Source organism: Marmota flaviventris, chromosome 2, assembly GCF_047511675.1.
Source record: "Marmota flaviventris isolate mMarFla1 chromosome 2, mMarFla1.hap1, whole genome shotgun sequence".
Classification (NCBI taxonomy): domain Eukaryota; kingdom Metazoa; phylum Chordata; class Mammalia; order Rodentia; family Sciuridae; genus Marmota; species Marmota flaviventris.
Genome location: NC_092499.1, coordinates 33,496,286 through 33,568,374, shown reverse-complemented (window position 1 = coordinate 33,568,374; position 72,089 = coordinate 33,496,286). Strand labels below are relative to the sequence as shown.

The 72,089-nt window shown below is 32.7% G+C and overlaps 1 protein-coding gene and 1 pseudogene across 1 annotated transcript; one reads left to right on the top strand and one right to left on the bottom strand.

The window, feature by feature from the left end:
- The first annotated feature begins 40,296 nt into the window (after positions 1-40,296).
- LOC139704680 (protein Dr1) lies at positions 40,297-43,512 on the top strand. The gene has a single exon (XM_071607746.1). It carries the CDS (start codon positions 40,777-40,779, stop codon positions 41,305-41,307), a length of 531 nt encoding a protein of 176 aa, XP_071463847.1. The 5' UTR covers positions 40,297-40,776; the 3' UTR covers positions 41,308-43,512.
- Positions 43,513-55,317: 11,805 nt separating this feature from the next.
- On the bottom strand, positions 55,318-55,460 carry LOC139704861 (U1 spliceosomal RNA; annotated as a pseudogene).
- Between the last annotated feature and the right edge of the window lie 16,629 nt (positions 55,461-72,089).

The window sequence follows — 72,089 nt, the reverse complement described above, 5'->3', positions numbered from 1 at the left end:
GACACGCCATCTGATAGAAGAAAAAGTTGGCTACGATCTACGTACTGTGGGGTCGGGCTCCAAATTCCTCAATAGGACACCCATAGCACAAAAGTTAATAACTAGAATCAACAAATGGGACTTACTCAAACTAAAAAGTTTTTTCTCAGCAAAAGAAACAATAAGAGAGGTAAATAGGGAGCCTACATCCTGGGAACAAATCTTTACTCCTCACACTTCAGATAGAGCCCTAATATCCAAAGTGTACAAAGAACTCAAAAAATTAGACAATAAGATAACAAATAACCCAATCAACAAATGGGCCAAGGACCTGAACAGACACTTCTCAGAGGAGGACATACAATCAATCAAAAAGTACATGAAAAAATTCTCACCATCTCTAGCAGTCAGAGAAATGCAAATCAAAACCACCCTAAGATACCATCTCACTCCAGTAAGATTGGCAGCTATTATGAAGTCAAACAACAACAAGTGCTGGTGAGGATGTGGGGAAAAGGGTACACTTGTACATTGCTGGTGGGACTGCAAATTGGTGCAGCCAATTTGGAAAGCAGTATGAAGAAAGCTGGGAATGGAACCACCATTTGACCCAGCTATTCCCCTTCTCGTTCTATTCCCTAAAGACCTAAAAAGAGCAGGCTACAGGGACACTGCTACATTGATGTTCATAGCAGCACAATTCACAATAGCAAGACTGTGGAACCAACCTAGATGCCCTTCAATAGATGAATGGATAAAAAAAAAATGTCGCATTTATACACAATGGAGTATTACTCTGCATTAAAAAATGACAAAATCATAGAATTTGCATGGAAATGGATGGCATTAGAGAAGATTATGCTAAGTGAAGCTAGTGAATCCCTAAAAAACAAATGCCAAATGTCTTCTTTTATATAAGGAGAGTAACTAAGAACAGAGTAGGGATGAAGAGCATGAGAAGAAGATTAACATTAAACAGGGATGAGAGGTGGGAGGGAAAGGGAGAGAGAAGGGAAAATGCATGGAAATGGAAGGAGACCCTCAGGGTTATACAAAAGTACATACAAGAGGAAGTGAGGGGAAAGGGAAAAATAATACAAGGGGGAGAAATGAATGACAGTAGAGGGGGTAGAGAGAGAAGAGGGGAGGGGAGGGGAGGGTAGGGGGATAGTAGAGGATAGGAAAGGCAGCAGAATACAACAGACACTAGTATGGCAATATGTAAATCAATGGATGTGTAACTGATGTGATTCTGCAATCTGTATACGTGGTAAAAATGGGAGTTCATAACCCACTTGAATCAAAGTGTGAAATATGATATATCAAGAACTATGTAATGTTTTGAACAACCAACAATAAAAAAGTAATTTAATTAGAATTCTCATAATTATCACAGGACAAAAATTTAATAATTAGAATTGTCCATGGGGCATACACTCTAGGATACTTACATATCTACTAACTAGTACCTATTCTAGAACTAACATTTGTAATGTTATATTTGGTTAGAAAAAATAAAATATATTGATTACCAAAATTATACTCAATATGTGGCTCAAATTTTTTGAGAATTCCAAATTATGTTAGAGATAGATATGTATAGATATACAGCTATGTATATATAGGGAGACAAAGTTTACACATATATGAACCAATTTATATATGAGAGCCAGATTTTATAAATATGAAAAATTTTATATTCACACACACACACATACACCCCTATATATTGAGAGAGAGACAGAAACATTTCAAAATAGGATACAAGCAACTTATTTGCAGTAATACCTGAGTTCCTTCTTTAAAAATGAATTGGCAGAAAATCCAGTCCTACAAATAAGCACAAGACTGGATTTGTGATAAATAAATCTTATTTTAGTATTTTAAGACTTATTTTCATATTTTAGATTTTAATACATTAGAACTCCCAAATTCATGTTTTGTGGTGATGAAAACTGAATTGCCATATTTTGTTAGAAAACAACAAACTGGTGAAAAAAAATTGGATGAAAGACTCCTTTTACCTTCCTGAATTACTAAGACTTTTTGAAAGCCTTAGATGCAGAGAGAGGAAGAGAGAGAGAGAGAGAGAGAGAGAGAGAGAGAGAGAGAGAGAGAGAGAGAGAGAGAGATATCAATAGTTTTTCAGATTAGAAATTAGATAAACCCCTAAACAGAACACCTGTAGTCTAGTCTAGACAAAGATGTCTGTTAAGATTTAAGGCAAAACATGGTGGAAGAAAATCTGCCTTATCTAAGCTGGAAAGAGACTCTAGTAACATCTCCAAGGAAATAACAACTCTTGGGCCTATAATTTCTAGCAACAAAATAAGGGAGAGAAACTTCATGCAAATATAAAACTGCAATATTCTATTTCTTGTTTATTCCTAGAGCTATGTAAACCATACCACCTTTCCAACATTTCTTTTCAGAGTAACAAGATTTCATTAGTAGGAATTTCAACTGTCACACACACTCTTCTATTTCACTCACTTCCCACCTCTCTGGAATTGATTGATATACATTTTCTGCTTAGTGATTCCACTCTAATGGATCTGTGAGGGCAAGACCTATTTAAAAACGAGATGCCATTATCAAATATTAATTGGACAGTCTCTTTCTAGAAATCCCAGAAGCAGATAAATCCCTGAATAATAATTTTATGTCAGCATAGATTGATTACTCACTCTGATGATTCCACTACTGAAATCTCAGCCTTTGCATCTGTTCCCAATTGCCTCCTCCTGGCAAAAGGTAGTTTGTATCTAGAACTTATAGAATAAACTGGACCTAAAAGTTCTCAATCAGTCAATCTAGGTCTTTTCTGAAACTAGCCTAATACCTATTAACAAAGGAAGTTATTAAGATCCAATATATGACCTACCTCCAAAAAGGACTCAAAATTCTTTATATTAGCCTTTGTTTTTAACATTTTATTTATTAAAAAAGCAAATGGATATGGACACCAAATGTACATTATTTATAGGCCATTAAGGAGTGCAAACTTCCTTCCTCCCTGTAGTTACCAGAGTACTATTGTATCCTACTTCAACCCCCAACACAGCTGACTTTACAGTTGCTATATATGTTCAGCATTTTTTAATACACCTTTCCACACAGACTCAGCATGTCTTCCTCCTCCTCCTCCTCCTTCTTCTTCTTTTTTTTTTTTGCATATATTTATGGAAATAAACAAAAAATATTAAATTCTACTGAGTTGAAGAAGCAATCTCTTATGTTTTGCAAATACTAAGTCAGGATTACAAACTTACATATGGATTTTCTTCTGTTCTTTTCTTCAAATGAAAAGTATTATATTATTGATTCATTTCACTTTCTGACTAAACTTTTAAGGACCAATTCCAATTTTGTCCCATATAAGTGCATTTTCTAATCTATGACATCATACAAAATTATAACTCTTATTTCCTCCAAAATCAAAAAATTTATTTATAAATTTCCTTGGTCAACTACTACAGGAAAACTTGGAGACATTCATGGTTTCATACTGTTCATGCAATTTATAATAATCTAGAACTGAATATACTCTTTATACAATCTTATGAAAACTGAAAAATCTGGCTTAGATAGATTTACAATAGACTATATTCAAAAGCATTAAGGATTTCTTCAAAATCCCTTGCCTTGATCTAATAACCCCAAAACTTTATTTTGCTTTGAATATGAAAAATTAGGGTAAACATTAGGGATTCTAACTCCACAAAACAATAGTTATCAGAAATCCATTATTTATTATATCTTTTATATTACTTCATAACCTAAACTTCCCCTACTTATTTATGCACAGTGGAAACAGTGTCATAGTTCACTGTTACATAGAGACCTCTTCTTAAGTGTTGGGTCAACTCCAGTATCATGCACTGAGTTATAAAGACTAACAAACAAAATCCTGTGGGGTGAGGGATAAAATTGCTTATTGTACTTAGGTAGTCTCTGCTCCCAGGAATATAGCTTTATGGGCTGCCCTGAAACACTGAAATTAAGTCACTTAATAAATATAGCCCACTGCTCTCATTGAGTTATGAGGGTCCCTTAAAGGTCCAAGTATTAGATGCTTTTTCTCCAGCTTGATGCTCTTGGGAGATGGTGAAGAGGTGAGCCTAGTGAGAGGTCTTGGGTTATTGAGAATATGCCCTTGTAGGGAATTGTGGGACCCTGGTCTCTTCCCCTTCTCACTCTCCCTTTCTGGCCATGGAATGATCAGATTTGCTCTACCATGTGCTCCCACCATGATGTGCTACCACAGACTCTGATCATGTACTGAAACCTCCAAAACCATGAGACAAAGTAAAACATTTCTTTTTACAAGTTAATCATCTTATGTATTTGTTATGGTAACAGAAATTTAAGACATGTACCATGCAAAGAAACTTAAAAACCACCCTAAATAAGTCTTAATTAGAAAACTTCAACAAGATAATGTCTCTGATGCATGATCCATTTGTGAAACCCACAATTCTGGGAAAATTCTAAAGGTGAGTCTTAAATATTAAAGACATCTTTAGCTTCCTTTAAACATCTGTAAATGAACTTAATTTAATTAGTCATTATATGGCTATAAACATAGAAACATATTCTTACTATTACCTTATGTGCTGTGGTTGATAGAGTTTTACCTTACCATAAATCACCTGCTGTTATAGTAGAAAACAGCTTTTAGGCTTTGCTTTCCTCATTGTAAAAACTTACCCTATTTATTTAATAATGGGAGTGACAATTTCATTAGTAAGTTTCTTGCTAAGTCTTTGTTGATTGCTTACAAGCTGCATTTTCACTCTCCTCATAAGAATTAAGACTGAATGAATACCTCACTGAAATTAAAACTTGCAAAACTATTTGAAGAACTTCAGTAACTATGGCTAAAGTTTCTACCTTTAGCTCTCATGACCAACTCTTCCACTCCAATAAAAGCTCATAAAATATTTTCACATGAACTTTTTATTGGCTACTCAAGCATTTGGTAATATAATCATACCTTGACTCTGGTATTTTATAGCAGCTTAATAGTTGCAAATCTTAAAAAGTTTAATAACATTTTATTATCAATAGGTTCAAGTATATTTCCCAAAAACAAACCATAGGAACCCCTACATGATTTGGAAGGAAGCTGATCAGGTACTCTTAACTATAAATACATTAGTAAAACATCAGAAAATTACCCTTAAATTCTCATTTCCCAATTAAAGACATTTTCATGCATCCCAAAAATATTCTGAAAAAACTTGGATTTAAAGTAGACTAGTAGACAGCCTCCAACCATAGCCCTCAGACCCAGACAAGTGCACACACGGGAGACTGAAGATGCTGCAACCATCTTTGCCTTCTCCTTTGAATCTTACTGACTTTCTTTTATCTTTCTCTGTTGACTTAGGAGTTTTAAATGCTAAAATGAAATTCCACACACTCCTTTCCCAGTGCTGTTAGTCTTAGTACATAAGATTAAATGTTGGTGTTTAGATGACATTTGGCATCAATAAGCTAAAGAGTTCTAGCTGAAGAGTTCAATTGATCAGAAAGCTGAATTTATACCAATTTCCCTAGGAAATTCTATCTTTGTACAAGACAATAACATCACTTTCCATTCATTATTTACTACTAAAGAGACTTTACAGTGATCAATATCAAGAACAATAAAAAAAGAAACAATCTAGACTATTATTCCCCCATCAAGATGTTACATATTTAATTCTAAGATGCCTGCAAACAGACTTTGCAGAGCCCACAAATGAATGTCTTCCTCCTAAAACTCCAGTATCAAACTGACATATTCATGACCTTCTAGAAAATATAAACTGCATTCCTATTTGCCCTATTTTTAGACACACTCCCATCTCCACCAAATGTTATGACTCTTTCAAGTTCAGCAGACACTCTTTATACGTGTTTACTTCAGTCCCCTCTAAGTTTCTGTTTTGTATAATTAATTTTTTTGACAAACTGTTGTAATTTTCACAGTTTAGCTTTTTGAAACTGTAACAATTATTTGAAAAATCTTTGATCCTGAAAATTATTTAGTAATATAAACAAAGATATCTAATGAATACTTTTTTATATCCAACTATGGACTCTGTGTCACATTGATTGAATGTTTTGGGGATCTCTGGGACTCAAAGTTATCAGACAATCCCTACTAATTGGCCAGGCATTGAAAACCATTTCAATTTCTCCCAATTTTTTGGTTTTCCAACTATCTCTCAATTCTTTTTAATCATGCAAAAACCTCATTTTTTAATTTTTTGCAAATACAGGCAACTGTAATATTTAGAATCTCAAAACAAGAAATGATATTAAATTCCTAAGAGGATAGTCATTAGAGTTTTAAGAAGAAGCTTAAGTCTGAAAAAAAAAGATAACATATTATGATTTTCATTGAATTCTGGATTGCTGTTTTCTTTTCTCATGTGTAGTTCTGAAAGTTAAGTAAAAGCTAAGAAACATAATTCATCATGCCATGATGGAAACAACCACCAAAAACCAAGGACACCTAAGTAAAATTTAAAGAACTAGTAGAAATTGAACAAGCTGTGGTACAAGAGAAAGCTTGAGAGGTACTCAGCTCACAGGGCAATACAATACTGGCAGAGTCTGTCTACCATAAACAAGGAGAAGGATGCTAAGAAAAGTAATTTAAAAAAAATAGAGGAAATTAATTTTTAAAAATAGAGGAAATGATAAATGTCATACAAATTTATTAATATCAAACAAAGTTCTCTTCAGAGATTCAAGTAGGAATGTTGCCTATTCTCTTGGCTTAATCAAAGATTTAACTAAAAGACATTGTTCAAGTCATTCTAATATTTATAATGTTAATATTGGTTTTCTGCAGGAATGTTTACTCACTTTACAGAGTCTTAAATGCTTCTTCATAACAAAATTTCAATTCAACTATAAAGGCAAAAGTCACAAGAAGCCATCATGGCAAACTATCACCAATGAAGAGACCAAAATCATGGTAATTGGTATCAAGACTTCTGAACAAATCTAAATGCAGTGGCTGTGAGAGAAAAGAATGTGAAAGAGCTTGAATCAATCTCTCTCTCTCTCTCTCTCTCTCTCTCTCTCTCTCTCTCTCTCTCTCTCTCTCTCTCCCCCTCCCTCTCCCTCTCTCTTTCATTTTTAAGCCTTGTATGACATGAGGCAACTTTTATTTGGCCCATTGTTCTTGTTGGTCTTGTGAATATAATGCCCAAATGATTAAATACATATTGCTCAAATTGTGGGTGCTAATTCACAATTATAAATGTCCTCTCTTCCAAGAACTGATTTGACCAGCCATTTTCCAAACCCTTGAATATCAGATTTCATTCTTGCTTAAGCTTTATAAAATTTCATCAATCATCTATAATTCAGAGCTCAGAAAAGATTTATACTATAGGCTTTTATTTTTTTGCTGGCTTGATTGATTGATTGTGGTATTAGGGATTGAATCCTGGGGCACTCTACCACTGAGCTCTGTCCCTAGCCCTTTTTATTTTTGTTTTGAGACAGGGTCTTGTTAAGTTGCCCAGACTTCCCTGAATTTGCAATTTTCCTACCATAGCCTCCTGAGTAGCTGGGATTACAGCATGATTTAGGGTACGCTGCTTAATTTTCTTCCATAGTTATAATGACGTTTTAATAATATTAATCTTACTAATCCACTATCATGGTATGTCCTCTTAAATTTAGGTCTGTAATTTGTCTCAAAAATGTCTTGTAGTTTTCAGTTTTTGCTCTTTTAAATGTTTTCACTTAAAAATGCTTATAAATTTCCTAATATGCACAACTAAACTGCATTCCTTAAGTTCCAATCTGTGGCGTTTTTATTACCATTAATCAAAATTCTGTTGTAAATTAAATTGAAAATCTATTTTAAATAATGGGTTATTTATAAGTATCATGTTTAATTTCAAACATTTGGTTTGTGTTTGTATATTCTTTATTCTTGTTAATGTTTGTTTTAGCCTAATTTAACTTAACTGTACATTTGTTAACTATAAAATAATAATCCTAATTAGGGTCAAATTTGGTCATTTTGTTATTCATATTTACTTCTCTTCTACTTTTATCATTGAATATGAAAGCTATTAAAATAGCTGCAATTTACATTTTGAGTTTGTCTTTTTTCTTCTTTCATTCTGCTAAGTTTCGCTTTATATATTTAGAAGCTGTAACTAAGTTCGTACATAATTAGAAATCTTCCTAATCAATTGATAATATTACAATAGTGAGGTCTACTTTTCTGAATTTGCTATAACTATAGCAGCTTTATTTTAGTCGATATTTCCCTGATGTACTCTGCCTCTTCATTTTCACTTCTCTGGGTCCTTATATGCATTTTATTTATAATTTTTAGTTGGTATTTTCTAGTCCACAATAAACAATATTCTTCTTAATTGTCATTGAATTTAATTCAGTTACTTATAGTCATGATAAAAATCTACAATTTTATTTCTTGTTTTATATTTTTAAACCTGTTCAAATTCTTTTTTCTCCTATATTTTTTTCTTGTGGAATAATAAAATCCTTATTTTCTTATATTTTTCTCTATTAGCTTTTTTTGTCATATATTCTTTATTCATTTAAAAAATATCAGATGTTACATTATTAAATTATTATTATTAAATATATATATACATTAGTATATATACATATAAATATGTATAAGCATATATGTATATATATACACACACATATATACATGTGATGTTTATTTTATCACTTTCTAGACAATATTATAACCTTAAGACTTTCAATTCAATTTGTCCTCTCTTGATTTTTACTACTTACATATGTCTTAATTATACACATTTTTGAAAACTCATTACTAAAAGTTTCTTGAACAGTAAATATTCACTTTTTTATCTTTTTTTTTTAATTTTCTGAAATTTACTGCATTTTCTACATTTCTCTGTGGGGTCATTTTATTTTTACCAGGTGATTTCCCTCTAGGGTTTGTTCTTGCATAGGACTGTTACTGAAAAATTCAACTTTGAGTTTAGTCCAACTTTCCTTTGCCAGTTTTTTTTTCTATATATATAATTATTTTGGCAGCTATTTCCTTTCAACACTATACTAGAATGTAGATGTAAGCATTAACATTTAAGATATACATATTGATATTAAGCATAAGGGCATAATGGTATAATTGAAGCTCTCATTTAGCCTTGTATGACATAAGGGACAACTTTTGTTTGCCCCATTGTTCTTGTTGGTCTTGTAATCATAATGCCCACATGACTGAATATGTATTGTTCAAACTATGGGTGCTAATTTGCAATTATAAATTTAAGTATAATGGTATAATTAATAATATATAATTAAATATAATTACAAAAGAAAATATACTTGCAATTTACATGTAAAATTGTCTGCCAAATCAATAATAAAACTTAAATACCAAATTAAAAAGTAAGCTGAATGCTAATGACAAAATAAATTTAATAAAAAGCATATTATTTTTTATTTCAATTGGTATTGAAATTACTAGAATTTTCCTAAAATCCACAGAAAGTTTATAATATTAGTAAACATTTTAAGAAATAAAAAAATTATTTAAACTTTTTAAAAATTAATTTACCTCACATAATAAATAATATTTTATAAATCTTCTTCATTAAGTTTTTTAAAAAATCTATTAAATACTTAATACATCCAATTGTTTCTGCTTGTAGCCAAAGCTCAGCCATTTAATCAGTGAAACTATCATAAGAACTCAATGAATCAACTTGAAATGATAAACCAAATAATATAATAATAATAAACAGTGAGGAAATTCTTTTTATATTTTCAACAGTAGTATCACTACAAAAAAAAAGATAAAATCACAAGAATTAGAAGAGAAAAAAGAGGAGAAGGCGAAGAAGAGGGAGAAGGAGGGTAAGGAAGAGAAGAGAAAGAAAGCATAAAAAAGGAATAGAGAATTACACAAATACATAATTACATCATAGTCAAATTTGTAAAAACCAATATTGAAGGCATCCCGTGTTTAAAACACTGGGTTAATTATAGATTAACAAACATAAACATTCAACAGATTTCTCATCATAAACAAGTCAAAAAAAGATAAAAAGGACATCACATAGCACTAAACATTTTTAAAATCTATCAAAATAAAACCTATATAAAGAAAAACATTTATTTCTAAATTGAAGAAAAAAAATAAATATTTTTTTATGAAAAACCTGAGAAAATATTTTGCTAGCAGACCTGTGATTCAGGAAATGTTAAAGGATGTTCCTTAGGCTCGAAAGCTATAATACAGCCAGAGTCTTGCATCTATACAAGAAAGAAAGAAGGAAAGGAAGAAAGGAAGGAAAAAAGGAAGGGAGAGAGAAAAAGAGAAAGAGAAGGAGAAAGGGGGAAGGAGGAAAGGAGAAATAGGAAAGAGACGGGAAGGGAAGGGAAGAGAAGGAAGAAAAAATGTAACAATTGTTTTATTATCTTAATCACTTTCACTGATAATTAAAGCATATAATAATAATATTTTTCAAATTTATAATAAATATAAAATTAAATATATGGAAAAACCCAAAGAATTGAACAGAGCTTTTGGAAGCATGTAATTGTTTCTTCTATCATGTACAACATTATGTTATTTTATATATGATGTATATTGTAAATAGTAAAATACATATATATATATATATATAATTAATAAATCAACAAGAGCTATAAAATGGAATAAAAGTATATAGTTAATGCAATGGAGGAAAAACAAATAATAAAAATGAAAATAGATTAAAAACAAATACCAAGGGCTAGGACTGTAGCTCAGTGGCAGAGCCCTTGCCTAGCATGTGCAAGGCATTTGGTTCGATCCTTAGCACCACAGAAAAATAAAATAAAGTTATTCTGTCCATCTACAACTATTTAAAAAAGTAATTTAAAATACAAGGTAAAATTTTAACTTAAACATAGTCATACTTTCTTGGTCATGAAATAATTGTAGATATTCTAATCATCCTAATTAAAAGACAAAGTTTATTCCATTCTGTAAACAAGATCCAATTTCACATTCTGTATAAGAAAACCCACCTGAAGTATAGTAATATAGATAGATCAGAAGGATGGAAAAATCAAATAAAATAAAAATACTTGTTTAAAGAGAGGAATGGTGACTTAGTAATATCAGCCTGAGTAGATTGCAGGACAAGGTATATTGGCAATTATAGTAAAGTTATTTCATCTTTAAAAACGAGGCCAATTCACCAAGAAAACAACACAAGATGGAGAAATTACAAATAGATTTGAAATCAATTAAATAACCTGAAAATTTATAAAGAATATAGAATTCCCAAAATAAATTTCATCAAACAACTTTATTCAATTGTATTTACATAACATTTTAGCCAACAACAATGGAATACACATTTGTCCAGTGCATGTGCCATATTAGAATAAGCCAAATTCATAATATGTGATAAAACATCATAAATGATTTTACTGAAAATTAGTGAATAACAATACAATTTTAATTTCATCATATAATTTCTTACCACATTGAGAGAGATCTTTATTTTTATATGTGCCTTATAATTATAAATAATAATGGTATTCAGTATATCATATTGCTACATGCACAATACCTAATTTGATGAATCTTATTTGATTTGATGAATCTTATTTCTCGGTATCTTTCCTTTCCCCATTTACATGGAATATCTTTTTTCCACCCTATTGTTGTCAGTCTGTAGATTACTTTGCCTATAAGATGAGTGTATTACAAACAAGGTCTTGCTTTTTAATCTACTCTGCCCTTCTATTGGAGTGCTGAGACCTTTTACATTCAGAGTTATCATGAAGAGATTTTTATTATTACCTCGCATTTTGGATTGTTTTATTTATTTGAACTATTCTTAACTTTAATTTGCATAACTGCTCCTCCAGTAAGCTTCATCCATTCAGGAGTCTTTTTGAGTTTTTTTTTTTTTTCTGTGTGTTCTGTTTCCTATAGTATTTTCTGTAATGCTGTCTTGGTAGTCATGAATTATTTTAGTTTATCCTTGTCTTGGAAAAATTTCATTTCTCATTTGATACTGAATGATACCTCTGTTGTGTACAGCAATTTTGATTGGGAATCTTTTTTTTTTTTTCTTTCAGAGCTTGAACTTTCTTATTCCAAGCTCTCTTGGATTTTAGAGTCTGAGTTGAGAAGTCAGAACTATTATTGGTTAACTTATGTTTAATATGCCTTTGTCTAGTGTGAGATAACTATATTTATGTGGGTTTGCCTCTTTGTCTTCTATTTTGCACCTTTGATCTTCAGGTCTGTTTTGGTGCCAATACCATGCTGTTTTTGTTTGTATATCTCTGTAATATATTTTTAAGTTCTGGAATTTTTATGCCTCCTGCATTACTTTTCTTGCTAAATATTGCTTTGGCTATTCTTGCCAACAAAATGATTCTGTATTTAGAAGACCCAAAAAACTCTACCAGAAAACTTCTAGAACTCATAAATGAATTCAGCAAAGTAGCAGGGTTTAAAATCAACCCCCCAAACCAATTGTGTTCCTCTACACCAATGACATATCAACTGAGAGGAAAATCAAGAATACCATCCCCTTCACAATACCCTCAAAAAAAAAAAAAATACTTGGGGATCAGTCTAACAAAAGAGGTGAAAGACTTCTATAATGAAAACTACAGAAGACTAAAGAAAGATATTGAAGAAACCTTAGAAAGTAGAAAGATCTCCCTGTTCTTGGATAGTCAGAATTAATATTGTCAAAATGGCCAAATTAAGCTGGGTGCTATGGCTCATGCCTATAATCCCAGCTGCTCAGGCAGGAGGCGGAGGCAAGAGGAGCGCTAGTTCAAAGCCAGCTTCAGCAACTTAGTGAGGCCCTAAGCAACTCAGTGAGACCTTATCTCTAAAAAAAATACAAAATAGGTTTGGGGATATGGCTCAGTGGTTAAGCGCCCCTGAGTTCAATCCCCAGTATGTAAAAAAAAAAAATGGCCAAACTACCAAAAGAGCTATACAGATTTAATGAAATTTCTATTAAAATTCCAATGACATTCTTTATAGAAATAGAAAAAGCAGTCATAAAGTTTATTTGGAAAAATAAGAGGCTGATGTTTTTCCTCTTGCAACTTTTTTTTTCTATCTTTATGTTCTATGTTAGGCATTTTGCTTTTAATGCGATTTGAAGAGGTTCTCTTTTTATCTTGCCTATTTAGGAATCTAGGTGTTTTTTTTATTTGTGGACATCCATCTCATTTCTAAAATTTGGAAATTTTCCACTATTATTTTGCTAAAAATTTTCTTAATTCTTTTAATCTGTACCTCCATGATCTCTTCAACTCAATGGAGTCTTAAGTTTGGCTTCTTAATGTTGTTACTTTTTAATATATATATATATATATATATATATATATATATATATATATATATATATATATATATATATATATATATTAATCATGGTCTTTTATTTTTTCTTCAGTGTTTATGGACTATTTAAGCTTATATATTCTGTTCTTGAGGCCTGAAGTTCTGTTTTCTAAGTAGTCTAATCAGTTGGTTATTAATTAAACTAAATTTTATTTTATTTGACTTATTATGTCTTTCATTTCCAGGAATTCTGATTTTTTTAATTTTCATAATCTCTATTCTTTATTGAGATGCTTTTTCAACTACTGCATTTGATCTCAATTCATTCCTTGAGTTTTCTTTTTAACTCATTTTAAACATAAATTTTTAAATTTTTCTCTAGAATTTTATCCTTTTCAATAAGTGAAATTTACTCTATTAGGGGATTATAAAGTGAGATGGGGGATTTGTTTGTCTGTTTTGTCATATTTTCAAAGAAAACTTACAAGTCTGTTCACATGTATTTCTCTTCCTCTTTTATGAGGGTTTTTTATTATTGTTATTTTTGTTTGGCTTTATATCCGCAATTGAATACAGGGGAGCCACATCCCCAGCCCTCTGCTCCTGACTTTTTTTTTGAGACAGCATCTCCCTAAAAATGCCTCTCAGTTTGCCACTGAAGAAATGCTGATTTAATTCACTCTTGGAGAGCTGCCAAAACACTGAGGGTTACTCTGAGACATTATCTTAGAAGTTTTCTCTGTTTTACCATAGGAGCAGATGTCCACATTGAGACCTGAAGGTCACTGCCCTAGCCATTCCTACTTGGGGCCTAGTAATTGGTTTGGAGGTTTTTGTTTGTTTGTTTGTTTGTTTTCTTTTCTCACTATTCTATGTGTTAAATTATTGTCAAAGCTTGAGCGGGGTTAGTTTATGTGTGGACCAAGGAGCAATGTCTCTTGTATGGGTTGTGGATTTAGCTCAGAATCTCTACTTTGTGAATTCATAGTGTCACTGATCGGCACATCTCACAGAAAAGGGGAAAGCAAATAATAGCAACAGCAGCAGTGAAATATAGTATTAAAAGAAAATTTTGGGTGCCTATTATGACATCTACAATACTAATTACTATAAAAAGAGTAATGAGCAATTACCAACAGCAACAGTAATGATGAGCCCATGAGTAAGATATAATATTAAAGTCAACTGGTGTCAACTGCACCACCCCAATACTAATGACCTCAGTTACCTGAATTGTAAGGGCAAGAATTATATAAACTAAGTGATTCTAAAATGTGTTAAAATTATGATTCATTAAGGGAAAAGAAAATATGGTAGGAAGGGAAAGAAAACTTAAACTATCCCAAACATGAACAGAAGGAAATCAGAAGAGATGTAGCAAGTGAGGGCTGTAAAGAAGGAGGACAAAACTTAACTAAAAGAAACCAAATAATGAGAGAGAGAATGAGAGAACAAGAGGGAGAAGAAGGAGAGATATAGTAATAAGAGAAATAAAAACAAACAAAAATTCAATCCAAACCAAGAAAAAAGATCTTTACCCTCAGAAGACAAAACAAGATGAAATAACAAATGGATGAAAGAAAAATAATTTCAAAGGATATATACGTGTATCTAGAAACCAATCAACACAGCAAGAAAACACACACACCACACACACACACACACACACACACACACACACACACACACACAAAAGGAAATATAAAAAATGAAAAGAAATTCTTAATGAAATATAAAAGGGTTGTCTCCACTGAAGTTGCCGAAACTGTCCACAGTTTGAATGTTCAATGACTATGCCAGTCTGCCCTTTTTTCCACTTCTTCCTGAGACATGTGCCCTTTAGAGTAAGGACAGGGTGTTCTTAAATCTTTTCTTTTGGTGTGTTGATCATCAAGCTGCCAGTTGGAGTGGCCTGGAACAACAACAACAACAACAAATAATAATAATTTGTGTTAAATAACTAAGTTTCCCTTCTCATCAGTATATTGTAGGAAGGAACAGGAAACAAAGTTAATGGAGTTTTATCCAAACAGAGTAGATCAATGAACTCCCAGGATAAGACTAATGCAGAGCTCTAATTAAAAAGTTCTTGAGGTTTGGATTTAGCTCTGATTGAACCTTTGGAACTTTGCTTGTATCTGCTTTAAAGAAGTAAGTTCAACACACTCTAGGGCCACGTTTATGTTGATCTCTGCTAAGCGTCTGGATAGCAGGATCCTCCTGAGATCCTCACCTGTAGGTTGGGGTAACCTACCCTTCTCAGCTCTTATATATTCCACAGTCCATGAATGTTGTCCTCTCAAGATCAGAACACAAGGACAATTGTGCCACCCAACCAGCTTGAGGACTCTACTGAGGTAATCCTGTGATTTACCCATCCCAAAGAAAAAGGAAATCAAACTCTCCTCCAAATCACCATCTTGAATCCCACTGGGCACAATTCTCTCTCTGCCAGTTTCAATCACAGTCCACCAGGTACACTCTAGGCCACAAGGCAGGTGCTTGCTAGGACAAGTATGGCAATGCTTGTTATGATCTCCTGAACTCCCACAGCAGCAAACCACAGCATGGCACTTTTCAAAATCGCTCCCCATATTACCTCTTTTTCACCAATTAAAAAATATGGAACACTTTTCAAACATCAGCTCATTTTGTAGTCTCTGGTTAGTTCAGATTGCTGCTTTGTTTCACAGGTTCTCCTATGCTGAATTTGTTCACTGTATTACTCACTCTTTTTGCCTATGCCATCCTCCCCTCTGTGGTGAGCTGGCAACACTGGTACTATTGGTCTGCCTCCAAAGCACCCAAATGTCCGTATCTCTATGTTTTTCTGACTGTTTGATATTGAGTTTCAGTGAATTCCTTCTTTCACCAACCTCTTTGAGAAGCAGTACTCCAGCTGGTTGAATACCATGGAGCAGCTGGAAAGTGCACGCTTTGTCTGATCAGCCGTCTTTGATCTCTAGAAAGATCTTTAGACTAGCTCTAATTAGCTCTTACCATGGTCAAGGGTCTGATATGATTGCAGCATGGGTGGAAATTAATTTTATCATGGGTTGGAAACTAGGAAATATTAGAAGAAAATATGATTGGAACATTCTTTCTCTTTATGAAAACTATAGCTCTGAAATTTCTTGTGGATATCTAAAACACATACTGAAAGAATACTCTATCATTTTTCTGTAATAGTTGCAGACAATACCAGGTCTGGATAAAAATTGTCTTGATTTCTTTGAGTTGTTTGAGCTTTTAATTCCTAGTGACTTAAAAAGATAACTTTGAGTTTAATTCATAGAACCTTAGGATAGCTTTGAATTATTTGAGAATTTTAATGCATAAGGACTTAAAAAGAATGCAAAACTCTGACAATTTTCTTTCTTCAATTCCTGAAATCTCTATCTCAGTGCAATTTAGAAAAAAAAATAGCCCAAAAAGTTAAAAAGCTGTCATGTCCATGTGGGAATTTGAAAACCATTAAATTAGTATAATTTTGACAACTCCAAGCTAGTGAAGATTGCCTATCTGGTCATGATTTATCAAATTATGATTGTAAATATATTTATATTATGAAAACAGAATGATTTGTTTTGGAAGTGACTAAAAAATAATACTAAGATCAAGTGATTGAAAGATTTTGATGAATTTAGAAAGATAAGATTATAGGACCCTTATGCTTAGGTCCTTGGTCCTCTGCTTTTAAGTATATTTACTTACCATCTGTAATTTTATGAGTGGGATATTTTAGAGCATATTTAAAATATGATCATATTTAAATAAAGGAGTATAACATTTCCAGTGCCTCACAACAAGCCTACAGTATGAAACATTTCTATGATAATAAACCATGTCACAAACTAAGAATTAGGTCACTCCCTATAAGAACACTAAAAGATAATGTTTCTAAAATATTATTATGACAAACATACCTGTCTATTGAAAAAATAACTAGCTGCAGTGGCACACACCTGTACTCCCAGCATCTCTGGAGGCTGAGGCAGGAGAATTGTGAGTTCAAAGCCAGCCTCAGCAAAAGCAAGGCTCTAAGCAACTCAGTGAGACCCTATCTCTAAATAAAATACAAAATAGGGCTAGGGATGTGGCTCAGTGGTCAAGTGCCCCTGAGTTCAATCCCTGGTACCCTCCCCACCCAACTCCCTCAAAAAAAAGAAAAGAAAAGAACTAAGCAACTATACCATGTGTGCTCATCTTGAAAATGCTTAAATATATATATACATATATATATTTATATATATATATGTATATATATATATATATATATATATATTTCTGTTTTGTCTTTCCTCCCAATTTTTTTTAAGTGAGTGTAAGAAAAATTAATGGAGATAGAAGTACAATGCAGAGGCAAAAGCAGAAAGCTGCTTGCCAGTTTTATTTATATCCATAGGTTACTTTAGGTCATTGGCATCATTAGTACATGTTGTTCATTGTATTACTAGGCAGGTTACAGACTTAGGACATTATGCAGTTTACTCCTCAGTTACATACTAAGTTGCAATGTTCAATGTTAGGAGATTTGTGTAGCTCTCAAGAAAGTCCATTGAATAAAGTTATTGTTATGTGGACAGGTTTAGGCTCAGTGAAACATTGTGGTTTTCTGACAAGAAAGTTCCTTTATTCCCAGGAGATGAGTGTCTGAGATCAAGTTGGAAGCTGATAGACTCTTAACACAGAGCCTCCTCATGCAGACCATTACCACAGCAACTAGGCATTGCACATGTATTAGCTGTCTTACTAATTCCTAGGAGAAACTGCAGGGCATTCTAATGGTGGGAAACAGAATGCCTGTAACCCCCTGCTCCCAGAGGAATGCTTACCTCTATATTTCCATGGTCAGAATCACTACAAATGAAACCAAAGAAAAAAGCTGACTCCTTCAGAAAGGCATAATAAACTATTTTAAAATATTTTCAGTAATGGCCACTGAATGTCTGTGTGTATAAACACAAAGACATTTAATAAGAGATGGAAAGAAACATAAAATATTATAACATGAGTTTTCAAATTTTGTTTTCACTCAATTCAAAACAACTCCAAATGATCATGCCATTAACCAGAACACCTAATGCTTCCTATCAGATTGCTGCTCAATTATGTTAAAAGTACACTGAGTTTCATTTTAAAATAAGTGCCTGTTATAAGAGATAAAGGAACAACATGAGGAAATGGACACAGAGAAAACAACAAGAGATTTGTATTTTTCCTACTATGCAGAAGGAAAATGTTCAGATTTTAGCAACTCTCTAAAAGCATATTTCCTTCCCAGAATTATTTATCTGCAAAATCACCCCAGTTCCACTCAACATTACATTGCATGTTCTTTGATTTATCCTTCTACAAAAGACAGCATCATAAACTTTAATATATATTTTACTTTTCTATGTGGAGATTAGTTTATTAGGTACTGATGAGAAAAGGAAAACCACAGATTATATAGTTTTAAAAGTAAGTGAAAATTTAGGTAAGCTTCATTGTCTTATTAATAATTACTTCATTTATCAGCATTAATCAATTATTATTACACATTTTCTAAGTAACAGATCTTGTAGATTTTTTTTTTTTTTTTTTTTTGGTATTGAAGATTGAACCCAGGGATGCTTAACCACTCAAGTCACCTCCTAGATTTTGTTGTTGTTGTTCTTTGTAGTTATAGATGGCAGTAGAGAATATTTTGATCCCTGGCCTTTTTAATTTTTATTTATTTATTTTTTTCTATTTTGAGTTAGGGTCTCACTGCATACATTGTTTAATGTTTCACTAAATCAAGCCAGTGGGATTGTAGGTGTGGGCTGGCTTTATATTATAGATTTCAAAGGGAAGCAGAATTGCTTCAAGCTGAGTTTTTCCTTATGATTTGTTTGCTTTATAATTATTTTGGTACATGATTATGCTTTTTTTGTCTGGAAGTATTACTAAGTTAGGCCTTTAGTTATGCTGCCATTAAATTTTACAAATATTACTGTACAATGGTCAGTGCTCACTATAGTTATTTTTCCATCATAGTTAATAATTTCTGATGAGTGAACTTACTAAGATGTTTTTAACAAGATTTTCATGTGCAAACACACCACTAGACGTTCTTTGGTGCTGGCAAATAAGGATTTCAATTCTGACAATTTTTTAACCTCTTTAAGATGGGTTCATCCTAAAGGAACATATTTATAGTTTTGGTGACTACTTATTTATGCAAATTTATTTTACAAATACATTGTTCTTAATTTTTGTTCCGTTTCTATTCAACAGATAATATGAGTATTATTATTATGTATTATTATGTATGAGTATTATTCTAGATTGTTGTGAGACTCCGGAATTCTTATACTCCTTTAATTTAAATATGATCATATTTTAAATAAGCTCTAAAAAATCCCACTTATATAATTACATATATACACATGCCCTTGTTAAATATCATTATAAAAATTAATGAATATTAATTTTATATGGGGAATATTACATTTGAAGGCAGGGATTATATTGTCTTTATTTCTTCCATAGCATCTCATATATACTAGATACTCATGAAAAGTATGCAAAAATAAACTATATTTTACTTTTTAATTTTGTTTTACAATTAGCTTTCCTCATGCCCTGATAATGTATTAGTTTACTATTTAATAATTAATAATCTATATTTAAATATATTCAATGTATACTATATTTTATATAACATTTAATAACTAATTAAATAACAATTTATATAGAAAGTATAAAAATTATGATAAACAACTAATTGACAACTGTTATTGATTTTGTCTTAATCATTATACAACTCACATCATATATAAATCTGTACAGCTATGTAACCATTTACACTAGTTTACATTTTTTATACAAGTTTAGCATCCTCAGAAAGTCTCCTGATCAGTTTAATAATTTTATTTTTTTTTTTTACACTACCTTTTTACTAGTCCATTATCCTTTGGCTCCATGCCTATACATTTATGAATTTTTTTCCTCCAGCTTAAGTTTCAAAATTTCCAGCACCATAATAGTCCCTTGTATCCAGTTGTAATCCATTGATGCTGTTTTTAACTTTCCCTTTGCCCTTTAGGCGTTTTCTTATTGCTTCACAATCTAAATAGTAGTTTGGCTTCCATCACATTTATTTTGTCTCTAAATACTCTACCCCAGACAAAAGCCTCACAGTTTGTTGCTATTTTGTTTTTCATCTTGGAGGTTGAGTTTGACATTAAACTAAAAGACAAAATGTTAATACTTACAAAAAATCATGCAGACAGAATTAGAGGGTAGGAAAAATATTGTCCTTTAAGTATTCATCACTTGCTTTGTTTGTATTTATAAAATATCTTGAGCCAATTAATAAGCATATGTGTCTCAAGTCTTGCTATATATTATTAGGAAAATCTAAATGAAAACAATTTCCTTATAGCTCAGGAAATTCCTCCACTAAATTAGAAGAAAAAGAAAATATTTTTATTATTGAATTAACACTAAGGCATTATCTCACATTACACAACTAAGCAGGTATAACCCTTTGGACACAAATTCTTAAGATCAATAGGTAGTCTTCAAATAAGAGAACTTGAACACTCCATCATCAAACACAGTTCATTATCAATCATCTGGTAATTGAGATGATTATTTGTGTTGACTAACTGGTTTTAGACAAAGCAAAAACTAATCTCATACTTTTATGATAGGCAATTTTGTTAATGTTAAGTTCCATTAATGTTAAATTCCTAAACTCCCACATCAACTGAGAAATAGGGGTACTACCTTTCTTCATGATCCATTTCAGAGATGATTCCCAGGCCCTTAAAATAGATATTCCTGATTTGTAAAGGAAGTAATAGGTTGATATAGGTTTTAAAAGATTATGTGTATCTCAAAGAGGCAAAGAAAGAATTTTAAAGTTTTAATGAAATGCCCTGAAAAACAAAAAAAGAGGAGAGAAGTCTTTTTTCCCTTTAATATGAGACTTTTTTTTTGTCTGATTTTTACACCCTGTGCTACATAGGATGCTCATCAACTAAAATGTAAAATGAAGTGAGTGACAAATACATGAGAGACACTCCAGTCTGAAACAGGAAGCAGAACAGTCTTTTGTCACCTTTTACACTTCCCTCAATTTGGTTTAGAACCCAACTGAAGAACAAGAAGTTCCTACTGCATCTGTTGTACACTCTTTACAGATTTTCAGGGAAATAAATGTCAGTGAACTTATGGCAATGACTTTAACAAGACTTTTACACACATACACAAAACTAGTCTCTGGTACCGTCATGCTGGGATTTCAATTCTGACAGTTTTCTAACCTCTTTTAGATGGGTTCATTCTAAGGAAAGATTTATTTGGGTGTCAATTTACATAAATGAATTTTACAAATACATTGTTCTTAATTTTTGTTTAGTTTCTATAACAAACATTAACTGGTGCTCTTTCTTGTGCAAAGTACTATTCTAGATTGTGTGGACATGAGCCACTTCCTGCTGTTGTGCAGCATTATACATTATTCCAAAGTTTGAAACAGATGCCATTTTAAAAAGTCACACACGCATAAGAAGTCTAGTTCTATGTTAGGAAACAAATCAAATGATCTTTTTAAAAGTTCTTGAATAATTGTAACATCATTAAATTAAGGCATTCATTGTACAAGAGTTAATTTCTCCTTTCTGAGAACAGTTTGACATTTGTCTTACTTGTTTTTTTTTCTTTTCTTTACTAAAATTATACTTTACAGTGACAATAGTCAATACCATTGCTACTTCTAGATAAATTTAGGACATTCAACGTAAAACCATTCACTACAAAAGAACTTTTGTTTCTGACAATGCATGAATTGTGAGTCCTTAATTTCCCCTCTAAGATTCTGCATGACAGAGACAATTCACATGTCATTGGTGTATTTGTTGAGAGATTATTTTACTATAGTTTGGGGTTATTTTTTTTCCTTGAGAAATTTATTGTTTTACATAATTGTATTCTTCACTGGAAAACATTATATTTAAACATCTAAGTATAAAGTTCAACATCACTATACAGCCTTTATATATTTCTCATCTCAGCTTTTTTCTTCTCTTCCCTTTTACTTTCCACTCTTAATAATTCAAATGTTTGAAGATAGGCAAGTATTGAACTTTTTTTGTACACACAAAAAAATACAATCGATTTGTTGATCGATTGTATTTCTTCTTCTGTGAAGTGTCTGTTTAGTTCCTTTTCCCATTTATTGATTGGGTTATTTGTATTTTTGGTGTTAAGGTTTTGAGTTCTTTGTATAACCTGGTGCTTAGTGCTCTATCTGAGGTGGAGGTGGCCAAGATTTTCCCCCATTCTGTACACTCTCTCTCTTGATTGTTTCCTCCACGGTGAAGAAGCTTTTTCTTTTGGTGCCATCTCATCCCTTGATTCTTGATTTTACTTCTTATGCTGTAGGAGTCTTGTTGAGGAAGTCAGTTCCTATGTTGACATGATGAAAAGTTGGGCCTACAATTTCTTCTAGTAGGTGCAGGATTTCTGATCTAATTCCTAGGTCTTTGATCCACCAAGACCTGAATGTAGCAATGAAAACACATGTTTTTGATGGGCTAAGAAGAGTATTAAGAGTGTACCAAAGCCTATTGATTTTTTTTTCCCCTATGGCCACAGTTTGGGTTTTCATCGTTATTCAATTCTAAGATTTAAATAAATTCTATATTTTTTGGTGTGGTTGTCATTTTTTTATATTTAATGTTAATTATATATACTTTTAAATTTGGTAGTCTATAGTTTAGTTTGGCATGTCACCTGAGCACTCATGTGTTAAAAGCTTTGTCACCAGCCTGTGACATGACTGTGAGGTGGCCAAACATTTAGGAAGTGGGGTTCTTGTATCATTGATCAGATAAACATTCCTTTGGAGGGGATACAGCGACCCTAATCCCTTTTTCACTTTGCTTTCTGGCTTCATGAAGTGAAGGAAGAGCTTTTGCTCTGCTATGCTCTCTCTGCCATTCTGTTCTGCCTCACTACAGGCCCAAAATATTCAGACCAAAATACTATGAACTGAAACTGTTAGCCAATATAAAACTTTTCTCTTTTAAGTTTATTTTTCTCAGGTATTAGAAACACCAGTAATAGAAAGCTACCCAACATGTGGGAAAATTTTTACTTGACATTAACTGACTTTACCAAAAGAAGTTGAGAAAAATTGTGATTATTGTGATAATAGTGTCATTGCTTGCTATAATCATTCCTCTAAGATTTGAAGAATAACATAAAAATCTTTAAAAAACACAAAATACCTGCTTCTTAAAGACAGAGAGCCCTAGAATTCTCTACTAATTTATAAATGGATCCAGTTAGCTTATGAAAACAATAAGCTAGAACCTAATTTAAAAAATACATAGCAAGTTGCAAATCAGGTTAGACTTCTCTGCTGATAATTTTCAAATTCTTGGCTAGAGTTAATTGTTGTATTCTTCTAAAATAAATTAGTTGCATACTCCAAAACAAAACAAAACAAAATCACCGTATGTAATTTCAACATTTCTGAGGCAATATTTCCAAGGAGATTATAGATTTTTCAAGTCAAGTGCTGCAATCACTTATCAGAGGGAATTGACTATTATTAACATGAATTTCTGTGAATGTTTTCTCTCCATATTCCAAGACAACAAGCTGGGCTGGAAAGGGTAGAGTGAACAATGGGATTAAAAATCCGTGAAGGCATGGGCTAACCCGGTGCCATTGTGCCACAGTGATGTAATTCTTGTACCCGATTTTGCATTTCCTATTTGTCCAGTTTGTTTTTAAAGTTCTTCTCCCCTCTACCTAGGCCCTGTCATCTTCATTATTTAGAATATAGAAATTTGAAGAACTTCCAATGTTTTACCTTCGTCTCATAACACAACAATTACTTCCACTCTGCTCTGGCTGCTTTTTTAGAAGTTTCTTTTTCTACTTCCATTCTTTAAGCAATTAAATATTTTAGCATGCCTGTTTAACTTTAAAAATAATAAGATTCATCAAAAAAAATCTATAATGGAAAATTTCTATATAATCCTGGATACTTAACCAAATACTTCTTAGTAAAAACTCATAAATTTTATCAGTCATCAATATGTCTTTTTTTTTTTCTGGGATATATTATCACAGTTTTGTTTATTCACCTACCATTCCAACTTTATTCCACAGTTACAAAGATAAACATTCCATTAAGAATTCCACTAAGAATTATAATTGGTCAGACAAATAGAGAGACAAATATAAATATAAAATTGCCTATATAACAAAGGCAGACTATTTTCCCTTTATGATGTTATCAATCTCAGGGAAGATTTCAGAATTTAGAATTTCTACACATGCAACATTGGGATTAGTAGTTTTCAAGTGTCAACTTAAATCAGAATCCCTTGGAAGACTTATTAAAACCTCTGGGCCCAACTTCCAGAAGAACTGAATCTGTATGGCTGGGGGAGAGAAAAAAGTAACTTATATTTCTGATAAGTGTCTATATAATTTTGTTTGGAAACAAGTCTTTGGAAAGCATACTCAAAGAAACTAGATAACTTATCTTGAAGTGTCATTTGCATAATAATCTCACTATTATTAATTGGATCATAAAATTTATAAAGACTTTATATTCATATTTTGCATAAAGTAAGATAAAGGCTAATACCTATGCTAAGAATTTCTTTTATTTAAATTGACTTTGCAGAAATAGAGAAATAATATGGAAATGAAGCCGACTTATCAGGATAACTATTATATTTTGGATTTAATTTTATTTTTTAGGAAGCTGTATGATATTAAGTTTTGTTAAAAAAAAATAAGAGGTGTATCTCATAGGCCTTATGGGAATGACAGGAAAGGAAAGGAAGACTATAAAGAGTTCAGTAGACAAGTTCTCAATGTTATAGAGCTTACATCCTGCAAGGCAAAGAGTCAACACATTCCTTAACTTTGTATTATGATTTCTTTTTCTTTCCTTCTTTTTTTTTTTTTTTTTTTTTGTCTTGAAAGTAAAGAATGAATTCTTAATATCCTGGGAGCTTTTTGATATAAAGGCAAAACCCACTGAGAATTTTTTTTAATTCTTTTTATTGTTGTTCCAAAAAATCATTTTCAACAGGAAATGACAATTTCTTATTTTGTGTACAATGGACAGAAAGTTGCACCACCGGAAGCAATAATTTAAAAAAAAAAGACTTTATAATGAAAAAAGTTTATTCTCCTTAAAGTTATCCTACTTATGAAGTAGATTCACAAGTTAGCAGTAATTTTAAAGGAAGTCAATAACCTTTAAAAAATATTTTAGTGATTTCATTTTCCCCCATCCTCACTGTAGTTTCTGTGTTTTGAACCTTTATTCTAATTTTGACAAATTTTGAATATGCAGAAATATCTCTACTTAAAATATCTAAGATTATTTAATATATTTTGCTTAATACATGCTATGAAAACATCACAAAAGCACATCCCCTATGAATTAGTAACATAACAATATAAATAGATTGTTCTGTTTGTAAATAAAAGTTAGGTACACTATATTAAGTTCCTAACACATTTTAGTCTATTGATCAAGAAAATAAAAGATATAAAAAACTTATTTATTTGTTTGCAAAAATGAGATATTACTAAGTATGCTATTATTTCTGTGATTTTTAGATTAGCAAATTCAATGTTTTAAAAAATATCCTCTAAAATTTGTTTGTTCTTTACAAATATTTGCCTTTGGGTGGGGGAATCAGAAGTGAAACAAATCAATATACATGAAATTATTTTTATTAGACGTCTAATCTTGAAAATAAAAATCTTACTAAAACAAAAAGATTACATTTGAAAGAAAACTTAAATAAACTATTATTTAAAGGCTCTCTGATTGACACATCTACAGATATTTTAATTATCTCTTCAACCTTTATCCATATATAAATATTTATCAAATACTTGTTTTGTATTGTATTTTTTAAAATATTGGAACAAAAATAATTATAGTTTATGTTTTCCTCTAATTTGCAAAAGTCTAAGACAGAGTTTCAAGCAGATAAATCATTTAAATTTAAGTATAAAATTTATGAGAGAGGAAAAGATATATACTGGACAATTCTTCCTTTCCCTTTGGCTTTGCAATAAAGACTCAACTTTCTTCAGCTAATATTGGAAATCTTTAACCTCAAGGATTTCTACAAGAAGTAGCTGGGCAGGCTTTCTCTATCATTATAGTCGGAATTCTTTGATTATTGTTAGGCCTTTATTAGGCCATGCAATTCAGGTAGTACTAATGAGTTCTAAGCAAAAGTAATCCAGATGGGCTGTCTAGGAAAACTTTTGGATTTCTGATGGAAAGAGAAACAACCAATGGGCACTGCCCCTTGTGTCTTTGAATCATTAAAACTATTTTCTCTTTGAAATGTTGCTAGAATATTTTCAGGTAAAAAGGTCATGCTCTAATAATGAAGAGACAAATGGGATAAAAGACTAAGATACTTAGAAATGTGCTGCTCATGATATTGCCTATCCCTTGCATCAGAGTTACCAGCTGGATATCTCTGGATTTTGGGGCATTGCATATCAAAATATCTGCCTGGTTAAACTAATATTAATCAAGTTTTTGTTACTGAATTCATAGTCACTGTATTCATACAGAGCAATTAATCTCCATCATATCATGCTACAATTTCTGTGTAAAGATTATCAATTACAGATCTATTTGGCAATATGCTCTGTTATAAAAATAAAATATTTCATTAAGATTAAATTAAATCTGATTTCTTGAACTTCCATTCAAAATAACACACTGTAAATCCATGCTATTGCAAGATAACAACAATGGCTTCAAGTATTTTAAGTATGTATACATATTAATCTCAAGAATAAGATTAAAGTCATCATAGACCAGCAGTGGATTGGAGATTGTAGAGTTTTATGAGTCCAGATACAAGTAACAGTGATCTTGATTCCATCAAACCTTTGTTTATTTGATGACCTAAGCACTTAGGCCCCAGTGGAATAGAGGGGAAGAGAGAGAGAAAGAGAGAGAGTGAGAAGAACAGAAGACTATTATATATTCTCTCTGTACTCAAGTAGAGGATTTCTTTAGATTATAAATCAAGATGGAATTTCTGAGTCATACAGTATGCTTATTTTCAACATGGTTAAACATTTGTTGATTGCTTTCCAAAGCTGTTGCCATGATTTATACTGTGCTTAATAGCACTTAAGACTTTCCATTTCTTCATAGTCATAAATAGTTTATATTATTAAATCCTTAATTATTTTGCTCATCTGATAGGATTAAAATTCTATCTTATTTTAATTTGCATATTTCTGATTACTAGTAGGTGGGAATAGCTCCTAAGGTGTTAATTAAACACATATTTTATCTTATTTGAAATATATATACATATACTTGTCCTATCACTTACTCTTTTCTTTTTTCTTTTTTTTACCGGGTATTGAATTCAGGGGCACTCAGCCACTGAGCCACATCCCTAGCCCTATTTTATATTTTATTTAAAGACAGGGTCTCATTGTGTTATTTAGCACCTCAAATTTGCTGAGGCTGGCTTTGAACTCAAAATCCTTAGACTCAGAAGCCACTGGGATTATAGGTGTGCATCACCATGCCAGCTTACTCTTTTCCTATTATTATTGAATTGTAAATATTCTGTAAATGTTTTTTGATGTTAATATTTTCTCTGTGAGAGATATGGAAAATAACTTACTCATGTGTCTCCGTTTATTCATATTTGCATATTTGGTATGTTATTGTAAAAAGTATAATTTTGGTAAAAAGCATCTTAATGTTTTCTAATGATTTCTGTTTTGTATTTTTACTTACAGATTAGACTTTAGGATAAGTTTCTGATTGTGTCTGTTTATTTTAGATGTTTATTACAACTGGAACTTATAGCTAATAATAAGGTAGGAATTAGTTTTTGTTTCTCCCTTGCTTTAAATAATTATTCTTTCTTCACTGATTTTCTTTGTTTCTTTTCCCTTTTCTTTTCTCTCTCTCTCTCTCTCTCTCTCTCTCTCTCTCTCTCTCTCTCTCTCTCTCTCTCTCTCTCTCTCTCTTTAACCAATACCTGGAAAAGAATAATTCTCTGGAAAACACCAGCGATGTTTAAGAAGGTACAAAATAATCATATTCTGTGATTCCTTATGAATGTCCCACCCCTCTCAACTTGTTTTCTTTTTTCAAAAGTATCTTGGGAAATCTTGAACTTTTAAATTTTTGTAATTATTTTAGAATCAATGAATCAAGATTTCTCTAACTAAAATAATTTATTGGGATTTTAAATGTAATCGTATTACCTTTATATTTTAATTTGGAGAAATTTAACATTTTTAATATTGATTTTTTATGTTCTCAAACACATTTATTTTCTTTTACTCACACCTTCAATGGCTTTCAATGATATTTTACAGATTTCTCTTGAGTCCTCTTGCTTCATTTAACATTTAAAAACCATTGTTTATTATACTGCTTATCCAATTAATTTTATATATGTGAAAACATAATGTATATATAAAATATGTAGAAATGTTAATGAAATATTTAGTGGTTTTTAGTGAAGTTTATAGTACTCATAAAGTTAATGACTGAACACAGTTTGAATTTACATCAGATTTTAAATTCATGATTTCCACTGGGGAAAAGGGGGGAAAAAACATGAAGATGGAGAACATAGATAGTTAAGGTTTCATCTACATCTTAGTATTTCTTAAAATAAATGATTTGACATAAATATAATTTTAAAACTTTTGAGTAACAGGCATATGTGTAATTATTACATCTTTGATTTTAAGATAAAAAAGAAGTATAGGACAGAGCTTTAAAATATTAACATGATAAAATAAGTAGAAAAATGAAGAGTTAAAAACGAAATATGCGAAAAGTATATTAGCTATTGCCTTTTTTTTTTTAACTCCTTGAGAGATTCTCTTCAGTTATCAGAGGAGGTGTGATTGAGAGTCACTAGCACATCTTCAGTAATTCACTTAGGATCCAAACAGGTGCTGTGTATACTGCTAGGTGTCAGCAGATCTCCACTCAATCTGACACTGTAATAACAGTAAATAACATCATGCTTCACATCTTTGTCAATCTTATATAACTAATATTTGTATACCTGTGTTTCCTCTCAAGTATTTTCACAGTGATCATGAAACCACTGTTCATTAAAAGAGATCCCCTTTAACCTGAAACTCTTCACGAGAATTTTCCCTCTCTGATCTTTCCTGAGGCTAAAACTTGCCTGCCCTACTCCTCTAATCTCTCTAGAGAGAAAGAGGGTATTTATTTCCTATTATCGGTCCCTCTGGACAAGGAATAATTTTAACATACTCCCAATATTTTATTGTTACTTCCAGACAATTTTTCATTCAAGAAGTGCTTGAATTTACGCCAGATTGCCTGGAACCAAAGTCTGGTTACACCTTTTCCTAACTACCTGTTCTCAAGCAATTAGTGATTTCTTCTGTATCTCATGCCCTCATCTGAAAAATGGGACCAAACACTTAACTTGTAAAATTAGTGAGTTAAATATGTTAATATACAGAGTATACAGCAGATAGAAAGTGATTTTTGAAACATGAGCTGATCATAATATTTTTCATATATATTCATAATATCTAATAGAAGAACTCAAAGTATATCTTTTAAATTTTACTATGGTTTCATATATGATCTCTAGAATACCACAAAACCTCAAATATTTTGATTTTTTAAAGATGAAAATGTGTCCTTTTATTTTTCTATGTGCACAATTCAAGACATTTACTTTAGGTATTCTCTTGTGATGATTTCAGCTTATCTACTGATTGATAGATCACAAGCTTATCCACTCTGTACTAGCTGGATGTCCTGATACTGATTCACATCTACATTGCATGAAGTACATACAAGCGTCAAGATAATGATTGTTTATTAGCAGGAAAACTAAGGCGAGAAGTCATGAAATAGTTTAAATTAGGTAGCTATTAGTTTTTATTGTATATAATTTTATGTAAACGTATAAAATATTTACTAGTTCTTAATGCATAAAATCAAGTAATACATATGAATATACAAAACATATTATGACAAAAAATACATTTTGTTCTTATATTCTCCTTTGCACTACAGATGAATATTCCATGGCTCAAGTGAATTAGTGTTTACATAATCTAATCAATAAGACAGAATTTCATCATCCTGTAGAAATTGTGAGATATTGAACAGTTTTCATATCATCACCAAAGCCCTTTAAATCAGAATACAGATCAAAACCAAGGCAATTATAATTCTAGGTCTAGAAATTATATCTATAAATTAATTATTCAATATAAGTTGAAAAAAATTCCTGTACATTAAAAAAAACTAACTTGTTCTAAAGCTGTCTAGACTGTTACCCTCGAATGATATAATGAAGATAAGATTAAAAGCACTACAGAATTAAGACATTTATATACAATTTTCCTCAGACTGGATTTTCTTCATATTTAAACCAAAGTAAAACTCTGACATACATTGAGTACAGAGCAGATGTTGAATAGATTTGTGAAACAATAAAACCAATGCCAATCTTAATTTTGTTTTTTTGAAAACACAGAATTACTTTGCAGTTTGGAAATCTTTTTTAGGGGTAGGAGTGAAGCTTAATAGCAGAGCACTTGCCTACCATTTAGAAGGACCTGGGTTTAACCTCCAGCACCATACCAAAACAAAACAAAAAAAAAGTAACAAATTTATTTTTTTAAATGTATCTAATATTTAGTTTTTACTCTTAAAGTGATGCTATTTACATTTCACTTTAGAATGCAAATTATATCAGTAGGATAGGAGGGATCAAGCTCTGGCAGTTTTAAAGTTAGAACAGTCACATGTTCACAAATTTCTATGTAATTCAAAAGAAAAATCACTGGAAAATAAATGCTCATCATTTAATTGTGACATGGATCAACTTGTACTTGGTTCTACGGTTCAGTTGTGGGGGCTTCCAGGTGGTGCATTTGTTCCTGAGATTTACAGTGCAGAGCTGGAGGATGCTTCTGGAAGTCAAGCAGTGGGGTTCCATTGCATATCCAGAAAAGTTTGGTTATTCCCAGGAAGCTTTCTTGCTGCAGACTGGTATTAATGATCCCACTGTTCCTCTCTTTCATTTACACCCTCTTTTTCAGGGAAGGCTGATTCATTCTGGCCTTTTAGATGCTGAACCCTTGGACATATATTTCATTATTATTTTTATTATTGTTATTAGATTTATTATTGTTATTCTAAACTCAATTATAATATTTCTAAAGTTCTGATGGCATAAAATACAATAGATGTACTCCTTATAAACAAAAGCTCTTAGGTATTCTTAATAATTTCTAAGAGTATAAAGAAATCCAGAAACTAAAATGTTTGAGTACTGTTGGTTTACATGAATACCATGATCAGTCACTTTCTCAGCCCTTACATCTGGGTTTTTTCTCTTTTGATTGGATATTTTACTAGTTTTCTGCAGCAGTTTCAGGGGAGAAAGTTTCCTTTTGGACATACTGCACATGATTTTAAACTATTTTTACTCTTTCTTCTAGAGGTGCTTTTTAGTTTCTGAGTTATGGTTCAATAATGTAATTTTCCTTATACTTGTCTTATTTTTTTTTCTAACCAAGCAGGGCGAACCAAAACAATATGGTTATTAGCAGTGTATCCCATCATCTTATCAGAAAAGAAGAAGAAAAGAGAGACTCAGTCAAACATTATTAGTTTTTTTGTTTGTTTGTTTGTTTTTTCTGATTCAAAATGTTGTGTGACCTACTGGTCTGAAAGCCGATCTTTGGGTTTGCTTTGCTTGCTCTTCAGTGATCCTGTGGTGTGATGCTGATGCTATCATTCCTGAGCTTTTATAACATTTGTGGAGGATTAATGTCAATTTCAGTATATCCTTTCCAGGAAACTTCTATACTCTCTGTATAGTCTTAAAAAATAGAATATTTCTTCATATCCTACTTTCCAAAACCTATTTTTCTTTTATTCCTTAAGGATTGTTGAAAAACACAAACAAAAAAAAATAAGCAAACAAAAAATAACTTTTTACTTACCTTTTAAGCCTTTGAGTGAACTTCTTTGTAATATATAAAGGAGCTTACAATTTTGTATTCTTCTTTCATTCTATTTGAACATTTGCAATTTCTCAGTATGACTTAATAGGACATCTTTCCAAGTTTCACCTAAGGAGATATGGAAAACCAGGAGGCTAAGCAGCTTGTAAGCTATCCCCACCCTGCCAGAGGCCTGCCTCTCACTATCCATCCATGCCCTGGTTTAAGCCCTTCAGCTTGAGTGTAAACTGGAATTACTGATTCACTGAATAAAACAAAGTAGAGGCAATGAAATGTTACTTCTAGGATTAGGATATAAAAGGACTGTGCTTTATGTCTTGGGCATACTCTTGTACTTTCTCTTGGATTGCTTCCTCAGGAAAATGAGTTGCTACTTCATATTGGTATTCTTGTAGATAGGCTTACTTAGGAAGAAGTCAAGTCCTATCAAAAAAAATAAATAAATAAAAATAAAAACACACACATAAGGATACTTAGAGGCAAATCTTCCTCCCTGCAATGATCTTTTGGATGAAAATAAGTCACAGCAGATGGCTTGAGAGCAAGCTTGCAATATACTTGAATTAATAGTTCTTGGCTAAACCATATCCATATATCTAACTTTCAGAAATTATAAGATAATAAGCACCTGTTTGTTTAAATTGAAGAGTTTCCAGGAAATTTGTTACATACTATTACTATAGGAACTAAAGCGGGTTTTCTCAGTGTAGGACCTGAATTTTATAAATATATTTTATATTTCTTTCACCTTGGGTTTTGTTTTTTTAAGTTCTATCAATAACTAAAGAGCCAGCTAGAGAAAAATTATTTTAAAAAATCAAGCAGAAGATTCCAAATTCTCTTGCCAGTAATCAGAATGTTAACAGTGTTGAAATTAAGTCTTAATCCCTATATATAAGGATTTAAGCCAATAGGGTAGTGGAGGGTGATAAGACTGGAAGCCCATATAAGTGCTGGAGGAGGGTGTTTCGTTATGTTTTGAAACCAATAGCCAATGTATGAATGATTCTTCAGTGTCTTCTGATCTTCATGAATATGTCTTTGGAACATAAATTTAACACTATTTATGAAGATTGTTTTGAAAGTGACAGTAACCTATTTTCCTTAGCATTTTTTTTTTCCTTGTCTTCCTTTTTTCTTTTTTGGTAGTGCTACCACTGAGCAACATAATCAGCCCCAGAGTTCTTTTATTCATGAGAAAAATTATTCCAAGATACTACTTTTAGGATTGATTCATCATTTATAGTAATAATAACTATACCGACACAATGTCTCTTTATTCAAAAACTTTTTGAGGTACTTATTACTATGACTACTTTTTAAAGGAGCCTTTGAGACCCAAACTTTTAATAACTTTTGTGGCAATATCTCAGATAATAAGTAACGAGTTGAATAGCAAACTTACATGGCAGATTTCAAATCTAATTTAAACAATGAGAATTGTAAACCATATTTTAGAATAAATGACCCAATAATATGATATATTTTGTAAGTTATTTCAGAGAACATGAGTTTTATGTAATGGAAAACGTGTTATTTTTAAATAAAAAAAGTACTGGTTACTGGTGTCAGCTGAAAAATATGGGCATATGTACATTTAAATAGACTTTACTACTTTCAAAAATTAAAAAAAATACAAAATCTGCATTATGAATAATCTTTCCTACATGATATTTTAATGCATAGCATATATCAAGAAAATTCTACAAATACTAAGTGTAAAGTATTTAAAAACTTTTCACAAAATAAAATATTCATTACATCATCTCAATCGAGAAACAGTCTTATTAACTATCCAAAAGTGCTTACCATGCCACTCCAATTCATAACCCTCCAAACTCACCTAACATCCATACTGATTCTTCATGTTTTTTACTCATTTTAAAAATGCAGTCATATATATGGTTTTAGTCCAGCATTATATTTGTGAATTCATGCATTTTATAGTGTATATGTAGCTCATTTTTTTTAGTTGGTATATATTCCAGCTCTGAATATACTTCAATTTATAAGTGCTAATATTCAATGGAAATTTGAATGTTTCTAAATGGAGAAGACTGATAAGTGACCACTGCTGTAAAACCCTTGCATGTGTCTCTTTTCTTTGCAATTTATTTATTCATTCATTTATTCATTTTTCTTCGTGCATGATTGTGGAAGGATTTGAATTATAGGGCAATTGTATTACCATTGCCATTGTCTGAATGTCTGTATTCCATCAAAATTTTTATGTTGAAATTTAATCCTTCATGAGATGGTAGGAGGTAGGGCTGATGGAAAGTTATTAGGTAATGAGGCAGAGCTCTCATGAAGGGGATTAGTGTCCACTCCATTGGCAAGAGTTGCCTTGTTACTTCCACTATGTGTGAATACATGTAGAAAGCACCACCTGTGAACTAGAAGAATGCAGATTCTCACTAGGCACTGAATCTGCTGTCCCTTTATCTTGACTTCCTAGCCTCCAGAATGGTGAGAAACAAATTTCTGTTACTTGAAAGATACTTCATACATAGTATTTTCTTATAGCAGTCTTAATTGAGTAAGAAATTTATATTTAGTACTGGTAGAAACTACCAAAATTTTTCCGGTATAACTATACCAATTTAAATTCCAGTGGCAGTATATGAAAAGTTTCCCTTAGATTCATTATCTTGCTCAACTTTTTTATCTGTCTTTTCTCTTTTTACCTTCCTTGGGAAAAGTCTGATACTTTGTTTTCATTTAATTTTATGTTCTTAGATAATGAATAAAGTTGCAAATTTCCTTAGTTCATTACTGACCATTGGATGTCCGATTATAATCTTTTGATGAATATATATATATATATATATATATATATATATATATATATATACACATATTCTTTTTTATAAGTTTCACCTAATTTGGTAATTTTCCCTCAATAGTACTCTGTGTCCCATTTAAATGAATCTTGTTTAAAGTATTATGATAAATATATCATAAATTTTCTTCTATAAATATTGCCTCTATATTAAATCTATAATCCATGTGGAATTGGATTCTCTGTGGTGTCATGAAGTTCTTGAAATTATTTTATTTCCATGTGAATAAACAATTTACATAGTTCCTATTGATACAAATGAAAATTCCATCCCATTGCATTGTCATTAGCCAGGAAAATATATGAGGGTTTATTTCTGGAGTCTATATTCTGTATTATTGGTTTATTTGCATGTCTTTGCCCCAATATTATAAGTACTATTTTATTTTCTGTATATACTTTTATAAGTACATCTTAGTATCTATTAGATTACTCAATAATTCTTAGTTTTCTTCTTTAAAATTTATTGTCATATGGAGTGAAGGTCATTTGCATATCCTTATTAATTTTAGAAAAATCTTGACAATTTTCAGAAAAAATTATACCTGCTGAGAATCTGATTGAGATAGAACTTAATATATAAATAAAATTATATTTTATAATTAATGCACATTATCATCTATGTTGGTTTTATTTAATCCTTTGATGCTTCTCATTGTTTTACAGTATCTAACAGAAGTTTCAGATAAGTTTTATAAAGCTTATGACCTGATATTTAATGTTTTAATGCTACGTAAATAGTGTTCTTTAAAATTTTACTGTTTGTTACTGGCATATAAAAGTATAATTACTTTTACATATTGCCTTTGCACCGAGCATTTTCTAAAATTTTCTTGTTAATTCTGATAGTATGTCTGTGCATATATTTGAATTTTCTACATAAATAAGCTTATTTGTATTGTGCAGATAATCACAGTTTTATTTTGTTTTTATTTATTTCACTTTTATGTGCTTTATTTTTTCTTATTAAGTTTGCTAAATTCATCTCCTCAGCAAAAATTAAATATAGGTGAGGGGGCAGCCTGATTAGGAAGGCCAACTAATGAATTTACAATGAAGTGGTAGATTTGTTGCGATTCTTTGTAGGCATTTTTCATTGTCTTATAATATCTAATTCTTTCTAGATTGCTAAGTGTGCCATAAACTGAATGGTGAATTTTATAAAATATTCTATGCAGAATTTTGTCATATTTTCTCCTTTTTAATATATTAACAAGTTGTTTTTATTTGTTTTAAACTTCCCTCACATTCCTGAAGTAAAGCTCACTTAGTAGCATATTTTTATGCATTGGAGAAAACTACTTATCACCTTTTCCCAGAATTGACTTTATGTATATGAGTACACTAGTACTTAATGTTTTGTCGAATGATTCTTGAGTAGATATTTTTTCTGCACATGAAGTTGCTCATAAAATGCCTAATTATACTTTCAAGATTGTGTTTTTCAAAAATAAGTTTTAGTAATATTCTCAGTAAAACAAGTATGACTTTGTTAATGTTCTTTACAAATTATTTTTTATTCTTTCTGTTTTCTTTATCTTAATAATTTTATTTTTTTCTACTTATCTTGGGTTTAATTCATTCTTTTATGATTTTGCTAAAATTTTTCAAGAAACTTTTTTCTTAAGAGGCATTTAAATTTAATCTTAAACTATTGCTCTAAAAATAGGTTATAATAAAATCTGACATATTTTGATACATTGAAATTCATTATAATTCAATTCAAAATATTCTATCACTGATAATGGTTTGCTTTATTTTTGAAGTAAATATCATATACAATCTTATAAATATTCTTAAATGAGTCAGTTATGATATAATTCAATTTTAAAAAACAAAAATAAAAGTAATACTAAGCCATATATCTACCATTTTAGGTGTAAGTGCTCTTTCCCTTAGATCTAAGTTCTATCTTTTGTTATTTGCCTTTGTCTCTGAGCTTTAATATATATGAAAAATTAATTTTGGTATTAAATTTTTATTTTTTACAGTTTTTTTTCTGGGTGTAAAAATCTGTTGCTTCCTTTTCTATTGCTTCCTATTCATAATTTGTTTATAATCTTGTGGCTTTCATTAATTTGTTTCTTATTTTTTCCTGATTGTTATTCAATATATAAGGTACTTTTCTTGTTTTCAAAGAGTTTTCTATAGATTTGAATTAACAGTTTGATTATAATGGGCCTGCATGTAGCTTTTCTTTGTACTTTTTATGATCATCAACGTCTGAAAAATAATGTCTTCACCATACTCTGGGAAATTGTAATCATCATTTATTCAAGCAATTTTTTTCTGTTCCATTTTTTTTGTTCTGTCTTTCCATAGAAAGTCATACTTTAGTTACACATAATGCTCACATTTATATTGCCTCAAATCTCTGAATTTTTTTTCTTTATATTCAACATATTTTTAATCTATATTCAGCATCACTGGTCATCTCTTCTGTAATGTAATATAACATATTTTCCTTTCAGAAGTTATTCTTTTCAGTTCTACAGTTTTCACATGATTCTTTATGAAGTTGACTTTACACGATGATGTACCCAATATATTCAATTACATGATTATTTTGTTTCATTAAGTTTTTGAACATATTGTAAAACCCTACTTATAGTCCCAACGTTTTGGCTCTGGTTGACTGTTTACTGACTTTAGCTAATATTTTCCTTATTTTGCACATGTCTAGTGATTGTTGCATGCTAGACACTTTGTAATATATGTCATAAGATCCTTATTCTGTCTTTTTCCCTTAAAATACTATGTTTTTATGGATAGAAGGGAAGTTATTAGCTAATGACTCTGAACTTGTATAAGCTTAATGTTTATATCTTAAAAAGGGGTTTGTTTAGTTTTTTTTTCCTCAATGCAAATTTCTTATATCTGGAATATAGTCTTTCCATTGTCATTCTTGAAGTTTATTGGACAATCTCTCATGTTTACAGTTCCCCAGTAGCTTAAGATTTAATCCTGAAACTCTTTCAACCATGTGGTGAGTAGAAGTAGAATCTAGTCTTAGAGTTTTGCTTTGTTTTGTTTTGTTTTAACCTGCCAGCTGTTGTTCTCCATTAGGCTTTGCAAAGTCTCCCCAGCAGAAGATCAGTGAAAATGTCAAATGTTGATTTAAGGGAAGATTTTCCTTAAAATTCTGAACTTGCTTCTCTGTGGTTCATTTATTTTCAGTACAGGACTGTTCATTTCCCAAACTCTTAATTTCTATCTGGTTTGAAAAACTTGAACTCAGTCCTCTGATGACATAGTAAGATGAATCATTTCTACACATATGTTAGCCACCACTAGCTATATGGACAAAGGAGTCATTTCACAGAAAATGTCATATTAACAAGGGCCCAGTTAGCACGTCTGTCTTCTTTCAGAGGTCAGATCCATCTATTTTTAGCTTTTCTGTTTTTTTTTTCTAGAGTACCTTTAAATTTTCTTTTTAAATATATTTTGTCCATAATTTATCATTATGGTCTCTGGAAGATTTACTTATGTATAAACTATTTCACCATTACCAGAACTGAAGTTTTTCTCTACCTTCATTTTTTTCTTAATTAGTAGATTTTAGTTATTAGAAGTTTTAATATACAAAAATAAATTGAACAAATTGTGTAGAGTTTACTTAATCTCCTTCTAATCTCTGCTTACAGTTTCCCTTATTACTAACACATTGTCTTAGTTTAAAACATTTCTTAAAATTAAAAAAAAAAAAAAACAGTATCAACATGTTATTAAGCATTTTGCATAGTTTGGATCAGGGTTCACTCTTTGTGTATATAATTCTAAGTGTGCTGACCAAAGCTCACACCCTCTGGGATAACTGATCTAATGTTTGATAGTTTTGAGCTTTTCAGAATTCCATAAAGTTAGAATAATCCTTTCAGACTGGATTTCAGACTTGTATCTTTAAGTTAGCAATGCTTATTTAAGGTGTTCTCATGACTTTCTGTGTCTTTTTTTTTTAAGAGAGAGAGAGAGAATTTTTTAATATTTATTTTTTAGTTTTCGGTGGACACAACATCTTTATTTGCATATGGTGCTAAGTATGAACCCAGCGCCACAAGCATGCCAGGCAAGCGCGCTACCGCTTGAGCCACATCCCCAGCCCAACTTTCTGTGTCTTGATAGTTTATTTCTTCTTATCCTTTTATAATATTCTATTTGCATTTTAAGAGCATCTTTGGGGCTTACAGTTTGGACCGATTATGAATTTACTTCCTATAAACAACTGTATATTGCTTTTTTGTGTGGATATGAGTTTTAAACTCATTTGAGTAAATACCATGCAGCTCAATTGCTGGATTGTGGGATAATACTACATTTAGTTTTTTTAGAAACTGCCAAATCTCATACATAGTAGTTGTATCATTTTATATTCCAGCCAGCAATGAATGAAAGTCCTTTTTGTTCCCTATGCTTTCCAATATTTGTAGTTGTCGGGTTTGGGAATTTTAGTCCTTCTAACAGAAATGTATCGGTGTTTCTACGTTTTTTTAAAGTTTGTAATTATCCATTGGGAAAAGACATTGAGCAATTTTTCATAAACTTATTTGCAATTGGTACATCTCCGCTGGAGAGATTTTTCATTAGTGTTTTGTTTATTTTTTTAAAAATTGAGTTACATGTTTTTTTTTTTATTTTTTCAAATTAAGAAAACCTAAGCTAAAGAGAAAGAAGAAAACACAATAAACAATGTGTCTGACTTGTGGGATAATACTAAGTTATAAAAAAAAAAAAAAATGTGTATCTGTATCCCAAGATGAGAACAGAAAGATATCAGAGAGTAAAAATATTTAAATATATAATGTTGAAACCTTCCCCGGCCTCTGGAGGGACCACCGTTGCTGTAGTCTTGGCTTCCACGACCTGCATTCGAGCTAAACGGCCACAGCTGCCACCACTGAGGATTCTCTTGTGCCCGGTTTTGACCGTATTCGTTCCTAGGCGGCCGCCGCCGTTGTAGCTGCGGCCGCGGCCGACATGTTGTGAGGCGGCGGCGCGGGTGTCTGAAGGATGGTTTGGCTGAGGCGGCGGCAACGGCTGCTTGCGGCGGCGGCGACGGCGGAGGCAGCAGCAGCAGCAGCAGCAGCAGCAGCAACAGCAGCAACAACAGCAACAGAATCTCGGGCTCTGTAGAGCCGAGCCCTGTGGGTGTCTGCCCGGTACCGCGGCGAAGCCAGTTCCTCTGGATCTTGCCTTTGCGCCAGCAGTGTTGGGAACAGCTTAGGCGATAGCACCCACCCCTCTGAGGAGACAAGGAGGTGGTTCCCCATCCACTCAAAATTTCCAGACCACCCTTCGGTTCCCCTCCCTAAGCCGGACAGTGCTGCCCCCAGAATCTCCAAGCCCCCGACTTTACTCTTATCTAACTCGCCCTTAATCTCTCAGTCCAGTGTTCCTCGCCCTCTGAAGTCCTCTCCTCCCCCTTTTTCATTTTCTGTACCCTCTTCTAAGAGCGCCCCTCGGATCACTCTGAGGGCAACCTTTTGAGAAATCTCGGTGGAGTTGTGGACTAGAGCCGGGGAGTGTTTTAAAAGTCGGGTTAGAAAGACAGGAAGGTACGATGGCTTCCTCGTCTGGCAACGATGATGATCTCACTATCCCCAGAGCTGCTATCAATAAGATGATCAAAGAGACTCTCCCCAATGTCCGGGTGGCCAACGATGCCCGAGAGCTGGTGGTGAACTGCTGCACCGAATTCATTCACCTTATATCTTCTGAAGCCAATGAAATTTGCAACAAATCGGAAAAGAAGACCATCTCACCAGAGCATGTCATACAAGCTCTAGAAAGTTTGGGATTTGGCTCTTACATCAGTGAAGTAAAAGAAGTCCTACAAGAATGCAAGACAGTAGCGTTAAAAAGAAGAAAGGCCAGCTCTCGTTTGGAAAACCTTGGCATTCCTGAAGAAGAGTTATTAAGACAGCAACAGGAATTATTTGCAAAAGCAAGACAGCAACAAGCAGAATTGGCTCAACAGGAATGGCTTCAAATGCAGCAGGCTGCCCAACAAGCCCAACTTGCTGCTGCCTCAGCCAGTGCATCCAATCAGGCAGGATCTTCTCAAGATGAAGATGATGATGATGATATCTGAAATTCACCAGCTGAGTTTGTGTTTCTTCTATAAATGTTTTTTCTTGCACAACAAAACAGTGAAAGAAATGCTTATCTGTAATTTTGTATACATCTTGGTGGACTTGCCAATTGGTATTCTAGGGATGTCTGCTGTTAAGTTTCATCTATTGTGTGCTATACATGTAAAAACTGTATCTTTGAACTATTGAAAATTTAAAGTTCAGAATATCAATTTTGAATTTTTAATGGCGTTTATGAAATTTTAGATAGCAGTGAGCCCTTTATTTGATCAATAAACAGTGTTACAAAAACTTCAAGTTTATAAAAATACAGTGGAATTTATAAAGAAGTTCTTACTCTGCATTTGCATTTCCTCTGCCCTTTTAACCAAATTAAAATTGGGAATTTTAAATTGAGGTGGGGTGCAGTGTGATGCAGAATAAATTGGATCAGGTTGGTGAAAAAAAGAGTTCAGTTATGTATTATCTGAATTTTTTGTCTTTTAAAATGAGTATATACACAGGCAATAAACATACTCAGATAAATATACTTATTTAGAGAGTCCTCAATACAAGACATTTAAAAACTAGGAAGGGAGTGTGTGTTCAATAGTAGTTGTATAAATTTGATGAGTTATGTTTTTTTGTTTTGTTTTGTGTAGAGGTGAAAGCTAGTTTTATTATAGCATAATTTATCTTGAGCTACACTATTACATTTCAAAGACTGCGCAATTTTGAAGACTGTCATTATTCTTACTATTTCACTCCAGTTCAATACTTGTTATAGTATTACTTGCTTAGTCCATTCATGTTTATATTGTTCAAGTATATAGGTGGGACTTGTGAAACAATTGCTTGGTTCCGTTGGTTTAACTGAGGTTCATGAATATTCAAACCTTTGCTAGGGAAAAGAAATGAAAGCTTATGGATATGCTTGCTATGAAAGAGGGCTTTTTAAAAAATTTAACTTGTAGTTGTAGTTTACTTATTGTTTTTAGCATTACATTTACATTTTCTTGACTAGATGGCCTAGAGAATCCCATTGCTACCTTTTGAAATGACATTGTCTCCATCATAATTGAGTAATAGCTTTAAAAAATTGATTCTTTTTAAAGAAAGTGTCATAATTGATCAGCTCTATATGAAACAAATAGTTTCAACCTGCTCATTAAAGGGAAGAATCTTTAATCTGGTTCCAATAAATAAAGTATAGTATTGATTATTATAGGAATTCAGCATATTGGAGAAAAATGGCACATTATATTTTGGAAACAGAAAGGAAAAGCTACTTAAAATAACATGAAGTAATTAAATTCCTATGTCAGTTGCCAAATCATTTAAATTTCTATATTCCCCAAGCCCAAAAATAGATTCTAGCTGCCATGATTCCAATTTTAATTGGAGAGCTAAATAAGTAAAGTTTGTAAGTATTAGATGTCTTAATCATATTTTGCATTTTAGAAAAAGGGAAACATCGTTGTATACTTATCAAATACACTTCCCCCATATAAGAAAAAGGTTAATAATTTTGCTGAATGTTACTTCAAGCTACTTCCTGGATGTCATATCCATGAAGTACGTTTGGATGAGATGGAATTGTTTTTTAAAAAGTTTAAGTACCAAAGGTAGTCTAGTCTAGAGAAATAATAAGTTAATAAGTATTGGCTTTTCCAATTTGTACTGTAACATTCTTATACTTTTTTTTTTTTTTTGGAGTGTATCTATTTCTCAAGTAAACAACTTAGATATTTTTCCATGCCTTTTTCTTTCTGATGCAGAGTTCAGGTTAATTAATATTTTACTGCATCTGATAATGTATTATATGTTTGAAGCCTATGACTTTTCATTTTGACATTCTTGTGATTTCATATGCTGTATTCTTCAAGCAATAAAATTCTGATGTGTTTTATAAATTGTTTTTATATTTAATGATCTATAGGGAGATATCTATCACTATTTTTACTAGTTTCAGGAATGTTAGGCCCAAAAGACATTTTGGTCATTTGGTGTATTTCTTGTTTGTTTACTGTTATTTCAGAAAATGTGATTTTACTTGTGTTTTTGTAATTTACAGCAAGGCATAACAAAACTAATTAAGCAGTATTTTATTTTTAGCATTTTAAAAGTCACTGTTATATGTTGCCAGTCATTAAACTTTTTAGTCTTTGGAGACAAAAACAAAATCTTCAGAGTTTTTGAGAAATAAAATTGTCGTTTAGTAAAGATTTTTTTCCATCCCCTTGAATATCTATCTTTTTCAGCAGATTGTAAGATTGATAAGCATTGAAAAAAGGCACCAATTTTTAAAATTGCATATACCTATATACATACTGGAGAGTGCACAAATAAAGGTCTGTACAAATTAAATACATTCAGCATCAGCCCTCAGATTAAGTAGACATAGAGCATTATGAACAACCTAAAAGCACCCGGGCCCTTACCTTAATACTGTCTTCTTCTTCCTTAGAAGTAACTACTATTCTCACTTAAAGTCATAGATTAGTTTTGCCTGCAACACAAATTTGTTCTCATACAGTCCTAGAGATGAGAAGTCCTAAATCAGGACTTTCATTAGGTCAAAATCAAGGTATCCACAAGGTTGATTCCTTAGGATTGTGAGAGGAGAATCCTTTTTGATGCTTTTTTTCAGATTCTAATGACTGCCATTACTGGGATTATAGCCCCTTCTTCCATGTGTCTGCTGATATTCCTACATCATCTTCTCATACATAGTCAGATCTTTCTTCTCTCTTACATTTATGACACTTTTTTTAACCTTGAAAGGAATTTATGGCTCCTCCAGATATTTCAGAATAATCCTCCCATCTCAAAATTCTGAATTTGATCACATGTGCAAAGTCTCTTACCATTTTAAATGATAGTCACAGGTTCTAGAGATTAGGATCTGGACATCTTTGGAGGCTATTATTTAACCTACCAAAGTGACATTGACCAATATAGTTGCATATATTTGTAGTTCTTTCATTATCTTTGCTGCATTTAGTGTTCCATTTATCCATTTCTTATTACATCCAAAATTTACTATCCATTCTATCCATACTATCTTTGATGAACATTTGAGGAATTTCCAGTTCTGGGCTATTAGGAATAGTGCTAGTGAAGAACATTTTTATACACTTTTTACTTATATGAATGGGTATATTCATATAAGTAAAAAAGGAGGGGAATTTCTGGGTCATGGGGTGTGCATATTTTTAATTATAGTATGTGCTGTTGAATTGTTTTCCTCAGTGTTTGTAAGAAGGCACCATTTTAATATGTAGCTAAACAATGAATTACCCTAATGATCTAGGGGCCTAACAATGTTAGTGGATTTCTCAAAACACCTAAATTATATCAAATGAGTTATATTTCTACAGCAGGTCTGCTTCTATTTAATATAAGAGGAAAGTAAAAACAGAAGTATTTGTTCTTATTACTGATAGTAGTAGTATGCACTCATTAGGTTATTGCTCCTCAAATGTAATAGAAGTTTAAGGTAATTCTAAATAATAGGTTGAGTTATAAGTAGTGTGTTGAGTTGTAGAAAAATATGTGATTTAATTTTTCAGTTAGGTTTTAAAATTTTGGTTATAATCTTATTTAAATAAATATACAGATGTTTCCTCATAAAGTTCTCTAAATTATATCTGTCAAACTTATAGATGACTGTGTGACCATTAAAAAGAGTATTCAGTCCAGATAGTATGCATAGGCACTCGCCTTCTTTTGTCTTCAATTTGGATTTTTTGTTTCCTTCTCTGACCCTGGCCCCTTAGCCAGAAGTCCTGTTCTACCACGCTTTCTTTTTCTTCTTACCCAGGGTCAATAAGTATCACAGGTAAGATTACCTAAAGTGAAGAGTATGACAACATTATAAGCAGCCTCTCACCAAAGTGTTACCAGTCCTTATCCAGTTTCCTTAAAATAAATGAAAAGAGAAAGTAGGGAATAAAAGGAGAAAAATTTTAACTTATGACCCGTTACTACTGTAAATCAAGAAACTTAATAAAGCCTTAGAACAGAAAAAATAAATAAATAAATATATAATGTTTATTAATCTTTCAAGTTTAATGAAAAATGTCAATTTGCTGGTACCAATGAAACAATTTAGAATTATTTCCTGTTGTTTCAGAATAATATAAATAATTAAACCTCCCATTCACAATCTTTCAACATTGTTAGTATGTATATCCTTTATACACTCACAATATTAAACAGTAATTATAGTTGGAATTGTCTACTGTCCCGACAAATCCATAAACGTGCAAGAAAGAATATTGTTTCATTTGCTCCTGTCTGGAGCAAAAATATGATAACAAATGCTAACCAAATCAACAATTGTTGACTAGATCAACACCAGTAACAAATAGAATTATCACTGAACTAATATAAAAACAAATCAGCAATATTTATTTATTTTAGAAATATTTTAACATTAAACAATTATCTCATGTTAGGTTAACCTAAGGAAGTTATTAACTATCTTCTTTCCTATTTTACATTACTGGTTCAACTTTCACAACACAATATAACATACATGCTATTACAGATCTCCATAGAAATACAAAAGGTATAATTTATAATGATACCTGTAAAAATGTATTCACATTGTTTTTTCCAAAAAGAAAGAATATAAACCTGAAAAGCTTTGTTCTGTAGTATATTAATCACAACAGTATCATTTTTCTTGTGCAGATGAAAAATTTTAAGGAAATTTTTTCAAAGGAATAAAATCTCTCATTCATTGATTAATCCCCATATGAGAAAAGTATAGAGATATAAGTTAAGGAGCATTGACTCTTTTATAAATGAAAAAGAAATGACAATATTTTAAATAAAATTGACAATATGAAGATGCTTATTATAGTAACTTTGAATATAATCTTTGTTAAAGCAAGAAAATCACTTTGGTGATTACTTCTTTCCTCATTGTTTTGCTAAGTAATAATAGCAGAAAGATTTATAAATTTCTAGTTATCAAAAAATTTCTACAAGTCAAATTTTACTAAAATTTATTTTAAAAGAAGCAAACTAATGTAGCCATTTTTCTGGAAAAAATACTACATTCCCATCACTAACCACTTGAAAAGTAGCAAAAGACAAAATGTATAGAAAAGATTGTTTTTTTTTTCTGTACAATTAACTCCCATACACCATGGTTTCTTCCAGAAAAGCTATAAAATTGTCTAAAATAGACATCTTTCACAAGATTTATTTACAGTGTTTATTTATTTACGAGAGTTTTGATGCTAATGTAAGTAATATAGTTTTATATATTGTGATCTAATTTTTCAGCTGATGTATTAGTTTGGCTACCATAAAAAATAAAATCACCAACAGAATGGTTTAAACCATAAAACTATTTCTCAGAGTTGTTTTTTTTTTTTTTCTAATACCTTTATTTATTTAATTTTATGTGGTGCATGAGGATCGAACCCAGGGCCTCACAGGCCTAGGCAAGCGCTCTACTGCTGAGCCACAACCCCAGTCCTCTCACAGTTTTGAAAGGAGCAGCACAGTTTGGTTTCTCCTGAGTTCTCTCCTAGGGGAGCAAACTGACACTCTCTTCCTGTGTCCTCTTATGGCCTCTCCTTTGGCTACTGACTCTTTGGTATCTCTTTCTTTTCTTTCAAGAGCTCCAGTCATATTGGATTAGAGATCCACCCTTAGGATTTTTCACACATAGTTACCCTAGTAAAGAAGTGATCTCCAAATATAATAACATTAGGGGTTAAGGATTCAATATACAAATTTAAGGGTGAATATAATTCAGTCAATAATAATGGATATATAAAAATTTTATATTGATTTGGAATTTAACAAACTTAAATGTTAATTTTTTTTCTGATAGTTGATTTGTGCTCTTTCCCACCAACATAACCAATTAGACACCTTAAATAGTTATGTCCCTTCCAATGCCTTAAACCATTATTTATTTTCATTTCTTTGTTTTACAGCATATCCAGGACCTTAGCATAATGAAAAGAGGAAGGATGATAGCAAATATTCTTTTCTTGTTCCCCATCTAAAATAAAGCACTAAATATTTTACATTAAGATTGTTGCAAATACATCTTATCAGAATAAGAAAACTTTTATTTATTGTTTATTTTTATTTTTTGCTTGGAATTCTTTAATCTTAAATGAATTTTATATTTTCTTACAGGATTTAGCTGAATGAGTTAACATCTAAAGTATCAAAACTAGTTAGTTCTTAATTTCTTTCATTAGTTTTTCAGTTCTATAATTTTATTTCATTTTCTATACTTGTTCTACATAATAATTATCAGTCTTGCTTTTCAGTGTCTTCCTCTGATAATTTCGTTATATGTGGAGTCTCTTTTTTCTTTCTTTCTTTTTTTTTTTCTTTTCTTGTTTAACTTTATATTTTGTATCCTTGTTTAGCTAATTAATTATTTTTACTTTGTATTCAATATTAAGTTTGCAAAAATGTATAAATAATTTAAGACCTATGATTAAGTAAATACTCTCTAAGAATATATATTTTCTATGAGGAAATTCCCTGTCCTGAGACTTTTTATGAGGCTGAATTTAAAAGTGATAGACCAATTCATCAGATAGAGAAAATTTCAAGGAAACACAGAATTCAGATGGTGGTATGAATGTTGCTGGCAGTTTTTAGCCAGGTTAACTTTGATAATCAGTAGCTGATATATTTGAAAAATTGCAATTTGGTCAGAAAAGTGCAAGTAAAACTGGGGTTAAGGAAGGTGTGGTCATTAAAGAGATTTTTACATCCTAAAGAGGTGCTAAGTACTTTAAAGAGAGACCATAGGGAAGATGGCTGGAGGGTATATCAAGAATTCGCAAGACCACACCTACCACAGGTTCAAGAGTATAAAAGTAAAAATTTCCTTGAGAAGGGACCATGTGAACACTCCAGTTTCACGGAGGCAAGTTATTTTCACGATTTTTATCTACCCAGACACTCAGAGACCTCTGCTTCCAATGTCCCAGGAAGCTTGCCTATTTAGTGAGATGGCAACAGACTTTGGTATTTGCCATATTGTACTGGTTCTGCAGGGATGCAGGGTGTTGGAGTTAAAGGGTCATGAAGGCTTTCACCAAGATTTCGAAGACAGGCCTGGGAAGACAGGCAAAGTGTAGTAGGATTGGAATTTCTTCAGGCATCTCCTGAGAGGGCAATATGTGATGATGTGAGTTGAAAGCCAAAGCTGTGGTGGAGTGCCTAACACTAATAGATGCCAGTAATGTGAATGTCTGCTGAGGAAAGCTGTAGGAATCAGGCACAAAAAAAGCCAAGAGAGAAGCCATGTTGATTACAACCAGCTCCCTAGGAGTGGAGCTACATGAGCCCATGTCATAATGCCATGTGCTTCAGATGTTGGATATGAAGTAATATGATTTGTTTGCCCAACCGGATTTTGGTCTTAATTTGCTAGTACTACCCCTTTTATTTTTTTCTAAATAAGCCCCTATATATTGGATGTGTATAATTGCTTTGATCTTTTGTACATGTGTGTGTGAGTGAAAAATTTATTTGCTCATTTCTTGCATTTGAATTATTCTTTGATGACATCCTTAGACTGAGATTCTTTGCCAAAGTCCTTAACGACTACACAATTGCAACCAACCACTTTAGTAGGTTTGCCTTCTCAGTCAATTTTACAAAGGCCTACCCATTCTCCTAGTTTTTTGTTGTCATCCACCTTAATTAGGTTGATTCGGTGCTCAGCACAAAGGGACACTACCAATTTGACATACATAGTCTCATTGCAGATGGATACAAACACACAGAGATGGGCCTAGTGCACAATTCCTCTCAATGTCCAGATGCTTTTGCAACAAACATAAGCTTCATGTTTCATTAATTTAACATAATGCTTGACTTGCTATCTGCTACAAATGAGGCTCAGGATCCTCAAGACAGTGAGATAGGAGCCACGGCCTACAGGTTTGTCATGCTTTGATCTTATAGAGTAAAACATAAAAGAGTTTTCCTTGAGTATGTTGATGTGAGATTTTGGATTTGGATTTTTGATCAGTTCTAAAACTGTTAAGGGACTCAGGGAAATGGACTAAATGTGTTTTGCTTTGTGAGATGGGCATGAGCTTTGGGGAGCCAGAGGAGGAATGCTGTGATTTAGATAAGAAATATTCCCCCAAAAGTTCATGTATGAGACAGTGCAAGAATGTTCAGGGGTGACATGATTATATTATGAAAACTTTAACCTGATCAGTGGATTATACACTGATATAGGTTGACTGGGTAGTAACTATAGGCAGGTAGTATGTGGCTGAAAAAGTAGGTCATTGTGGGCATGATTTGGGGATTTTATATTTTTATCCCTGGTGAACAGAGCTCTCCCTCTGCTTCCAGATTGCCAAGTCCTGAGCTGCTTTCCTCTGCCACACCCTTTTATGAGCATGTTCTATTCCCGCTCCATGCCAGAGCAATAGAGACCATGAAGTAAAGCTCTGAAACTGTGAGCCGAAATAAACTTCCTCCTCTAAGTTGGCCTTCTCAGATATATTGATCACACTAATAAAATAAAAACTGACTAAAACAATATGAAATATACACTATTTATAAAGTAAAAAAAAATTGAATAGTTAGTTTATAGGAAAAAACCTAAATAAGTAAAATAATCCTTGTATAATTATTGCATATTTGAAAACAAATTTAAACAGTACATATTTGGTTATATACTTGAAAAAAGATCATCTGTAATACATAATTAGATAAGTATTCCAGGTTTTTTGTTGTTGTTAATGGTTCTGACAATTTCTAAAGCCATTTCTAATTCTAAGTATTTAAGACTTTAACTCTATTAAACTTTGGCTTGTCAGGGTGTAGTTACAGTATGATAGATTGATTGTTCATGTAGGTATTCTCTTTTGATTAATTTTCATTATGTAACTGTTTGTAAAAGAGAATATTAATGTTAAAATATTAAGTCTCATCATATTTTCTAAAATCTTAATTTGTAGTGAAAAATCAATTAAATTTTCCAAAAATTATAAAGTGAATTTGTGCCTGAATATTTAAATATAAAAATGGAATTACCTTTTCTTTGATTTGCCATACTAAAATGATGGAACACAAAATTTATCCTTACTTATACATAAATTTAAATATTAAGCACTCTATATTGATCGAGGAAGAACTGGATTTAAGGTTGTCAATATTTCTAAATTTGACTTTAATAATCCATAATTGCTTCTTTCCAGATAAGAAGAAATTATATTTGTAGAATAGATAAGAGATGTGATTCTTCTGAGAAAAATAAAGAAGGAATAAATTCCCTCCATGAAAGAAGTATGTCAGAGATTTTGGGAGAGAACTCATTCTCAAGTCAAGGAGTTTATACTGGTGAAATTTGGTAATATTTATAGAATATTTTCCAAATAATGTATATAATATGTTCCTCCTGAATGAATGAATTTTAAATACACAAATGAAATCCAGACATCCAGAACTTTCAAGAGTATTTCACAAAGATGGTGGATCATCTACTCTGCCATTTGTTCAGCACATTATTACTTTTACACACCCAATTAAGCTCACAAGCTTACATAGACTCTAATAAACTCACGAAGTACTTTGGAATATTGTACATGAGAAGGCAAGACTTTATTTTCAAAGCCAATAAACTTTGATTGAAAAGTTGACTTAATTTCAATATGCACTGAAAGCTAGAATATAGTTCTTCTGTTTTGCCTGTCCAACATCCAATTCCATTTATTTTGAATACATATGTGATTTTTTCTTTGGAGAAATAATCTCTAATCTAGTAGGACTTTACATCGTTAAAGTGGAAACAGGTTTTTCCACCAAATGAAAAGATGTAGCTGTAGGCTGATTTAGTCTTTGGTCATAAGTGGACAAATTAATCAGTTATAATCTGGAACAGTCATACCAGAAACAATTTTGGAAGCTATAGACAAGAAATGTTTTTTACCATGGGGTAATTTAGCTGCTAGAATGCAAAATCAGAGAGGTTTGGAAGCTTCGATATGAACATCTTGCCAATAAATAAGGTCAATGCAGAGGAAAAGAGAACAGATATTGATAAAGACAGCAATGTCTATGTTCAATATCAGTTCCTTTATTAGATGACTTTTGCCCAATACATTTTTAAGCCCATTTGAGTTGGAATTCTGTCATTTCCAATAAGACAACACATGACCCACATAGTATCTTCCACTACAAAATCATTTCCAAAGATAAATTCTTGTAACGTAAGCTTTAAGATAAAGTACTTAAATACAGAATCTAGGTTCTCTAAATGCAGAATGTTTGTCCTATTGCTGATTCATCAGCACCAAGAATATTACTTGGTACACAGTAGATGCTTAATACACATTTGCTAAATGAATGCATGTATTTTCATCTTAAGTTGGGGATGATTTTTTTTCTCTTTCCCTTTATAATTCTAATGACAGGAAAAAATATAATACCATTTATTTATAATTAAATGTGTACTATATTAATTTATATATTTAATTGACTATCAGGCTTCCATAAGCAGTCTGGGAACATGGAACTGTCTTGGCTTCATGTAAACATAAAAAAGAGGCAAACTTTATTGTTATTGCTGGTATGACTTAACATGAATAAAGTTATCATATGTATGAAGCTCTAAAACATGTATTTTATCACAATTAGACTTTCACTTGAACACATATTTCCAAAGGATTATATATGCATGAATAATTAATTCTGTGGTTATCAAATATTTATTGAGTACTTATTATATGCTAAAACTAATTCTATTCTAATATGTTATAGTAGAAATAGCAAAATGACTCTTCAATTTCATTAGCCATTAGGGATGAAAAATATAAATTTTACCTCATAGGGTTTTTGAGGATAAAAGGAGTAAAAAGATAATTATGCATGAGCAAATTTTTTCTAAACTACTATTAATATGTAAATCTAATTGCTTTGGCACATCTACTTACATTAGGACTTAAAACTAAGCCATATTTCATGGACATGAACATTTGCACTTGTCAAGAGGGCTGTTCCTACAGAATGTGGTTTGAATTCTCCCAAAGCACCTGGAACATGGTTCCAGAGGATATCACACCCAGTAGTTATTTTTGGTCAAATCAGTAATAATGACCTCTTTATTTCAATAGTTCCTCACTTGCTATCACTAAAACTTCTGTGCCTATTAAAGTATCCTAAATCATATATTTACAAAGGTAGCTTTGTATAATCATGAATTAAATGGATCCTACTTTGCCATCTCCAGTTTCAGTTTCTCATACAGATGTCTCTTACTGGGATTACTCTATTTCAAACTTGCAACAAAATACTTTACTTTACATCCTTTCCTCCATAATTGTAATGTTTCCACCAGATACTGGCATACTTGTTATTGATCTCTACTGCTACCACTGACAATGTCATCTTTTCTCAGAGTTTTCTTTGTCTGTTGCTCTGTTGGGCACTTCTGTCCCTGATAAAACAGGTTTTTAAAAAGTCCATTGTGACTCTTGGAAGAAAAAAATATATAAATATATAAAAATTGAAAAAGTCATTAACCAAAACCTTTATTAAGACCTGGAAAAATGGGAACAGCTTCTGACTGATTTGTGAAAAGCAAGAACGTTAAAGAGGTTATAAGAAAAGCTGAGGATGTCTGGGTATAGTCCATTTTTTTCCCCAGTGAATTTTCATTGTTCAAATTCTGAGAATGTTATAAAAAAAATTGAAGTTGTGTTAGTCATGGGTTAAGATGTAGAAACAACAGAACTGAGTTCATGATTTAGCAGCTATTGATCAACTGTGGAATAGGTACAAGGAGAAACAGTTGTGAACAAGCTCTTGCTAGTGTCAGTGGAAATTTTTATTCCTACAGCATTTTGAAAGTTCTGAATCAAGTGGATTCTCCAACCAACACCATAGTCAATGCAGAAGTGATAAATATGTCCAGGCTTTTGCTGTTTTGTTTTAGCTCAGAGTTTTTATAGTGCTTTCTAGTCTTCATTATTTAAACTCTCCAGAGGAAATAGAAATGAATTTATGAATACCTGAACCATGAACCTCTCTTATACGTACAGTGTTATACTTAGAATCATTCTTTTTGTAATAGGCTGTATTGTATTTTCCCTAAATTTGTATGTTAAAGTTCTAACTTCCAGTATCTGTGACAGGACTGTATTTAGAAACAAGGTCATAAAAGAGATCATTAATTTAAAATTAGGTGACTATGGTGGACCCTACTTCAATATGATTTGTATCCCTGGAAGAGGAAATTTGAACACAAACATGGACAGACAGAGCAATATGTTAAAGATTTCTAGTCTCCACAACTGTGAGAAAATGCGATTCTTTTGTGTAAGCCACCGAGTCTGCAATACATTTTTATGGTAGCTACAGCAAATTAATTCACCTCCCCTCTAAGATCTAAAATTTTGTTAATAGAGGGGGTCTGCTGCCATGTCCTCCTTGAACCTTAAAATAAATTCTCCCTGAATTCTCTGCAGTTCTTTGTCTCACAACTGCCCCTGACTTATCTACTAGATATGAATCCCAGTGTTGGATGCTGCTTAAGTTTTAGATGAGTCACACACCCTGTTCTCTCACAATACACTTTAAATATACACTTAATGAAGTGCCACACCACTATTGCCTGCCCCATCATGATAAATTATGCTCTTTAAAGGTAAGAATTGCTTTGCTATAAATCAGCCTATCCTTAAGTTTCACAGGCACAGACTAATGTAGGGTAAAGGGAAGGTTGTATTTCAAAGATAGTGCAATGCATTTGTCCAACTTCTTGCACTTTATAATTGCATCTTTACGTGAACTTCTCCATTGCTCTTCTGTTTGCAAGTTTTGATCAATATCCTAAGTAATAGTCTTGTCATTAGACTTGCTTAAACATAAAAGCATTGAGGTATCAAAGTGAATGCTCATTGAAAAAAGGAATTGACTATATAGCACACTTGAATGTGCTTGTACTTCTAGATGAATTTATAAGCCCATACTAATGGGTGACCCATTGGACAACATCCTGCAGGCTTGGAGAAGAAAATTAAATAAAAACAGATTGCATACTGATAAAGGGTGAGTGCTTTTTCCATTGCTCAGCATAATTTAAAAATGTGTTATATGTTAAAATAATTTACTTTTCTCTCATTATAAATTAATAGACTATGAACTGAACTAAAACAGATTAGTTAAAATGTGGGTTGTCCTACCTAATACTATAGAACTCCTCCCGCTTTTGTCACACATACAAAATTAATGTTGCTACTTCAACCAAACTTTTTCTCAATGCAATCTAGGTCTTTTGATTTTTTTTTTCCTGACAGGTGCCTCCACACACTTCCCAAATTCAAATCTATTTCTGTGGATTTAGGTTATTTATTGTAATATAACCTCAGTCCTCAGTGCCCAAATCTGTATTAGTTTCTTAGAGCTGCCATAAAGTCTACCACAAACTCCAGTTGAAAACACCAGTCTTTTCATCTTGTCTCATGGTTCTGGAGGCTAGGATTCTGAATTCAAGGTGGTATGGCATGTGGTTCTTCTGCAGTCTGCTCTGAAGGAGAAACTGCCTCATGACTCCCCTCCACTCTCTCAGCTTCTGGTGGCCACAGGTAATGTTTGATGTCACTTGCATTATGGATAAGTCATTCTGATTTCCACCTCAAACTTCACATGGCTTTCTTTCCTATGTGTTTTCACATGCCCTTCTTTTAACCAGTCACTGAATATAGGAGGCATTTTAATCCAAATGACTCATTTAAAAAAAATGTACCCATAAACAAGGCTTTTTAAGAATGAAGTCACATTCTGAGGTTCTTAGTGGACTTGATCTTGGTGGGATACTATACAACCCCATATAGGGGAGATACATGTTTCAAATCAGTAAATAGATTCAGGAGTTAATGTAGTATCTATGATGAATTGGGAATACTTTGTAAAGTATGGGTTAGGGCAAAACACATCAATAGAAAACATTATTCCCCTCCTTTCTCTTCCTGCATAAAAGCATTATTTTATTTAATACCATATGCTTTTTTTTTTAAGTGCAGAGTCCCCCAGTACCACAAATTATGCAGTCAAGTTTCCAACATTTGGGGAAATCGCAGGGGTCAAGCACATAGATAAGCCTCACCCTCGGAAAACCACCTTCGTGAACATGGTCTCTCCCCTGCCAGGTAAGTATGAATACCATATGCTTTGATAGAAATATTTAATCTGGGTTCAAAATATTTTTAAGTTTCCACAGAAAACTGGAGTTGATAGCCAAGAATGTGTACTGAGGAAATGCAAGACAGTAAAAAATTAAAAGCATTTTCCTGCCCTTAATTCCAAAGAGATAAAGGCAAATAAATTCTAAAGAAATTTAAGAAATAAAAATCAACTAAAGGCTTAAATAATCACTCCATTCTATTTTTTTTTTATGGTTCTATTTCAGCTGTAATGTAAATGTTTACATGACAGGGTCTTACTTTCAAATTGTTTATTCTTGATTTTTCCAAATTAATAATCATCCTCCTTAGGTATAGTCATTTTAAGCTTTGACATTATGCAGAACTTGTGCACAGAAAGTGAAGGCAGCCGAGGAATGTGCTGCTTCTGCTTCCTCTGGTGCTGGGCTGCTTTGAAAAGATGTCTCCAGCTGCTTGGCCTGGTCCTCCAGTGCACAGCAGGACTGGGAAGAAAGGCTCCAGTGGCTCCTGCCAAACACATTCCCTACAGTTGACTGGGTAAAATGACTTTGAACAAGGACTCCAAAGAATAGTATGACCAAAGCAAGGAGTATTGTGCTCCATTAGAACAGTGAAGATGAAAGTAAAATGTATCTGAATAAGCAGGCGTGAGTGAGGGAACATATTTATATGCCACCTGTTTTCTATCACTCCCACTGCTAGCTACTCCTTGGTTGATGAAGGAGAGCTATTCAGAGACACTTTGAAACTTAAATTCTGAGTATTTGAGTTAGGAGTAAGAATATCATTAATTTGATCAGGTGTTTCTTTTACTTGTAGAAGAATTTCTTATTAATGATATAAAATCCATTCATATTCATAATGTTCAAAGCATTAGCTCCTAGGGAATTTGCTCCTCTCTGTAGCCAAGCTATAACTCTGTCTCCTGACACAACACCTTGAGTTTCACAAGAATTAATACTACATCTCAACTTGCTTTTGCAAAACCTCATTTTCTGCCAAGTTTTCCCCAATTTCAGAGGCTGCGAGGGCAGGATTAGAGAAAAATGTTACCTTTGCTCTGCATTTTAATAGCTTTTAGGTGAGTTCACCTTATCATTTGCCTGCTGGGATTTATCTTTTTTTGTATCCACCCAATTTTTTTGCTGCTGGAATGAAGCTTATCTACCAGAGCTTCCAACAACATTAGTCCATAATTCTCCATCTGGCGACCTTCTCTGTCTCTGTCCAGAGGTAGCACTGGATTGGAAGCATCTCTGTTTTCTACAGTCCCACTGCCCTTGTTCCCACTATCCACCAAATGAAAATTAGAAAACAGAACTCTCATTCATTTTTATGTTATTGTATGGCATTTTTTTCCTAAAATAGTGCTGCCCAATATTGTCACACCTTATAAATTTTTTTTATTGAAAAAAGCCTCTTTTTTAATTTAAAAAACGATTAAAAGAGGATAAAAAAGGTTAAAAGGGGATTAATAGTTAATAAATGTACATTTTTTGACAAAGAATTTAAAAACAATTCAATAGAAAGTATTTCCCTCCCTAAACCATTTAGTTAACTTCAGTATCAAGAGTTTTTATGTAAATCATCTGAATGATATTATATTGTTATACTTTGACATTGAAATCATAGAATAAAAATCATATTTCTGTGCAATCTTTTTTTGCACTTTTGGGGATTGAACTCAGGGACACTCAACCACTGGGCCACATTCCCAGCCCTATTTTGTATTTTATTTAGAGACAGTGTTTCACTGAGTTGTTTAGCACTTTGCTTTTGCTGAGGCTGGCTTTCATACATTTCTCCTGTATCAGCCTCCCAAGCCACTGGGATTACAGGTATGCACCACCATGCCTGGACTTCTGTGCAATCGTTCTTTTTAAAACTTAACCTAACTTGGATATTTGTACAAAAAAGAATTCTAATTACTTATAAAAACTACCTAAAAATGTCATGTTTATTGTACCATAATGACAAATACATTTTAATTCTTCACTATTTCCAAAAATAATTAAACATATATTGGGTAATATGTCTAGAGGAAAAATTCTTAAGAAGTAGAATTCCTTGACCATAGTTCACGTTTTTAAAATTGTGATAAATATTACCTTGTTATGCTCTGCCACAGCCCGGCTGGCTGGGCAAAATAGCCCGGGGGGGGGGGGGGGTGACGAGGAACTTGTGTACATTGATACAGCAGGAGTGGGAGCCATTTATTGTAGGACAGGAGGGGTATATATACATTACACACAGCTTATCTTAATTAACATAAACTAGATACAGCAGTCAACCAATAAGGAATCTCCACACTTAATGGCTCGATGGCGTTACCTCACAAACCACTCCCTCTGGCAAAATGCCAGGCACCATCTTGACTTGTTTACAGACCCCAACAATGCTCCATAAAGCTGTACCCAAATAAGCCCAACAATAATATGTGGTTTCTACATACCTTCCCAATTTTTTTAGTTTTATAGGTTAAAAATTTTTTTCTTGTAATTTTGATATGCATTTCTTGACATATGATTCACACTAAGTTTATTTTCGTATACATTGGAGCACTTTTATTTAATTTAATATGATTTTTCCTGTGTCTATGATACCCATTATATTTTTTAAAAAAAATTGTTAAGATTGTAAAATATTTAAGAAAATAAAAAATTGTCTAGAATGAATATTTAGGTATTTTTTCCACTTTATCATTTTTCCTTTCATTTTACTTATTGCTTTCTGTATTACGTCTTTAAGTGGTTTTGGGTCATCAGCAGTTCAAAATGGACTACCAGAAAACTTCTTGTTCAAATAAAACTGAATCAACAAACTTAGTATGGCAAGGCATAACACTACCTTGAAAGAATATTAATAGTGTCTTAAAAGGAGGATGTTAGGAAGTGGTGATCAAAGATTTTGTGTCTTTGCTCAAATGGTTTAAGATCTCAACATGGAGAACTGATTGGAACTGGGCAAAGTTTATGACACAATGGTGTAGAATTGGTGACACAGAGAAGCAAAATTATTGAAGCAATTCTTCATGAGCAAATGGTTGTCCTGATAAGTGAGTTGTTCATGCAGGTGAGCAAATTATTTGCCCAGATGAATTGATTTGCAAGAATTTCCTACAGCAAACAGTCAAGTTATTTATTGATTATCAGTCTTATCTTCCTGCACAAGAGTTTTCAGGAGCAAACAGTTAAATTATGTTGACACAGGTGGTCCCACTTCTCAGTCCTAACCATTAATTATATTGATGCAGGTGGTCTTAGTTCTTGTGGTTTTGTTTAATATTTATACAGGTCTTTCCCATTTCAAAGCTAATTTTAGAAATATAAAAAATGAAATATGTTTGCTTCTAATATTACATTTATTCCTTTTTCTTCTTTTATCCTTATTTCTCCTTCCTAGTTTATTAAGTGTGACCAGAATTATGTTGTAAGAAACTAGGTTGTGGTACAATTTTTTTTTGGTAACTAATAAGTTACCCCAAGACCATTTATGAATTAAGCTATATTTTTTCCTTTGACATAAACTAACATTTATTGTGTACTGAATTATACATATTATCATTTATACCTGGACTTTTCTTCTTTACATTTGTTCTATTTATGAGTCGGTACTACATTATATTAATTACTAAGGTTTATAATATTTCATAATATACTGGAATATCTTTAGGTCCTTCAGATATACCCAGTTGTTCTTATTTTATAGAATTTCCTAGCTAAACATTCATTTATACACATGAATTGTAGAATCAGCATGCTGATTATTATTGAAAATCATTTTGGTAGCTTGCAAAGATCACAATTTGCACATTGATTTGGGATTAGTAATGACTCTTCTAACGCTAAGTTTCTGTTCAAATACAAATCATTCCTTTTTAAAAATTCAAGTTTCATTTTAAGTTCCATTATGAAAGTCTCTTTATTTTAAAACTGCTACAATTTCTTATTTAGATTATCCACAGGTATCATATGATCTTATAGTTACTGCAAAATAATATGTTCTATTGTCTTTTGTAACATTTTTTGTCACATATTAAGGCTTTGATTTTGGTATATTGTTTTCCTACCAATCAGCTTATCAAAATCTCCCATTCCTTGTGGTAGCTTTTAGGTGGTTTCTTTGGTTTTTTAGGTATTCTATCATATTATTATACCTAGTTTTAACTTTGTCCCTCCTTTCTAATATTTATACTTCTTCTCTTATATAATTAATAATAATTAAATAGCATCTTCACACGTTAAATACAGTATGTTAAATATGTTAAAAATGAGAGCCAATTTTCTTATTTTACTCTCAACTTGAAGATGAATCATCTTATGATGTTTCATAAATGGCTTATATACTATGCACATATTGATATATTTACAAATTAGACATATGCATATGCACATATTAGTATATGTGCATATGTATGCAAAATCTATACATATAGAACAGAATGGCCTTTATTGACATATTAAAGAAGCATGTTAGCTTTCTGTCACTATGACAAAATAAATATTAACTTATAAAGAAAAAATTTTTCTCACAGTTTTGGAAATTACAATTCAAGTTCAAGGCCTGCTTTGCTTTGGGCCTCTGATGTGATGCTGGATGTCAATGGTGGGAAACACATGGAGTACCCAGCTACTCACCTCATTTCCAGAAAGGAGAAGACAAGTAAAGAAAGATGCTGAGATCCCATAATCCTCTTTGAGGGCATGTCCTCAGTGACCTAGAAACCTCCCACCAGACCCATCTCTTAAAAATCCCATCCCTCCATAATGCCAGTCTGGGGACCAAACCTTTAACTCATGAGCCTTTGTGGGATGTTGAACATCCAAACTATAGAAAGATATACCTTATTAGCAGTATCCAGTGTCAATATAATCTTTGGTTGAACGAATTCTCAATATCAATAGTTTGCATTTATTCACTATAATTGTAACAAGTAGCATTTATTGATTTTCTGATATTGAATTATCTTGAATTTGTAATATAAACTTAAATTGATTGTTTTATCTTTTTAATAATTTATAATTATAGTAACAATGCATAATAACATATTTTTCATAGGGATAAGTTGTATCTATAATTATAACAAGTAGCCTTTATTGACTTCCTGATATTGAATTGCCTAAAGACCTCAATAAGAGAAGGGACTTAACCCTAACAGGGATAGCTACATAGAATGGTCCTTACTGTGGTAGAAATGGTTTGCTAATGATACTGTCTTTCATGGTGTAGATTCTGCCTGGTTCTTCTGAGAAACTTCCTCTCCTAGATCTCAAGTAAAACTTTATCTTTTCCTGACTTCTTCATGTACTTCTGGAGATGGTGGTTTGAATATACCTGTTTCTAATGTGCAAGTAATAAATGACATTCCATAAACTTTTCTGGGTATTTACTGAGAATCTGTAATAATAGGACCTAAATTTCTGAGAAACACTATCTTCTCAAAATACCTGAAATTGATTTATCAAGATATATATTAAGTAGATGTTCTTGAGACATTGATATATGTATGGATTCCATAGCTTTACTTTTGGTGGCTTTGAAATGCCATAGGCAAAAATCTTAAATAATTATAATATACTACTTCTGAAATGTTACTGAACATGTTTTTGCTTTATTTCATGAATTTTGTCGCTATACTATTTTATACAGCGTTGTATGTGACTATAAAATTTGTATGCACTTTCATCATTACGATGTATTTGCCTTGAATGCAGCCTAGCCAGATATAGAGAACATGTTTTCTATCTTTGTATTTGTTGTAATGTCTCATAATTTTGTCCATCCTTCTTATTTCTACTTTCTCAATTGTTTTAAACATATCTTCATATAAAATGTTAGTTTTGATTTTAGTTTGTCATCTAAATACAATTTTCTAAATTCTTTATATTAACTTACTCAAAATTTTCATATGTGTGTGTATACATCTTCATATGTCAATATTTAAAAAAAAAGATTTGACCCTTAACTACAAAACTAGAGGAGATTATTGTCATTAAAGTCATTAAAAATATATCTTTCTTCTTTTTCATTTATCTTATTCATTTTTATTTTTAATATTTTTGCTGCCCCGAATTAAACCTAGGGATGCATACATGCTAAGCCTGTGCTTTACTACTGAACTATACCTCCAGCCCTCCACTTATACTCTTTACTTTTTATAGTGATTATGATTTTGTTTTGTATTGAGATATTTTATAATATGTATAGTCTATTACTTAAAGTAGTGGATCTCTGCTCTCAAATGGAAATAATTACCATTGTAATCCTTGGCTGAGTATATTTACTACTGTATTGGCCAATTTGTTTTGTGGATATTTCCTCCAGAGGCCTCATGAAGAATATTCTCCTGTATTATTATTTGTTTAAAAATTTGTTTAAAGTAGTTTATACTGACTGAGTGTAAACTACTCAGGGTCTTCTTTGATTGAGAAATTGAAAAGATATCAGTTTATATGAGGGCTTCTATTTTTTAACCAGTACAGGCATCTTTATCCTCTTTCTTTTAAAATACAAAGTGTTTTTTTTAACTTTGAACACCAGAAAAATAAAGTAGGCATCACTGTAGTTCTACCTAGACATAATTTTCTCATTCACTCTATATATTAGTTTGTTTTTTTTAACAATCTATGCATTAGAGGGGTTTTATAATCTAAAATCTTTAAACTGTATCTTGAAATTATGTTTTTATTTGGTTCTTTTATTTAATGATACTAATTTTACCTATTTTGATCCAACTTTAGGTATCTTATATACAAGTCAGCTTTCTGCAATCTCTTTAAGTCTCTTCAGTGTCTATTTACTTTAGTTCCATTTTAGTCTATTTTCCCATTCTGGCTTTCCACTCCATTTGCAGCAAACTACATTCCTTTGTTGAATTCTGTGTGTCTTTGTTTCTGTGAATTTTTTCTTATCTTACCTTCTGAGTTCTGCCAATTCTTAATTTATTTCTTTATTTTACTAATATCTTCCTCATTCTCTTGTATCTCTTCTTTGCCTTTGCGATAGTTTAGAAATCATGTGTCCCTCAAAAGTTCATATGTGAGACTATGCAAGAATTTTCAGGGGTTAAATGATTAATGTATTAGAGTTATAACCTGATTAGCAGATTAATTCAGTGATAAGGATTAACTCTGTAGTAACTATAGACAGATGGGAGTGGCTGGAGAATGAAGTCACAGGGGACCTAACTTTCGGTATACATTTTGTCCCTATTGAGTGGAACTCTCTCACTCTGCTGTCATGTCCTGAGCTACTTCCTTCCACTGTACCCATCTGCTGTGAGGTTTTTGCCTCAACTTAGGCTTAGAACTATGGAAAAGAGAATCAACTGATGGTGAACTTAACCTCTGAAACTATGAATCAAAATAAATTATTTTTGCTCTCCAGTGTTCTTGTAAGCTCTTTTGGTCACAGTGGGAGGGAAAAAGATAAACCTGACTAATATAGTCCTTTTATTTTATATTTCCAATTAGTATGTTTACTATACAATTTTCTTCAAGTTTTTGTATCTTCACTGTGATATTTTTTCCAACTTTATCTTCCTTATTTTCCATTTACACTTTTCTTTCTTCCTTATTCGTTAACTTAGACAATGATTATAGAAATTATGAATGGAATATTTAAGAGTTTTACTTATTTCTGAATAAGGTGAATTCTGCTTATACCATCTCTGGGTTGAAGGTTTCTGTGGTGTAAGACTGAGTACTGTTTGTAGGTCACCAGAATATCTCTCTGAATCATGCAGAAATTTCTTACGACACCAAGTTTTGGGAGTCTTTGAATATATGTTGTCTTCTGTCCAAATCAAATTTAAAATTTGTATAAGTTTATTGTGCATATAAAAGAACAGCTCACAAAATGGCAGACCTCAAACCAGGTGGTAAAAATTTCACTTTATAACAATCATATAATATAAACTTAAATTCATTGTTTTATCCTTTTAATCTGACTGGTCCTAGAGTGGATACCTGACATCACCCAAGCTAGACTAGAAAATCTCCCCTGAGATATGAAATTATGGTTGAGACTGCTGGTAAGCTCTGAATCTTAAAATGGAAAATCTGAAATGATAATCTAAATATAATTCATATAAAAATTTAATACTAATGCTAATAAAATTCAAGCTAGAAGAATATGACTAGTTCATGATATTTGAATTCAACTTCCCACTCTACCACATGGGCATATGTGTAAAACTAATTAGAGTGTCAAAAAATATGTACAGTAATATGGCAAACTACATATGTCAAAATTCTACAACAACAAATCATCTAAAAATATCAGGAGGATTATATATTTTTAAAACTTATATAAATGGAAGTCAAGAAGATCACTGGGGCCAGACATGGTGGCACACACCTGTAATCCCAGTGGCTCAGGAGGCTGAGACAGGAGGATGACAAGTTCAAAACCAACATCAGCAACAGCATGGTGCTAAGCAACTCAGTGAAATCCTGTCCCAAAATAAAATACAAAATAGGACTGGGGATGTGGCTCAGTGGTCCAGTGCCATTGAGTTCAATCCCTGGTACCCACTCCCCAAATGAAGATCACTGGGATCAGGGGCAAAGTCAGAAAACCATCCCAAGGTGTGTAGAGAGACCAAAAAGCTACTGAAACCTCTGGGATTGCCAGAGAGCTTCATTCTTTGTGTTCTCTCAAGAAGAGTTTTAGGAAGAGCTAATATCTAAGAAAAGGAATAAATAAGAAGAAAAACGTTCAGAGACTCAAACAGAGGGAAAGATTGTCTGAGCTTCAATTTTGGGTGGGAGTGAGAAAGTCTCCCCCTATATTTCAAGGTCACCAACAATGACCAGGGAGTTAGGTTTTTAACATGAGCTATTTGTGTGATACATACAATCCCAAGATAAAGGAGTTCTTGTTTGGATATGCCTGTTCTGAATTAACGCCAATTCTTTCTCAAGTAATGCATCCTCTACCTAGGCTTTCACCCTTCTCCCCAAAAAAGAAAATTCCCACAATTATAAACCCTCACCAAATAATAACAAAAACCGCATGTGTGAAAAAAAAAATCCAGTATAAAGGAAAGAGTAGAAATAACAAACACAGAACTGGACCAACAAAGTATTGGAGGCAATAAATAAAATAACCAAGTTTAATTTAAAGTCATGTATCACTGAACAATGGGATACATTCTGAAAAGTGTGCCATTGGGCAGTTTTGTTGTGTGAACCTCATAGAATGCAACTTCACAAAACTATATAGAATAGTCTACTACATATGTAAGCCATTCGGGGTAGCCAGTTGCTCCTAGGCTTCAAACCTGCACAACAGAATACCATTCAGAATACTGCAGGCAACTGTAACACAATAGTAAGTATTTGTGCATTTAAACATATCTTAAGGCAAAAAGGAACAGTAAGGACGCTAGATGATAAGACTTTTTCTGCTCCATTATTATCTTATGGGACCACTATGATCGGAGGTCCCTTGTTATCTGAAGCATTGTTGTGATATATATTACTATAACTAAAGAAACAAAAGAGAAATTTTCAAAGAGTAAAGTAAATTTGGAAAAGAACAAAATTGGGATTCGAGAAATTTAAAAAAAAAAGATTTAAATGGAAAATAAATGACCAACTAATAGACATAGCTGAAGTGAGAATTAGGAGGAAAGCAGGCTGAGAGAGGGAAATAAAAAAAGAGAGGCGTCAAGTGCCTGAGGAATTCCAAGGACTGATGAAAACACATGGACCTGGTGCATTTTTAAAAAGCCACAATTACAATCACCCTACTGAACCTGTAGAATGCAGAAGAGAAGTAGTTACAACTCAGCAACTCCATTCTTGCACACAAATACTCAGAGAGGAATTTACATAAGAGGAATTTACACAAGTAGTGATTAGATTGAAAGCAGCAACACAAGGACTGGTGGTGATAACATATTAAAATCTTCAAAGAACTGACAGAAAACATCTGTAAAATAAGAATTGCATTCTTAAAAAGATTATCTTTAACAAACACAAAAGAAATAGTTTCTTTATGATAAAACTGAGGTAATTTACCACCAAAAAACTCTCACATATGTAATTTCCAAAGTGTTTTTCAAGTAGAAGGAAAAAAAATCTCTAAAAGAATATCTAAGTTGTAAGGAAAAAATTATGTATAAATAAGATGATAAATATCTTACGGAATCTAATCTACAAAGATTTCATGAAATAATGCTTAATTTGGGGGGTTAAAAAAACACTATAGAGCCAAAAGATTTGACAAAATCAGATGTAAGCTAGAAGATGAATTGACAATTATTGGAAATAAAACAATAAACTGATTTAGGAGGTAGGTAAATATATTCCACTAGAAAACTGCAATAGTTGTATGTGTGTGTGTGTGTAAGTATATATGTATATATATTTATATTATTGAGACAATGAAATATATGAAGGAAAACTTAATAGAACTACAAGAGCCCCTCCCCCAGCACCTGCAAGGTAGGCGGAACTGTGACCACCGACAGAACAGGCCAAGTGGCCCGAGGAGGGGCAGAGCTGCCAACCACACCTGCAAGGTAGGTGGGCCTGCGACCCACCAGCAGAACAGGCGCAGCGGCCTGCTGAGGGGCAGAGCCGCCCCCTCCCCTCACGCCTGCAAGGTATGCGGAACTGTGACCACTGACAGAACAGGCCCAGCGGCCAGTGGAGGGGCAGAGCCAACCCCCGCGCCTCTAAGGTAGGCGGACCTGTGACCAACCGGCAGAACAGGCCCAGAAACCCGCAGAGGGGCAGAGCTTCCCCATGCGTCTGCAAGGTAGGCAGACCTGCGACCACCAACAGAACAGGCCAGACCTGAACCGACAGGCAGAATAGGCCCAGCGGCCTGCAGAGGGGCAGTGCCGCTGCCCGCACCAGCAAAGTAGGCAGAACTGCGACCACCGACAGAACAAGCCCAGCGGCCCGCAGAGGGGCAGAGCCGCCGCCCACGCCTGCAAGGTAGGCGGACCTGCTACTGACCAGCAGAACAGGCCCAGCGGCCTGCCGGCATGGAAGGCATATTGCCCCAATTGGAGGAGGGGCAGAGCCACCACCCATGCCTCTGAGGGAGACTTTGCAACTATACAAGAGCAATATAAATATATAGGGGGAAAATTCAATAGCACAACAGTTTCACCAAGCAGAAAGAAATGCGAACAGTATGAAGAGACAAGGAAAGAAAGGACCACAAGCAATGCAGGTCAACTCAACGTTAGAAGAGGTAATACCTGCAGCAGATGGAATGTCAGATAAAGAATTCAGGATATACATGCTTCAGATGATCTGGAGTATCAAGGAAGACATTAAACAGCAAAATCAGACAATGAAAGATCACTTTGACAATGAATTACGCAAACAAATCCAGGAAGCAAAGGATCAACTATACAGGGAGATAGAGGTTATAAAAAACAAACAAACAGAAATCCTAGAAATGCAGGAAGCAATAAACCAACTTAAAAACTCAATGGAGAATACTACCAGAAGAGTAGAACACTTAGAAGATAGAACATCAGACAATGAAGACAAAGTATTTCAACTTGAAAAGAACATAGACAGCTCAGCAAGACTGTTAAGAAACCATGAGCAGAACATCCAAGAAATATGGGATAACATTAAGAGACCAAATGTAAGAGTCATTGGGATACAGGAAGGTACAGAGCTCCAAACCAAAGGAATGAGCAGTCTATTCAATGAAATAATACGAAAAAACTTCCCAGACTTAAAGAATGAGACAGAATCCCAAATCCTAGAAGCCTACAGGATGCCGAATGTGCAAAATCATAAGAGATCCACACCTAGACACATTATAATGAAGATGCCCAACATACAGAACAAGGAGAGAATCTTAAAAGCTACAAGAGAAAGGAAGCAGATTACATTTAGGGGTAAGCCAATCAGGATAACAGCTGATCTTTCAACACAGACACTGAAAGCTAGAAGATCCTGGAATAACATATTTCAAACACTGAAAGAAAATGGGTTCCAACCAAGAATTGTGTATCCAGCGAAATTAAGCTTCAGGATGGAAGATGAAATTAAAACCTTCCACGATAAACAAAAGTTAAAAGAATTTGCACCTAGAAAACCATCTCTTCAAAACATCCTCGGCAAAACATTACAGGAAGAGGAAATGGAAAATAACAATGAAAACCAACAGTGGGAGGTAGGACAGTAAAGGGGGGGGGGGAATAATCAAAGAGGAAAACAAACCATGTTTAGTAACATAAATAAACAAATATGGCTGGAAGAACAACCCATATCTCAATAATAACCCTAAATGTTAATGGCTTAAACTCACCAATTAACAGACACAGGCTAGTAGAATGGATCACAAAACAAGACCCAACAATATGCTGCCTACAGGAGATGCATTTGATAGGAAAAGACATACATAGGCTGAAGGTAAAAGGTTGGGGAAAATCATATCACTCATATGGACTTCGGAAACAAGCAGGAGTGTCCATACTCATATCAAATAAAATAGATTTCAAGCCAAAGTTAATCAAAAGGGATAAACAAGAACACTACATACTGCTCAAGGGAACCATACACCAACAAGACATAACAATCATAAATATATATGCCCCAAACAATGGTGCAGCTATGTTCATCAAACAAACTCTTCTCAAGTTCAAGAGTCTAATAGACCACCATACAATAATTATGGGAGACTTCAACACACCTCTCTCACCAATGGACAGATCTTCCAAACAAAAGTTGAATAAGGAAACTATAGAACGCAATAACACAATTAACAACCTAGACTTAATTGACATATATAGAATATACTACCCAACATCAAGCAGTTACACTTTTTTCTCAGCAGCACATGGATCCTTCTCAAAAATAGATCATATATTATGTCACAGGGAAACTCTTAGACAATATAAAGGAGTAGAGATAATACCATGCATCTTATCTGATCATAATGGAATGAAACTGAAAATCAACGATAAAAGAAGGAAGGAAAAATCATGCATCACTTGGAGAATGAACAATAGGTTACTGAATGATCAATGGGTTATAGAAGACATCAAGGAGGAAATTAAAAAATTTTTAGAGATAAAGGAAAACACAGACACATCATATCGGAATCTATGGGACATTGAAAGCAGTTCTAAGAGGAAAATTCATACCTTGGAGTTCATTCCTTAAAAAAAGAAAAAAAAACAAATAAATGATCTCATACTTCATCTCAAAATCCTAGAAAAAGAAGAGCAAAACAACAGCAAAAGAAGTAGAAGGCAAGAAATAATTAAAATCAGAGTTGAAATTAATGAAATCGAAACAAAAGAAACAATTGAAAAAATTGACAAAACTAAAAGTTGGTTCTTTGAAAAAACAAATAAAATCGACAGACCTTTAGCCATGCTAACGAAGAGAAGAAGAGAGAGAACTCAAATTACTAGCATACGGGATGAAAAAGGCAATATCACAACAGACACTTCAGAAATACAGAAGATAATTAGAAATTATTTTGAATCCTTATACTCCAATAAATTAGAAGATAGTGAAGGCATCGATAAATTTCTTAAGTCATATGATCTGCCCAGATTGAGTCAGGAGGATATAGACAACCTAAACAGACCAATATCAATTGAGGAAATAGAATAAACCATCAAAAGACTACCAACTAAGAAAAGCCCAGGACCGAATGGGTATACAGCAGAGTTTTACAAAACCTTTAAAGAGGAACTAATACCAATACTTTTCAAGCTACTTCAGGAAATAGAAAAAGAGGGAGAACTTCCAAATTCATTCTACGAGGCCAACATCACCCTGATTCCTAAACCAGACAAAGACACTTCAAAGAAAGAAAACTACAGACCAATATCTCTAATGAACCTAGATGCAAAAATCCTCAATAAAATTCTGGCGAATTGGATACAAAAACATATCAAAAAATTGTGCACCATGATCAGGTAGGATTCATCCCTGGGATGCAAGGCTGGTTCAATATACGGAAATCAATAAATGTTATTCACCACATCAATAGACTTAAAAATAAGAACCATATGATCATCTCGATAGATGAGGAAAAAGCATTCAACAAAGTACAGCATCCCTTTATGTTCAAAACTCTAGAAAAACTAGGGATAACAGGAACATACCTCAATATTGTAAAAGCAATCTATGCTAAGCCTCAGGCTAGCATCATTCTGAATGGAGAAAAACTGAAGGCATTCCCTCTAAAATCTGGAACAAGACAGGGATGCCCTCTCTCTCCACTTCTGTTCAACATAGTTCTTGAAACACTGGCCAGAGCAATTAGACAGACGAAAGAAATTAAACACACAAAAATAGGAAAATAAGAACTTAAATTATCACTATTTGTGAATGACATGATTCTATACCTAGCAGACCCAAAGGGGTCTACAAAGAAACTATTAGAGCTAATAAATGAATTCAGCAAAGTGGCAGGATATAAAATCAACACACATAAATCAAAGGCATTCCTGTATATCAGCAACAAACCCTCTGAAATGGAAATGAGGACAACCACTCCATTCACAATATCTTCAAAAAAATAAAAAAAATACGTGGGAATCAACCTAACAAAAGAGGTGAAAGACTTATACAATGAAAACTACAAAACCCTAAAGAGAGAAACAGAAGAAGATCTTAGAAGATGGAAAAATATACCCTGTTCATGGACAGGCAGAACTAACATCATCAAAATGGTGATATTACCAAAAGTTCTCTATAGGTTTAATGCAATCCCAATCAAAATCCCAACGGCATTCCTTGTAGAAATAGAGAAAACAATCATGAAATTCATATGGAAAAATAAAAGACCCAGAATAGCAAAAACAATGCTAAGTAGGAAGTGTGAATCAGGCAGTATAGCGATACCAGACTTCAAACTATACTACAGAGCAATAGTAACAAAAACAGCATGGTACTGGTACCAAAACAGACGGGTGGACCAATGGTACAGAATAGAGGACACAGAAACCAATCCACAAAACTACAACTATCTTATATTTGATAAAGGGGCTAAAAGCATGCGATGGAAGAAGGATAGCATCTTTAACAAATGGTGCTGGGAAAACTGGAAATCCATATGCAACAAAATGAAACTGAATCCCTTTCTCTCACCATGCACAAAAGTTAATTCAAAATGGATCAAGGAGCTTGATATCAAATCAGAGACACGCCGTCTGATAGAAGAAAAAGTTGGGTACAATCTACATACTGTGGGGTCGGGCTCCAAATTCCTCAATAGGACACCCATAGCACAAAAGTTAATAACTAGAATCAACAAATGGGACTTACTCAAACTAAAAAGTTTTTTTCTCAGCAAAAGAAACAATAAGAGAGGTAAATAGGGAGCCTACATCCTGGGAACAAATCTTTACTCCTCACACTTCAGATAGAGCCCTAATATCTAGTGTATACAAAGAACTCAAAAAATTAGACAATAAGATAACAAATAACCCAATCAACAAATGGGCCAAGGACCTGAACCGACACTTCTCGGAGGAGGACATACAATCAATCAACAAATACATGAAAAAATGCTCACCATCTCTAGCAGTCAGAGAAATGCAAATCAAAACCACCCTAAGATACCATCTCACTCCAGTAAGATTGGCAGCCATTATGAAGTCAAACAACAACAAGTGCTGGAGAGGATGTGGGGAAAAGGGTACACTTGTACATTGCTGGTGGGACTGCAAATTGGTGCAGCCAATTTGGAAAGCAGTATGGAGATTTCTTGGAAAGCTGGGAATGGAACCACCATTTGACCCAGCTATTCCCCTTCTCGCTCTATTCCCTAAAGATCTAAAAAGAGCATGCTACAGGGACACTGCTACATCGATGTTCATAGCAGCACAATTCACAATAGCAAGACTGTGAAACCAACCCAGATGCCCTTCAATAGACGAATGGATAAAAAAAAAATGTGGCATTTATACACAATGGAGTATTACTCTGCATTAAAAAATGACAAAATCATAGAATTTGCAGGGAAATGGATGGCATTAGGGCAGATTATGCTAAATGAAGCTAGTGAATCCCTAAAAAACAAATGCCAAATGTCTTCTTTGATATAAGGAGAGTAACTAAGAACAGAGTAGGGACGAAGAGCATCAGAAGATTAACATTAAACTGGGATGAGAGGTGGGAGGGAAAGGGAGAGAGAAGGGAAATTGCATGGAAATGGAAGGAGACCCTCAGGGTTATACAAAATTTCATACAAGAGGAAGTGAGGGGAAAGGGGAAAATAATACAAGGGGGAGAAATGAATGACAGTAGAGGGGGTAGAGAGAGAAGAGGGGAGGGGAGGGGAGGGGGGATAGTAGAGGATAGGAAAGGCAGCAGAATACAACAGACACTAGTATGGTAATATGTAAATCAATGGATGTGTAACTGATGTGATTCTGCAGTTTCTATATGGGGTAAAAATGGGAGTTAATAACCCACTTGAATCAAAGTGTGAAATATGATATATCAAGAAGTATGTAATGTTTTGAACAGCCAACAATAAAAAAAAAATTTTAAAAAGGAAAAAAAAACTACAAGAATAAATTGACATAAAAGAAATATCAACACACCTCTCTTAGGTCAAGAACAATAGCAAAATACAGGAAATTTAAACAAAACATATTGTCAAGTTTTATTTAATGG

Coding starts and splice junctions, on each gene's coding strand:
- LOC139704680 (XM_071607746.1), top strand. CDS start 40,777: ATGGCTTCCTCGTCTGGCAACGATGATGATCTCACTATCCCCAGAGCT.